The sequence below is a fragment of the Populus nigra genome, chromosome 9, assembly GCF_951802175.1.
Source record: "Populus nigra chromosome 9, ddPopNigr1.1, whole genome shotgun sequence".
Lineage (NCBI taxonomy): Eukaryota > Viridiplantae > Streptophyta > Magnoliopsida > Malpighiales > Salicaceae > Populus > Populus nigra.
Window position 1 is genome coordinate 40,623 of NC_084860.1, and position 69,022 is coordinate 109,644.

A 69,022-nucleotide genomic window follows, 5' to 3' on the forward strand; every position below is an offset into this window, starting at 1 on the left:
TGGACTTTGTACAGCAAGAATTGAAGCATCTTGTACCTCATTTGTGGTAGCGTTTGCAGAGTCAGCTTCAGGTTTTTTCAGTTTTGTGCAATTCCTCATGAAATGACCAGGTTTGCCACAATTCCAACATTCAACCTGCTTTCTGGGTCCAAACTTGCTTTTACTTCTGTATCTTGATTTTGATCTGCCTCTAGATAAGCCTTTGTCTTATCTCTTCCCTCGAGTGTTGATGTTGAGAGCTGATCCTGAACTTGAACTTTCACCTGAGTCTTTCCTTCGCACTTCTTCAACCAAAATCAAGTCTCAGATGTCATCATATTTCAGTTTGGATTTTCTAGCTGAGTTGCTTATGGTTGTCCTCATACCTTCCCAACTGCTTGGAAGTAAAGCTAGCAAAATGAGTGCATGAATCTCATCATCAAACTCAATCTCAACAGATGACAATTGATTTGTGATGGTATTGAAGTTGTTGAGATGTTGTGTAACAGAGGTGCTTTCTGTCATCTTCAAGTTGAACAACTTCTTCATCAAGTGCACTTTATTATTTGCTGAGGGCTTCTCATACATCCCAGATAAAGTTTCCATCAATTTTACAGTGGATTTTTCTTTTGTAACATTGTGAGCAACTCTTCTTGACAAAGATAGCCGGATAATGCTCAAAACCTGTCTATTAAGAATTTGCCAATCTTCTTCTGGCATATTCTCTGGTTTGCTCCCTAACAGAGGAAGATGAAGTTTCTTCCCATATAGATAATCTTCAATTTGCATTTTCCAATATCCAAAATCTGTTCCATCAAATTTTTAAATTCCAGCAGCTTTTATTTCATCTACCATTTTTAATATGTCTCAGATTTGAATCTGTCAAATCTGACCTTACAGATGTGTCCAGAACGGCAAAAAATATTGGAAACGACACTGAGATCACCAAAATTGGACTTTGGATGGCTCAGATCTTATCAATCAAAGTTTTGGGTCAACAGACGATACAGATGAAGCCGTGTGTCATGCCAAAATAGTGTCTGCGACGCACTGGATCATAACCCAGTATGCTGACGTGGCTATACTGACGTGGCAGACATGTAAGCAATACAGGCCCACCGTTGATGATGTGGCAAAGGTGCACGTAATTTATGCTGACGTGGCATGTGCTAACATGTCTTGCTGACTGGACTGATGACGTGTCTGATGATTGTGCAGAATTGCTAGCGTGGCTGATGACGTGGCGGGTCAACCCGGTTCAGTTGCAGGAATTCGAGCGAAGAAGACGCGTGGAGTGCGTGGGGCGTATTGGTGCGCGTGGGCAGTGTTGTCGTCAACACGTGGTGGCGCGTGCAGGCATGCAGGATGTCGGTTCTTCGTCAGGTTTTTACTAGTGGATTCGTCTCGTCTTCCTCTACACGATGGTATGTTCAAAAACACATTTTGAGAACTTTGATTTTTGAGTTTGGATCAAACACCCTCTTTTTCAAGAACAAGCTCTGATACCACTGGTTGGGTCATTCAAGCAATCAAACACACAAATTTACGTGGTTCAGAACCTTACCTACTCCATGGAGCTACTGGTTTGTATTAATCACTCAAAGAAACAATACAAACAAAGAGGAGGAGAAAACTCTTCTCAACTCAACTCTACTCACTCAAGCTCTCTCTACTGCTCTCTCTACTTTTTTGTTCTCTCTGTATTTTGCACACACTTCTCTGCCACCTTGCTGAGCTCTTCAATGAGCACATATATATACTAAGTTAAGAGTGAAGGGGATAAATCATGCCATGATTTATACCCACCGTTTGCAACCACCATGTGTCAAGTGGGAGATTATGTATTCCCATTTACATATGGTGGGACATTGTTTGTCTCCACTTACTAACAAATAGTACTTGATTCTCCTTGTCAGAATTAAACTATCTATCAGGCTTACTTTTGATCAGACTAGGAGAAGAGCACGTGAACAAGTTGGTAAATTTCTTGGCATGTGTTGCTGGTTAGAATTACAGTTTTTCATGCTTTCACACCTTTGCCTCATCCAGATATCACCTTCATGAAGTAGCATCGCAGAGGTGATAATTATAACTGCAAAATGACACCCACAGGCTGACTTCTAAAAGAAATCAGATATTGTGTGTACCGGATTGGGAGGTTAACAATCATCACTCCTTCTTTGTCGATCGCCATGCCATTATATCATATGTTAACGGACCTAGCTCGTACCTTAAAAGTTCCGATTAAAATATCGCGAAGGACTGCAAATGGAATGCTGGCTCAAAATTAATTGCGGTGTGAAGAGTATATCTATGTAGAGTTAAGGTTTGTTGTTGTTTTTGCATAGAAGAAATTGAAGCATGTAGTTTTTAATTGAATGAGACTGATAAAGAATAGCAAACATTGATATTGTAAATTAAACGTAAACTCCTACAATTCCATGGCCTGCACTTTTTTACCTGCAGCAAAAACAGTCCATTTACGCATACGCTTTTGTGAAATTGTTAGGAAAAATTGGTAAGAGGAGGGAAGCATGGTGGAATACATCTCTCTTATATCGTGGTAGTCCCATGGACTTATAGACTTAGAATACAACTCTTTCAAGACATACCTTTACTAGTCTAAGACTTGAAGATAATCACATCAGTAATCTATGGCACACTTGCACCTAGAAGACCTAAAGGACTCTTCACAAAACTCACTTTTACATTTTTCTGAACTTCAAAATTAACACCAAAAGAAATACAGTATCAATGTTTAGGATCATATAAAAATGCATCAAACACCACAATATTGAAGTCCTAGAAGTAGCTTTTGGTTTCTGCAGGACATCTAAACTCCCAGCTCTTCCTTTGCATTTCCTCCTTTCACAGAGTCAACATGGTGGATTCTTTCGGTTGATGTCATTGTAGCTTTTTTCTCATCAATTGGCATGGCAAGATACTCAAGTGCCATTACAACATCAGCGATCAAAGGTCGTCTATCAGCTTCCTCTTGGATACACATGGCTGCAATTGCAAGAGCTTGATATAGACTCTTTTTTGGGTATTTTCCTCCAAGCAATGGATCTGCAATTGCTGTAAATTGACTTCTGTCCTTAAATAGCGGCGCTGCCTGCAATATGAAAATGAGAATAAGTGTCATGGTCTGCATTTCCAATCAGTCCTTAAACCTCAATGTTTGCAGCTTATGCTCTATGCTATAACCTTGCCAGAAATGAAAGATATAATCCTAACAAGTTAACTGGGAAAGAAAATCATCAACATACCCAATGAATTAGGTTCTGCTCTTCAGTTGGTCTGGACATGTCAATAACTCTCCTTCCTGAAATTATCTCCAGAAAAACAACACCGAAACTGTACACATCAGACATTTTTGTCAGCTGACCTGTCATTTGATATTCAGGAGCACAGTAGCCATATGTACCCATCACCCTGGTAGACACATGTTCTTTTCCTCCTGTTGGACCCAACTTGGCAAGTCCAAAATCAGACAGCTTCGGATTGAAATCTTCATCTAATAAAATATTTGAAGCTTTGAAATCCCTATAGATGATTTGAGGATCGGCAACATCATGCAAATACTCCAGCCCTTTTGCTGCTCCTGATGCTATTTTCATCCTAGTTGTCCAGTCCAAAGGCTCTTTTCCTGGACGTAAATCTGGAAAGCAGAAAATGTTTGCACACTAAGCACAAAATCCTTATAGAGACAACGCAGATGGAAAAACTTTGGACCTAAGGCTAAATCAAGCTCGTGCTTGAACTGCAACATGACATGTATACAGAACTTCTTGCCTAGGATTAAAAAAATAAATTATATGGGCATACCAAGAAGGTGATTTTCCAAAGATCCACTGGCCATGAATTCATAAACAAGGAGTCTTTGATCACCATCAGCGCAGTAGCCAATCAGTTTGACAAGATTGGAGTGTTGAACCAAACTTAATGTAAGGACCTCAGAAAAGAATTCTCTGTTTCCTTGCAATCCATTCCTGTCAAGCTGCTTAACAGCAATAATCTGAAAAAAAAACAAGGAATGAAACAAAGCAATTGCATTACAATATGATCTAGGATAATATACAGGTTTGCATGTTCTTAAAATACTTGTCTAACTTGATCGATGCTCTCAATGTATCCTTTGTACACCCTTCCAAATCCACCTTCTCCCACCAGGCAATGAGGATTGAATTTTTTGGTTGCAACAGCTAGTTCGCGAAAAGTGAAAACTTGAGAAATGTTCCTCCTTTTGCTTCTGTCTGCAACATTGATAACATGACCAAAATCATTGGCAATTATCCATTACCAAAATAACAAAATTGAAATTTATTCCATGGACACACCTCACCTATTATACGAGACATGTTTCTTATGAAAGATAATGTTTTGCCTTGTTTGCCAAATCCCTTGTTGGTCCATGATGATCTACTTCCCTTAAAAGAACTCTTCTTTTTCAATCTAAAACACGAGAAAAGACTCATTTCCTTCCTCCCCTCCTGCTAATTTGCAAACCCTGTTGTGTATTTATGTAATCTATACAAATACAAAGTTTCTTTTTAGGTACCTTGTTGGAGGTAAGATGATTCTATCTCACCATGAAATGGTATTTACGTATCCGTTAACTATATAGGAATTGAGTTCTTCTGGTAACAGCATTGTTAGCTTTTTCTGTAAACTTTAGCAGCAGAACCATTGGATTTTGAAATTGTTAGCTAGTCTAGCTGTCAGCGTCTTGCTTCCAACTAGTAATTAGCTTTCTCTGTTTAGCAAAAACAGGGGCAAAGACTTGTTTCTGGTTAACTCACTTTTAATCTATTCCCTCCTATAATTAGCATTTTCCATGGCTTAAGATAAATGCTGACAGGGAGGTCTCCACTATAACCACGATCGTAATCCTTTTTCCACAGGATTGGATTCCATTAACAAAAACACAAGAAGATATACTTAAGTCTGGCTGATCGTGAATCCGCTCACACTAATTATATATAGGATCCACAATAGAGTGATTGTATGACTCACCATTTCGCAAGTGTTGACTCATAAAGAGCCCGTTTTTTACGTACATCTAGGAGCATCTGTTTTAAATTGAATGAATAGAATGAGAACGATGAAGAATAGCCAACACGTACATCTTAAGAAAAATTGAATGAACATAGATATTCTGATGTTCGGAACAAAAAACACTCCTATGATTTCGACTACTTGCGGTGAAAACATTGCTTGCAGTGAAAACATTGCTTGCAGATAATTTGGATCTTAAAAGGCAAGAAAAGCAATAAGTAGACGGAATATAGCTTGACAAATCTGAGAAATACAGAAACAACATGGGCTGTAAAATATAGTTAAGGGGTAATTTACACGTCTCAGACATCTGGAAATCTAGATGGAGCTTTTCATTTCTGCAGGTAATCTTAAGGATGTGTTACAAACCATATCATGAGCTTTAAATTAAACCCATTTCAGTTTCTCTTCCATCAGCAGCTTCATTATCAAATGTTTTTTCCACCAAAAGACTCCGCCGTCTTCGTTCCTCTCCATATTAACGACTAGAAATAATAGTTTTCTTAAGAATGGCCAGATGGAGAAGCATGCGAGGGGAATTGACACCGTGATCACGACCTAAATACCGGGTATATGACTGGTAATGCAAGAACAGCGTCGCAAGGACACTTAATCTATGCTAAATCTCCGAACACATGCATATTATAAAACAAATTATATAACTATTTCACAACATTTAGATATCCTTTAAAATATTATATTTTTCAAAGCCATTAAAATTAAATAACACTTCAAAAGAATTCTTATCATTAAAAAAAAAACAAAACAAATAAACCATAATACTTATTACATTGTCAAAATCTAAATTTAATTAAAATAATATGATAGTGAAGCGTCTAGACATTGAATTAAAAACTAAAAGGAAAGTCTTGCGGAACAAGCAAGACTAGGGGTAATTATTTTCAGTTCGGTTCGGTTTTTATCAAAAAAAATAACCAAACCAATTTTTTTTTAAAAAAACCGAAACCGGTTCAAACCGGCCAGTTTTGGTTCGGTTCGGTTTTTTAGGACAAAAACCCGGTTTGGCTTGGTTTTTTTCTAGTTTGGCTCGGTTTTTTTCCAGTTTTTTCGGTTTGGATTCAGTTCAGTTTTTTTGGTTTTATGCTTATAAAACCGAAACCGAACTGAACCGGTCGGTTTTTTCAAAATTTTAATCGGTTTTTTTATCATGGTTCGGTTTTTTCGGTTATTTTTTTTTGTTTTTCGGTTTTTTTCCTCACCCCTAAGCAAGACATACCAACCAAAACTTAAAAAGTAAGAACATATAACGAATTTCACCTTCTAACAGAAACTAAAAACCTGAAATAATATTAAAAAAATAAAAGGGTGAGTTTAACCAACTCAGTGCAGGGAAAACATTTAACATACATCTTAAATATTAATAGTTTGCAAGTCGATATATCTTGATATAAATATACTTACTAAGCATATTAATAGTTTGCATGTCAGAGATCAAATGACACCCGAAGATGACCAGATGACACTTGAAGGTGATCATTGTGGGAGGATCAGTCGCCACATGCGGGTGCCTCTCTCACCAACTAGATATATAGAATACTATGTACACATAGACTAACTACTCTCTGTTAGAATGAAGTTACTGACAAGTATACCATTATCAAGACATAATAGATACTCGTAATATTTATCAAAACAATGTATATCATATCGAATAGAATTTAATTCAACATAATGTGAGTGTGAAATTCAAGAATAGATGAGTATTCGGATAATAAAACAACATATATAAATATTCAATAATTAATAAATTATACTCATTATATAATTAACATGCATATATTATTTATATTACATACATATTAAAGATCAACACCACTCATTTAAAAAACAAAAGCAAAAGACAAATAGATGCAAAACCAAAGAACACTGAAGATCGTTAGAAGGAATATCAGTAGAATCTATAATGGATATGAAAAACACTAAAAAATGACTTAAAGCAAAGTATAATAAGAGATTGAAAACTCTAAGCTTAGAGACCAAAACGTAAATATAAAGTTGAACTGTTTCACCCAATCGATCCCGAACATAACTCAAACTGATCGAACCTAATAGACCCGATAAAACTCTACTACCAAGTCAACTGATCGACCACAATCACAGGCCAACTGGTCAACTGGTTTCAACCAATCAATCGACCGGAAACACAAACCAATCAATCGATCAACAAGAACTAGCCAACTCGGGCGATTGGTTCAACCAATTAATTGACCGGTTGATCAAGATTTTTAAAATCTCGATCTGTCAATCTTTAAATCTGCAGATTTCACAATAACACAATTTGTTCTTCAACAAACCATAATCCCAGATATCAAATCAGTTCGTTTAAGGCCAATTAACTCCTTAAAACATCAATTCAATCGTTTAAATTATTCTATCATAATTAAAACAATATAAAAACCCTAAACATATCTTAAAACCTTCCACATTCAATCCTTAATAAAAAATAACAAAAGAGGTAAAAATAATCTACTTGTTTGTTCAACATTTCTTTAACCAAAAATTTAAATTCACAACTCAAAACAGGAGTGGAAAGTCACGGTAGGGGGAAGAAATTGAGGAAAAGAGAGAAAATAATGCTCTTAGCCAAATTTTTCTAAATACCTAGGTTAGTTAATTTGGGTTTGGACCGAATCTAGAGTTGAAATAGGGTCAAGAATATGGTTCTTACAGTGTTTGAAGGAGAAAATGTGGAGAACATCTTTTCTAATGTTTTCCAAACTAAAGAACAGCTTAATTTGGAAAACTAGAAAACACGTGTTCGAAATAAAAAATTCCACATCCGAACAAAAACTCCATATTCTCTCTTCTTTTTTCTGCATAATTGGAGTATAACTTAGCCTCTCACTCTTCCTACACATTTCCTCCAGTCACAGAGTCGACATAATGGATGTTTTCTGTTGATATTACTGTAGGTTTTTTCTCCTCAAGTGGTGTGGCAAGAAACTCAAGTGCAGTTACAACATCAGCCATCAAAGGTCTGGTATCAGCTTCTTCTTGGAGACACATTGCTGCAATTGCAAGAGCTTGGTATAGACACTTTTGTGGGCAGTTTCCTTCAAGCAATGGATCTGCCATCTTTGTGAATTGAATTCTATCCTTAAACAGTGGCCTTGCCTGCAATATAGAAACCAGAATCGATATTAAGGTATACACTTCTAATTACTCTGGAATTAAGGATATAATCCTAACAACTTCATTGAAGGAGAAAAAACATCGGCATACCCAATGAAGGAGGTTCTGCTCCTCTTTTGGTCTTGACGGGTCAACAACTCTCCTTCCTGAAATTATCTCCAGGAAAACAACACCGAAACTGTAGACATCAGACTTTGTTGTCAGCTGACCTGTTCGTTGATATTCAGGAGCACAGTAGCCATACGTACCCATCACCCTTGTAGATACATGATCCTTTCCTTCTGTTGGACCTAACTTAGCAAGCCCGAAATCAGAGATCTTGGGATGGAAACCTTCATCTAATAATATGTTTGATGCTTTGAAATCTCGATAGATGATCTGAGGATCGGCAGTATCGTGCAAATATTCCAATCCTTTTGCTGCTCCTGATGCTATTTTCATCCTAGTAGCCCAGTCCAAAGGTTTTCTTCCTGGAGGTAAAGCTGGAAATCAGAAAATGTTTGCACACTAAACAAAAAATCTGTAAAGAGACGATGTAGTGGTAAAAATTCGGACCTAAAGCTAAATCAAGGCATGACAAGTAAACAAACAAAATTTCGTAAACTTGTTGCCTAGGGTACAAAAACAAGAATTATGTGGGCATACCAAGAAGGTGAGTTTCCAAGCTTTCGTTGGGCATGAATTCATAAACTAAGAGTCTTTGATCATCTTCTACACAGTAGCCAATCAGTTTGACAAGATTTGGATGTTGAACAATACTTAATGTAATGATCTCTGAAAAGAATTCTTTGTTTCCTTGTCTTCCATTACTGTCAAGTTGCTTAACACCAACATGCTGAAAAAGAGAGAATGAAGCAAACTAATTGCATTACAAGATGATCTGGGATGACAAATATGACTGTGTGTGCATGCACACATAGCACAAGACTCACCTGATCGATGCTCTCAATGTATCCTTTGAAAACCTTTCCAAATCCACCTTCTCCAACCGAGCAAGAAGGATTGAAGTTGTCAGTCGCAACAGCTAGTTCCTGATATGTGAAAACCCTAAGATTATTCTTCCTTTTACTGCTGCCTGCAACAACATTGATTGATCACAGCACTAAAATGATAAGCGTTTAAGTGTGTGTTACCAAAATCACAAATTTGAAAATTTTTTTTTGCATTAATGTCAAACCTATTTTCCATGATATGTTCTTCCAGAAGGAAATCGTTCTGCTTTGTTTGTCAGATGTCTTGTTGCTGCCTGATGTGCTCTCCACATGAGAAATCTGTTTTTTCGATCCACAGCACGAGAAAAGATTCGTTTTCTTTCCTCTCCTCATACTAATCTGCAAAACCCTTTTACTTGAATTCCCTTGTTGAAGACAGGATTTACTTGAATTCCATCACAAAAAAGCTTATTTGGACCCTGAAAATTGTTAGTCTCCTGAAATCTAGTTGTCTTTCCTTTTGCTTCCATCTTTGTTTAGTAAAAACAGCTGCTTAATTAACTGTCTTTTAAACAATTACCTCCTAATTCCTATAATTAGTAATAATATCCACGTCTAAGAAAAATTCTGACCAGGCCATCACTACGACCATGATCATGGTCTATTTGACTTAGCGCTGATTACTAGTCCGTTGCCTGCAGACAATTCTTTTTTTTTTTTAATAACAAGCAACGGGTCTCCTGCTGCAGTAGAAGACCTATTGCCTAATTGCTTCTTCTAAGTTGACTAGAAATTAGGGTTTATGTTTTTAGATCCTCAAAATTATTATTATTATTATTCCATTCAAAAGTGTGTTCTTTGTAGTATATAAATTGAAAATATTTTCTAGATAATATAGAATATATTGAGGAATATCTTTTAAGTAGCCATGAATCAATAAAATGTATATGTGAAGATAAATTTAAGCTGAAAATATATTATTATTTTTTTATCAAATTTTAATATTTGCATGGAGTTTTGGATATTTTTATTCTTTGTAATTTTGTTTCTTGAAACAAAATTGTTTTATGTAGATATGATTCTACATAATTTTAATTCACAGAAAATTAATAAAAATGTTTTGTTTAAAGATCAGTCCTTGCTTGTGGGGTAATTGAATTGAAGTTTGACAATTAAACCTATCATTTTCATGTTTCCAACTGCTAGCATTAGTTCCCAAATATCTTAACTGAGCTGTTGACTTAGTTAGATCCTATGTATATTGTTTGTTTAAAGATAAAGAAAATTTTTTACTTCGATATTATGACTTCAAAAATAAAATAAATGTGTAAAATGATCAAGCAAGATTATTTCCATCATTATTATTATTATTATTATTATTATTTTGCAATTTCAACATCTCAAGTTCCATTACCAAGATTTGTGTTGATCATTTAATATTTCAACGTTTGATTAAATATTGATTTTGCAAAATAAAGCTTTAATTATAGTTAAAAATGAAAATTAAAAACAAAGGAGTACAAGCTTTAACCAAAAAATAAAAACCTTTTAGATTTTGATATAGAAAACTTCATTTTTCTCCCTTGAGTATCAGTCTATCTATTATTTAATTCTTATTATTTTAGGAATTCATGTTTTGGTATCATTGAAAAATTTTGAGGAGAAAGGAAACCGATCATATGGCCACATTTCAACCACCAAAAACACCGATTTTAATATTATTGTGTTTGTATTTTCAAGAGAAGTTCAATGGTAGTGTCTTCCAATAACCTATATTAGAAAAAATAGATCGTGACTGTTAAGTTTTTTTTTTATTCATTTAATTTTTATTTTTTAGAATGATTATAGAGTATTTTGGGATTAAAAATAAGTTTGTTTTGGTTGCTAGCATGATTTTGAAGTGTTTTTAGATGAAAAAAAAATCCAAAAACTCAAACTTGATTTTCTAGTCATAAGGAAATCACAAATTTAAATATTTCTCATTCCATTAATGTTTTCTTCCTAAAGGAAAATGCTTTGCCATGTTTGGCGGATGCATTGTTGCTGCGTGATGCGCTCTCCTCCCTCTCCTCAAAAGAATTCTACTTTTCCAATCCATCACATGTGAAAAGATTCCTTTTCTTCTTTCTTCTTGTACTAATTTGCATAACCTTTTTGCATAAACACAACAAATGAAATAAATTTTATTTGTGCCAATTCCCTTGCTGAAGATGGATTTACTTCAATTCCGTCACAAAAAGCTTATTTATACCCTGGAAATTGTTATGCTCCTGATATCTAGTTGTCTTTCATCTTATTTACATCTTTGTTTAGTGATTATATTGAAGGAAGGACAACAGATTCCCACTCCAACACGGATTGCAAGTCCTCCTGTAGATCAAATTGCAAAGTCTAACCTTAACACAACTTGCAGAGTTTTATTTTAACTCTAACACAAGTTATAGAGCTTCTTTCCTACTACAATGTTACATTGTCCTGCATACAATTGATAGGATAATAGTTAATAAAGATAGATTTTGATTTGATCGTGAACATAGCTTCCTCTGCTGTAACAGAAATCAAGTGTATATATACCTCTACTGTTGTAACAGAATTATGATGAATAAGACTCTTCTTTCTCTTTTGTTTTTTCATGGTATCAGAGTAGGTTATTAATATCCTGCTGATTATTCACAAAAAACTTATGAAAGATCCATTCAAGATGGATAATGTTGATGGCACCAATAGATCCTGTAATGTGCCACAAGAAGAGCCTAATCCTAATCAACATTTAGGCTTAGTTTTGTTAAATGAATTTAACTATCTCCCTTGATCAAGAGCTATGAAAATTGCTCTAGGTGACAGATCTAAACTTGGCTATGTCAATGGCCATATTAGACCTCTTGATTCTCCTTCACAAGCTTATAAAGGTTGGCAATGCAAGGACCAACTTGTTATGTCTTGGTTACTTAACTCTATGGAAAATCATATTGCTAAAATATTCAGCTACTCATAATCTTCTTTTAAACTATGAGAAGCAGTGAAAGAGATGTATAGAAACCAAAACAATGCAGTTTGTATCTTCCAAATCAACATAAATCTTAATAATCTGCAGCAAGATGGCAAGGCCTACATTTAATTATTTGGGACCCTGAAAGGTATGTGGAGTGAACTTGCACTATATCATCCCACATGATTGATGCAACAAGATTAAGGAAACATGAAGAGGAGAACAAGATCTTTCAGTTTTTAGCTAGCCTCGGTTCAGACTATGAAGATCTTCGCAACAGGATCCTCATGAATCTTGATCTCTAATCCCTTACTAGTGTGTGCGCTACTATCCGATGAGAAGAAGCTCGCAGAAAGGTTATGAATTCTGGCTCTAAAATAGAATCTCATGCTTATGTTGTCAACAGATCAATGAACAATGACAGACCTTAATTGCAAGGGCAAACGAACCGATTTAAAGTGCCACCATTGTCATAATATTGGCCATTCTATAGGAGGTGTTGGATTCTTCATCTAGAGCTGAAGCTAAATTTTGAAAAAGAGAAGAGATCTCAAAGGGGCTACGAGACTAAAGGTCATATTGCTACTACTTACTTCACTAATTCTCCTTCCAGTAATTTTGAGAATTTCTCTACCAATCTATTTGCTCTTTTCAATGACTTTGCTTCCTATCTTAAGGAAAAGGGTGATACTGCTATGACAACATCTGCCTCTGATTCCGTTGCGCTCCTTGGTAAGTTTATGGGCTTTCTTGCAAGCTCTGCTCACCTCTTGTAAGAAAACATAGAAGGTATTTTCATTACATTTAAAATTGTCTTGGTAGCTAGTATTGTGCATGATTTTTGGGTCATTGATTCAGGTGCCGCTGATCATATCACTAATAAATTAACCAACTTATGTAATTTTGAAGGATTTTCTTCTCCAATGTGCCTATTGCCAATGGAAAAAATATCTCTGTCAAGGGTAAAGGAAAAATTAAATTATTCTCCAATAGTATAGAATCTTTAGTCTTATATATATGTTCCCTCCTTTCTGTTTCAATTACTTTCCATTGGTAAAATCACTCGAACACTAAATTGTTGTGTTATATTTGACTCTTAAAAAGTTCTTTTTCAGGACCTCACCACCAAGAAAATGATTAGTGAAGGTTTCTTTTTCAAAGGGCTTTATTATTTTTCAAGTCATCCTCAGAACAACGAGTATCGTCAAGTTTCTACTTTTTCTTCGTTTCATCAAAAGCAACTTTTATGGCACCAATGCTTAGCTCACCCCTTAGACATTGTCCTCACCAAATTAATGCCTAATTTGGATATCAAAAGTTTTCCATATGATACATGTCATTTGTCTAAATCTACTAGACTTCTTTTTATGCTTTCATCCTCTATAGCAAATAAGATGTTTGATATTGTTTATTCTGATGTTTGGGGACCAACTATTGAATCTTTTGATGGATATAAATATTTTTTCTTCTTTGTTGATGACTTCTCTTTTATTACATGGATTTATCTCTTGAAATTCAAAAGTGAAGTTGTGCATGTCTTTCAAAATTTTCATATGCTGGTCATGACTCAATTTTCTATGAAAATAAAAATTCTTCGATCTGATAATAACATTGAATCCATGTAAAAAAATATGATGCAATATCTAGCTTCTTATGGCATTTTACATTAGTCAAGTTGTTTTGGCACACCACAACAAAATGGGGTAGTTGAACATAAAAATAGAGACTTATTGGAAAAAAACTAGAGCCTTAATGATACACATGCATGTTCCAAAATCTTTTTGGTCTCACGGAGTGTTATTTGATGCATATCTAATCAATCGGCTTCCTAACCGAGTATTACATTTTAAATCACATCTTGAAGTCTTGCAGAAACAACCACCTAACTTATCTCATTTGCGAGTGTTTGGTTGCACTCATTTTGTTCATATATAAAGCTCACATCGGGACAAACTTGATCCAAGGGTTGCTAAGTGTAATACTCCTCAACACAAAAAGGGTATAAATGCTACCATCCTCCTTAAAAAAATTGCTTATATCAAAAGATGTCTGATTTGAAAAAAGCTCTTTATACTTTAAAAATAGGAATCAACAAGATGACTTAACATAATTATTTCCTATACCTAATGCTACTTCTACATACTTGGCTTCATCTGCAAATAGACTTACTACTACAGACGACTCTTCCTCCTTCTCTGATGATGTGGCTACTAATGAAGGGGTTGTTAGTCTTGTTACTACACACTCTGAACACAGCCCTGCAGACTTCTAAACTGATGATAATAGCAATCATGATAGGCATTTATCCACTACAACTACAGATATGCACTCTGACTCAAGAGTTGTCATTCCTATTATTTTAAACTCTGAGGATGATTTTGCTAATCAGTCCCCTCAGCCTCACCTGCAGCACCTTCCTATCATTCCTATTACCACAGATTCTAAGGAAGTTTTCGAGAGTGAGTTTGTTAATCACTCTCCTTTTCCACAGCCTCATAGGAATCCAACTCATCACCGTGCTCCTCCAACAAAGCTACAAGACTTTGTCACCTATGCTGCAAGACATCCTATATCTGATTACCTTACATATCAACATCTCTCAGCTGAACATACTGCCTTTCTTAGTTATCTCTAATGAAATTTTTAGGAGGCAAACTCACAGGATGAATGGCAGCAGGCTATGCATGATGAGCTGCAAGCCCTTGATCAAAATAACATGTGGAGTGTTGTCAAACTCCCCAAAGATAAACATGTTGTGGGAAGTCATTGGGTGTATAAAATCAAGTTTAACTCAAATGGATTTATTGACAGATACAAGGCGTGCCTTGTGACTCAAGGCTATACTCAAACCTTTGGCACAGATTACAAGGAAACCTTCGCATCTATTGTAAAAATAAACATTGTTCATGTTCTGCTCTTAGTAGCTGTGAATAATAAATGGTTAATGTGTCAAATATCAAAAATGTCTTCTTGCATGGAAACCTTGAAGAAGAAGTCTACATGAAGTTGCCCCCCGGTCACCCTTAAGGTTCATACCCTAACTCAGTGTGTTGGTTTCACAAATCTATTTATGGGTTGAAACAATCTCCACGAGCTTGGCATGCATAATTGAGTGTTGTTCTTGAAGATAATAGCTTCAAATGAAGTAATGTAGACTCCTCCTTATTTGTCCAACTTGGACCAACGACCAAAGTAATGGTTCTTATCTATGTTGATGGCCTTATTATTATGGGAAACAATGGTAACGCAATATCTCATCTCAAGGCTACTCTGCAACAACGTTTTCCCATTAAATACCTTAGTAGTTTGAAATACTTTCTTGGGATTGAAATGGCTATTGTTCATAAAGGGCTATTCCTTAACCAATGCAGGTATGTTCTTCATTTACTTAAAGATACCAAGATGATGGATGCTAAACCTACCCCTACTCCATTGGTTAGTAAATTGAAGCTTGAAACAACTAGTGAACCTCTTTGGTCTATCAATTACTATCAACATCTTATTGGTAAACTCATTTATCTTACTATTACACGGCCTAATATCACCTACGCAATGAACCTTATTGGTTAGTTCATGCATACTCCTATAGTTTTTCACTTGAGCCTTGTTAAATGAATTTTACACTATCTAAAAGGTTCTACTTCTCGTGGGATTATTATGACTAATTATGGTCATACTCAGATTACCAAATATAGTGACTCTGATTGGGCAGGTAATGTTATTGATCACAAATCTACTGGTTTTTGCATGTTTGTTTGTGGTAATTCGGTTTCCTAGCATAGTAAAAACAACATATTGTTGCACGTTCTAGTGCTGAAGCTGAATATCATGCGATGACATCCACAACTTGTGAATTAATTTGGCTTAAAGGTCTCCTGTCAGATCTGGGATTTCTAGTAGTATTCTAATAACTTTGTTTTGTGATAATCAAGTTGTCATGCATATTGCAGCTAATCCTATATTTCATGAAAAAACTAAATACATTGAAGTTGATTGCCATTTTATTCACCAACAAGTTCAATTGCAGATTATCAAACTATGTTACACTCATAGTCACGATCAACTGAATGATGTATTTATAAAGGTTCTAACTTCAGCTCACTTTTATCATCTACTATCCAAGCTTGGCTCAATCAACCCCCTTAATCCAACTTGAGGGAGAGTATTGAAAGAAGGACAACAAACTCCTACTCCAACACGGATTGCAAGTCATCCTGCAAATTAGATTGCAGAGTCTGACCTTAACACAACTTGTAGAATTTTAGTTTAACTCCAACACAAGTTGCAGAGCTTTTTTCCTATTGTAATGTTGTGTTGCTCTGCATACAATTGATAGGATAATAGTTAATAGAGATAGACTCTGATTTGACCATGAACATAGCTTCCTCTACTATAACAAAAATTAAGTGTATATATACCTCTACTGCTGTAACAAAATTATGATGAATAAGTCTCTTCTTTCTCTTTTGTTTCTTTAAATTAAAAACAACTGCTTAATTAACTATCTTTTAAACAATTACCTTCTATAATTAGTAATGTCCATGGCTAAGAAAAATTCTGCCTAGGCCATCAGTGTGACCGTGATCATGACCTATTTTACTAATTAGCTTATGACTAGTCCTCTATGTGTGTGTGTATTGTTTTTATCATGTAAAATGGGCTATGTAGATAGACCGATCATTTATTATTATTATTATTATTATTATTTGTTTACCTTTCAAAATTGTAGTATATAAATTGAAAATATTTTCTAGATAATATAGAATATATTGGTGAATAACTTTTAAGTAGCCATGAATCAATAAATCTGTTCATGAAAATAAATTTAAGATGAAAATAAGTTTTTAATCAAATTTTGAACATTTGCATGGAGTTTTGGATATTTTTATTCAACGTAATTTTATTTCTTGAAACAAAAATTGTTTTATATAGTAATGATTATAAATAATTTGAAGTAACAAAAAATGAATAATTGTGAGATAGATAATATTTGAATTATATGCATTTATTTCTTTAATTAATGAAAAACAATTTCAAGTTATAATCATAAGAAAATAATGACACTTCTAAATACTGTTTTTAGATACTTTTTAATTACCGATATATATTTGGATTTATTTATCGATAGAGGATATATTTGAATGTTTATTCAACTTATAAGTTAATTCTATAAATAATATTAATCATAATAGATTTAGAGAATGAACAAGCCTGAAGGGGAGTTCAAAGATTGACCTTGGCCTTAATCCCCTCTAAATCCCGAGTCCAGTGTTCATAGCAAAAGGAAGAAGAATCAATAAATCGGGAACTCATCTAGTTCCCTGCTGAACTGGTTCAAGCGGAGAGGTAAATGCTGCAAGGATGGAAGACCAAATAGAGAACAATATAGCATTCTACCAAGCTGCATACCAGACAAGTAGAGGTGTGAAAGCTTAGGAATTCCATAAATCCCTTAGAAATGGAGGGGTGCAACTTCTGCAAACTATAAGTCCATGAAATGGAGATTTGCAAGCAATGAAGGGATAATTCTAGAAAACATGCAACTAATCAAGGTCTTGAGATTACTGATTCACCGAAGTGGCATGGCCCAAACACAACTGTTCAAAGGAAATTTATGACATATCTTTTTCATTGGCTTCGCCCCAAAAGAAAAAGATATGTCATAGATGAATTTATACGACCAAATTATATCAAATAAATTTTGAAATATATTGTCAAATCAATTTGATTTCTTACCCTTTTTTTAAATTAATATTATGAACAAAATTTCTTCATTTATTATGTTATGCAATTTAATTTCATTTTAGGAAATAACAATCACATATTGAAATAATTGCTGTGCAATGGATTGCCAATGATTAATGAATCTAAATATATAAGTACATATAATTACATGAGTTTGATTAAATAACCAGCTCAATCTTAAGGCCTTCACTGCATGACTTCAGAAAAAAAAATCATAGAAATAAATTACTTTGTTAATCTAATTTCATAATATTTTATAAATTTTTGTGGTTAATTTATGTTTCTTCACTTTTATCATGTGTTTCTTTTTATAATAAAAATTAAATCTTTATGAACGTTTTGACTTTAAAATAAAGTTGCATTTTTTATTAGAAAACAACTAAATTAATTTTACCCTAAGTAAATTAACAAATAAGAAAAGAAAAAAAAAATTATTTGAATCAAGAAAGTTAGGGCGATGACAAGTTTGAGATGTGTTTGGGCATGTCAAGTTTGTGTGCTTAGTGCTTTTATAATATATAGACACACACACGACGGGCAATGCATTGTCCTTCACTTAATATTATTAACTTATCTTTAAATACCTTAAAAACCCCAATGAAACTATAGAAACACCACTGAATGACCAGTGGAATGGGGTTTTCTTTTAGCATTATTAGTAATTTCCTGGAATATAGAAATTGAGGTTTTTTCTATGATTTTGAAATTAATAAATTCCCACAAAACTCTATGAACTCCAAATTAATAAAGATGTATTAACCAGATACAAAATCTTTACATTCCAACCTCAATACTGACTTAAGTCTTCTGAAATCTCTGAGGAAGAATTCCAAATTGACGAGGGAGCAACTTCTAGTTCTATATATATTAAATGAAAATATTATAACATAACATATTAGTGTTATCTGTTAAGTACATTGTAGAAAACAATATTTACAAATTTTGGATGACTAATTTAACAATTTATAATTAAATTTTAATCTAATAATAAATAATTTATTATTTTAATCTAAGAAATTTATTCAAAACATCGGAGATACTCAATTATTTTGACATTTGATGAGTATAATAAAAGCTAATTAAGAGACATTCTCATATTCAATTTCTACCACGCTCCATAGGAAAATTTATAAACTTAAGAGTTAAAAAAGGATGGCGATCGAGAGACCTTCCGGGATGATATATATTGTAGTTCAAGGGGAAAAGGATAAAAGACAAACAAACTAACGATTGAATCAGTAGTAGTGGAGAAGGGCATTCAGGGGGTGCGAGGACGTCGAAACTGGTGTTGGCCACCATGGTAGCTTGATTCCGAAGACATTTTCCAAAGCACAGAATTTATGTTCATACGGAATCCCATCAATGACTTCCAACTCACCGGTTCGGATGTTGCACGAGATGATGTGGTAAAGGAAGCCCAAGTATACCACATCCTTATTTTCTGGGTGGAAAGCTAGTGCCCGTGCATTGACCCTGTTCTCGCTCTTTACAAAATCTCTAACCCAGGGTTCTTTGGAGAACATATTGTCAAAGGAAATCACGTGTACCAAACTGAATCCTCTAGTCTCATTGTCCTTGAGCTCCCAAACACTCAGATGATCATTAGAATCTGAACGGTAGGAATTAGTGATGATCTGCATGAACCGCAACAATCCTCGGCATTCCCCAAGGCGGAAATTAACTACCCGTAAAATGAGGCGGTCAGGATTGTTAAGAATGACGTCGGGCAATGGGGTTCGTCCTTTAAATTGGGATCCATCGATGAAAATGGTTTGACCATCATTAAAGGGATCATAAGCAACAACATCTCTACCATTGTACCAATGCAACTTCCCATCATGTGCTAAAACATTGGTAAAGATAAAGTCATACTGGGCACCTACCAGAAAAGATTCATTCCATTGTCCAGTCTCAGAACAATATAAATCCACCGCGACATGGTGCTCTGCTACCTCAATAAAGCGTACAAGCCGAAAACGAGATTCATATTGTTGTCCTTGAATCCATCTCTGATAATTTGGCTGGCAAACCAACCCAAAATGTATTCTTTTTGTTGTAGTTCTTATGAGAGGAGGAGGGAGGACACTCCATTGCCTAGTGAAGGGATTGCAGATATAGTAATGAGTGATAACATAATCACTGTTTTTTGCTATGCAGAAGAGTAGATCATTGCAGGAAGCCTTTACAGAAACAATAAGATTAATGTCGTTTTCCTGTGGAAGAAATTCTAACGTGAATTCCTTGGGGGATTCCTCCTGATCAGCACCAGTTGCGAAAAAACAAAGCCTTGGATCGTTGTATCTACTAATAAAGAAGAAAGGGGGGTATTTGTGGTATGCAGCGGCATAAGAAGAATAATGGTTTCTCAGCTTGTCATTGATATGGTGCGATATAAACCTGGAAACAAAATAGGGATTCTCTAGTATAGAACACCAACCTTTGGAGACCAACTTGGAACAAAAGACTGATTTTTCTGGTGGAAGTCGAACAAGAATGTTGATCAACAGATCGGCATTCAGATTGACAAGAGAGAAATCGTTTTCTCCTCTTGCTGCTGCTTCTACTGCTTCTGCCGCTATGGATTCTGATGTATTTATTTCTCCATCCATTTGTTTCTTTTAAGTTTGGCTTTCGCCGTTTTTCTCTCTCTATATATATGCACACATTCTTTAACATCTTGTCATTCAAGGAATAGGATTCTTAAAATATCCGAATTGGAAGAGGTTTCTAAGTGCACTGCCTCTGCTTTTGGCGTCATACCGTTACTCACTGGGATTATATATTAAATAGAAACTGACTACAGCTATTAATCACGCAACCACCTGAGGATAAGTCCTTGGGTAATTGAATTGAACTATGATTTTCATGCCTTCAGCTAGAATTAATTAGTTAAATAAGGATTCGAAATACAAATCCTTTCTATCTAGGAAACCTTTTCCTATCTCAACACAACTGCTAGCATTAGTGCAAAAGTTTCTTTCCTGAGCTGTTGACTTGTGATATACTTGGTTAGACCCTATGTATAATGCAGAAAGCAGAAGGAATAGGATTACTGTTTGTTTGAAGATAAGTAAAAAAACATTGCTTGTTGTTTAGACCTATGAGATTATCTCAAATTAACTTATTTACTCAGAATATTTTTTTTCAAATATTTACTATTTTTTTATTTTGATTTTGACATTAATTATTCATACATGTTTTTAAATATTTGATTATATTAAATTCAAAACCAAACCCAATATATGTTCAAATTTTCAAATAAAAGGATATTTAAACAATATTTATGATTGGCTTCACCCAAAATGCAAAAGATGAATTTATATGACCAACTCATATCAAATCAATTTTGAAATACATTGTCAAATCAATTTAATTTTGAAATATTTTGTATGTCCCTAGGAAGATGAAAATTGATTCTGTAGGGGGTTCCTATCTTGATGATAAGGTAAGATCAGTGAGTGCTTCATCTTCTTCAAAGCTTTAGTGTTGATTTTTCATAACTTGTAGCTGGAGTTTGTTATAATCTGCTAGAGGATAATTTTGTGGAACTTACTTTTTCATTTTATATAGATTCTTAATTATCGGATCAGTTGCATTGGAAATGGCACATAAGGATCTTCTACACCGTAAGTTGTCGTGATTTTGAGCATATTTTGCAGCACATAGAATTCATATGCAATTAGTGCGTTAGTATATATGAATATATGTGGTCAATATATGGTAAACTATGTTATAATGTTGCCTTGTGAAGCCTGACTTATCGGACTGGTTGTATTGCAAGATGTTGCCCTCTTCGGTGGAGCAGTTTATCATAGAGCTAGTAGCTTGGGCTGGAAGGTCTGTTGGCCGACTTGGCATTGTCCCTATTTGTATTGTTTTTTGCTTTTATCTGGTTAATGTTTATTCCTCGGCCTAAAAATTTGCTTGATATTTCGAATGTCTTCTTCCAGTAGGTATGATTTCTTCCATCTTGATGGGACCCATCCAGTGAAGGTTGAACCTCTCCTCAAAAGTAAGGTATGGATCATAATTTTTTTATTTGATTACTGGTTTAAGGATTTAGGGTTTAGAATGAGGAATATTTTGAAGCAAAAGATATGGTAAAGAATGAAGTATCGTGATTCTGTTGTCCTGTTAAGAAACCTAGAGGTAGTTGCAATGTAGGAAATGTGTGGAGCTCTTGAAAGCTTGAAGGAAACTGGATGCTATAGTGGTGGAAATTAAGTCTGCCTGCTACGATAATTACCTTTCATTTATCGTGTTTTATGTTATTTTTTTCTAGAATTCATGTTCGATAAAAGAATCAAAGAAGAAATTTTACAATTACCAGTTATAGTCATGTTGGACTATTAGACATTAGACCTTGATTAGAGGAAAAATAATAGATTGCTTGAATCAAAAGATTAATAAATTATCCAACATACAAATCTTGATTTTAAACTTTTTGGATTTTGGGACTTCATTAATTGGCATTGTCTGCGGGGAAACAAATCATAAGGCCATTAATTATTCTTTCTTAATTGGTTTTTTATATCCCTAATGATCATCAAAGACGTATGATCAAGACACTTCTAAAATGGGACATGTCACAAACCTCCCTACAGTTATTGGCATATCTACTCCATCAGAGCTTCAACAACTCTTCAATAGGTAGGAAAAGAAATACAGTAATTTGTTCGCTCTAAGTTAAAGTATGATTTCTTCTACTTGCCAATGGACTTAGTAAGACAATAAAACTTGGGCTATGCGTTTGCCAACTTCACAAATACAATTAGAACCTCGAGATTCTAGAAAGCTCTCAATAAGTACAAGTGGAAAGTTGGTTCAAACAGTTAAGCATGTTCAGTATCTTTGGCAATCATCCAAGAGAAATGAAAGATTTTCCCTCACGCTTGACACTATGATCAAATGAAAATTCATCAATAGCCAATGAGAATAACAATGTAAGTTTTTTGTATATGAATGACTTATTCAAAATATGTTTTCATTTTCTTTGGGTGATGCCCGAGGACCTCTCATCAACGAGTTAATGAAGGATTTGACTTGAGAAATAGCCCCACAACCTTTAAAGGATGGGATAGACCTAGTTTTCCTAGTGTGATTGCATAATTTATCTTGAAAGTGATTGACCTAGTCACCCTAATACAATTGCATAACTATCTAAGGATGGGATAAGCCTCACAACCTTCCAAAGATTAGATGGACTTAGTCTTATTAGTGTGATTGCACAATTTACCTTGGAAGAGATCATCACAGTCTTGCTATTGAGATTGCACAATTTACCTTGGAAGAAATTGATTTAGTCACCCTAGTGCAACTCTCCAAGGATGAAATAGGCCTCATAACCTTCCAGGGATAGGATGAACCCAGTCTCCATAGTGCGATTGCATAATTTACCTTGGAAGGGATCGACATGGTCTTCCTAGTGCAATTACACAACTCTCCAATGATGAGATGGATGATGCCTCAACAACGAGGATGGAAGTGATCTCCCTAAAACCCCATAACTTTCAAAAAAGTTTTGACTTTGTCCCTATAATACAATAACACCAATCTCCACATGATCTTAGCATCATCTCAATAATTTGTTGGAAATAAAAAGATATAATCACAACCTAAATTTCTTTTCGGTTCCAAGCAGGGGGCATATCCTACTAAGGTTAGATAAAATTCAAAGGTCAATTCCTGCCAAAATTTGATAAATGTTTTTCTAAGTATGGGTATTGGACCCATACAGATTTTTAATAATTTTCTAAAGGTTTTTAGACCCTACATGGAATTTTTATTATAAGTGTTGGACCAATATAGATTGCCTAGGGAATTCCCTCAACTTTTTTCTAAGTATGGGTGTTAGACCCATATAAAATTTCAAAACTTTTCTTAAGGGCCTTAAACCCCACGTGGAAATTTTACTATGGATGTTAAATTCGGGATGAAAAGAATCAAATTTATAAAATAAAACAGAATATATGTTACATGGAGAAACCCTATAGAAAAGAGGTTGTGTACATAAGGATTGGGGGGGAGGCTCAGATGTTTAGACTAGGATCTTCAACTAGGTATTCTCCATGTTGGACAATTACAGCCCTCTGCAAAATCAGGCACTAGAATTAGATGGAAGAAAGCACGGAAGTCCACTTGCATTCTTCTAGATTGATTGAAGAAATACAAGTTGGATATGGTAAGAAAGATATTGTCTCTAATCATCTCGAACAAAGCTGCAAACCCCCAAAAACATTCATGGAACTCCCTAAAGGAATTTCTCTATGCCTCCAACTAAGCTCGAGAACTCTAGGCTTTTTTTTAAGAAGTAAAAAGCTCAACCCTCAGACCATCTTAGATGGTCTTCGCCTCAAGAATCTTCCGTTTTAGGATATCCACTTTATTATAAATAGCTTGAAGCAGTTTATCATTAGAGCCTAACTGAAGAACAACGTCTTGTATCTATTCCTTTAATGATGAATAGTTCACTTTAAGCCTCCTTAATTTGGCCTTCACAGTAGTCTTCTCCTTTTTTATTCTCTTGAAGGCAACATAATTTGCCTTATTTTTTATAATGACCTCTCTTATGTGGTTATTCTTGACCATTTAATGCCTCTTAGAATAAGCGCACATTATAAAAGTCTGCCAAAAACAATTGTTGGGAACAATGGTCATAAAACCAATCTACAAAGAGGAATGATAAAGTTCACTACATTGAAGGCTATTTGTCCGATTAAGGCTAAATAGAGATAATAGCTCGTATCAGACATCATTGAGATGTTTGATGTAACAGTAAGGATCTTATCTAGCAGTCTCATCATTTCTAGGCCAGTCTCTTTAAGGCTTAAACTCTCACCGATAAAAGCCTTTATGAGCCACCTCTCCTTATCAGTCAAGGTGGAGAAACTGAAGGAAGCTCAATAAAGACCGAGATCAGGAAAAGCATCCTCAAATTCAACTTTCTCAGGAACAACCCAAATAAAAGGCAAAGTTAGAAGTCGGGGTAGAGGAAATGTCACTATATGAGCCTTTATGGTTGAGGCTAGATCACTAGTTTCTATAAAGGCGAAGACCCTTATTCTCTTAAATGTGCCTTAGGCACGCAATCACTTTAGAGGGGGTCAGATTTGTTTGACCCCCAGGTAGGGGAGTTTGACTACCTCTAGCTTTTGTTTCTGAGAGAGGTTGGGCTCCCACCATTGCATCCTCATGGATAAGGATTTCATCGATGATGATGATGATGGAGTTGTCATTCATTTCTTCTCTAGTCTTACCTCTACTCAAGATAAGAGACCAAGACCCTTTCAATAAAATCTCATTTGCAAACCTTGTTGAAGTTTCTCTTTCTCCTTCAACTGTTAGTCATGTCATAACCTAATTTTTTAATTTTTATTTTTATAAAATAAAAAAAATTAGAATGGAAAAATTGGAATGAATGAAGAAAATTTGAGATTTGGGTCAAAACAACACAAATAGGAAATTTTTTAGGATCAACTAGGGAGGAATTGTAATTTTAGGGTTCAATTTTGTTAGAAATTGAAAGAATTGATAAGTTTGGGGACTCAATTAAACTTTGAATTGGTTTAATTAATGATATCAGAAGTTTAATTGAAGATAATAAGTTTGGGAACTTAATTGAGCTTTGAATTAGTTTAATTAATGAAATCAAAGACTTAATTAAAGAAATATTAAAATTCAGAGCTGATTTAGGTCAAAAGAAAGTAGTCGTGATGAAGGAAAAAAAATAAAAAAAAACCTAGAATAGAGAAGGGAATAAAGGACATAGAGAAAGACGAGAAGAGAACAGGGGAACAAATGGGATAGAAAAAAAAAGAGATGAAAAAATAGAGAAAAGAAACGCAGAGAGAACATGAGAGAGATAACAGGAGAAGAAAACTTAAAGAAAAGAAGACTAAACAGAAGAGGAGAGGAGAAGCCAATAGCAAAAAGGCAAATCCCAGCCTTCTCCTAGAATCCCAACAATGAGCTTCATCCCCCGATAAGTTCTTCTCCTTTCCCTCGTCTTGCCATTTGTAATTAACCATTTACTATACAAAGCAAACATGAATTAATCCATGAATGCTCACTGCTACACAGTTTGGTCACTGGCTTGGGCCAATGATGAAGCTGGTCTATACGGCTAGGCTAGATCCAACCTCCCTAAAAAAATAAAATAAAATTATAATAAAAAAATAGTTTCCTTTTTTCTTTTAATCTAAATTTTATGGGTTTATTCACTGGCGCTAGAGTCAGAAATACTATACTTTTTGGGTTACATAATTTTACTAAAGCCAGGGTTGAAAATATTTGTAGTTGAGTATTCACTGACGTCAGAGTCGGGAATATCTTAGGCAAACCATGAAAAGCATAAATCAACAAACTTTTAGCAATTTAAGACAAACCAGCAATGCTGTTTGCCTCAGGTAGGACGCTAAAGGGGTGATAATATCTTTTTTTTTTGCGTAATCAGTCTCATACCATAGAATCTTTATTGACTAGTTAGGATTCTTAGTGATTATAATACTAGGTGGTGACTCATTAAACTAGGCATTTTCCCTCAAAGAACAAGATGTCAGATATCGGTTTTTTTTTCATGAAAAATTTTTAATCGGTCATTGTGATGTATGGGTGTGACAAATCCTCCAAAAAAAACAAAGTCAATAATGAATTTAGATGTAACAAAAATAAAAAAAAAGGGTAAGAAAGTTGCATACTTTACAACATAACCTAGTAGTGCCCTCTGTCCGTCCTATTGACTTCATACTCAGTTGAGGCCAATATCAATATAACATATGTCTTCCCCTAATCCAAGCTTAGATGGGGTTTATTGTTGACTTCAAAGGAAGGTACCCTCTAATAGTGGAAGCAACCCTAAATCTGTTGTATCTCATCTCTAAGGCTGACTAGCCTATTATACTTCACTACCAGCCACCTCCTCCTCTATTTTATTATATAAGCAGGTTTTCCCTGTAAAGTTCCTTTCATGGCTCTTATGGGTCTATTGGTGAAGTTAAAAAACCAACACATATCATTGTCACCATTGGTGCTAGCAACCAGATGATAACAGGTCCTAAAAACACTAATTATAGGCTCAATTATGACGAGCCTAAGAAACTTATCAAAGACGGACAAGATTATCCACTTGTTGGGGTGCAACTGACTTGGACTCAATTGATAATACCTAAAAACCTCATTCATAAATCCTTGGAGATGGAAAGCATACCCTAATGCATACATGTAAAAATGAGTTGTAATTTCCAAATGACCTTAAGCAGAGCTTGAGGTCAATTAGTTGATATGCTCAGCCTCAGCAAGAATTTGAGTTGTGTACTCTCCTACTTGTCGAACATTAACAAACTTAATATTCTCCACACCTAAAGTGCTAGGGGAATCATCCTCAAGGACCTGAGGCAACCTTCCTCTCCCCTAATGTTCTTTAATAACAACAGAAGAAGTATTTCTCCTCCAGAGAGAACTACTTTCCCCTACTAGAAATGGATGTTAGGGCTCCACCCCTTTTAGTTTTGGGGCCTAATCTAATAGACCCATATCCCTGTTGTTTCCCCTAGTTCCAGGTCGAAACCTAAACTCCTCATTAGAGGTAACAACATTTTTTTTTCTAGAGACAAATCTGACTCTTTTTTTGTCTAATTTTATGTTTAAAGTAGATAAGGGAAAAAAAAAAGCTTTTGGCATGAAATACCTAGAATGAGGGATCCTTCTTAAAATATAGGAAAATTGGTTTGAGGTTTTTTCAAATAGAGTAGTTTTTCAGAAATTACAGAAAGTGAAAGTAAAAGAAAAGATAGAAGCAAGAATGACTATAGTTATAAAGAAAACATCCTTCTGCCCCCACTGTTAGATGAATAATCTTTCATGTCATCTCAAATCTTCAAAAGTCCATTCAATTATTGTATTGAATGCACCCTGACATTTTGTTTCCTAAAAGATACCCCTTTTTTCTTTTTAATAAAGATAGGTCATTTGATCATCCATTTCAAATAAAAATGACACACATTGCCACAAAGAATCTCAACAATTCTATAAAGACAAATCTCATGAGGAAGTTAAAAAATCCCTCGTTAATGGGACATAAAATTCTCAAGTAAAACGACTTTTTTAAAGCTAGTAACCTTTTAAAATCTTAGCGTAATAAATATGCAAAGACTTGGGAAGCTACTGATGGAAAAACATGTTTTATGTTATTTTTTCATAGAATCCATATTCAATAAAAGGACTAAAGGCGGGTGATGACTCAACATCCCTGAGCTTAGCTACGCATTAAGCCCATGTATATGTGGATCTAACAGCTTGCCAAACCCAGCATCCCTAGGCTCATCTATGCACAAAGCCTAAGTACATGTGGGACTAGTAGGCTGTCAGACCTAATATCCTTAGACTTAGCATCTCACTAAGCCTAGATGGATGTAAAATTGATAATCTTTATAGGTTTTCTATTGGGTCACGAGACTCCATTTATTTTTGTTGTGACCCATAACATAAATAGTTAAAGTCAAAGATACTCATCTCTTTATATCCCTAGGTGTATAAAAGTCTTCAAAATGACTTGTTACTTTATCCCTCATTAATGACGTGTAAATGATATTTATCCCACGTTAATTATGTGTAAAAGATATTTATCCATCTTTAAATGTTATCAGGGTAAGATGAGACTCAAGCCCCTCCTTTCCATAAAAGGATAAGGTTTATGTTATCAACTTCATATACAACCAGTGATATCCAGTTGAAGCCAAATGATAGACATAAAAGGATCTGACAGCATCCTTTCAAGAATCAATCAATCAATCTTATATTCAGAAGATAAGATAAGTGACATGAGAAATAAAGGCAGAACTAAGGGTGCAATGCCCTCCAAAATTTAAATTAAAATAGTTTATAATGTTAATAAAATTTTTATTTTATTTTATAACATACCCCTTTCTAGTTAAAAAAAAATACATTTTTTTAATCATCTTCAAATATTTTTATACAAAATATGATTTGAACATTTCATAATATGATTATAGAGAACAAAGAAAAAAATAGATATTCTTGTTAAATGCCTTTTATATTCTAATTTTTCTTTAGTTTCTTTTTTATAAAATTAGCACATTAAATTAAAAAATATAGAGGAAATAGCATAATTTGAAAAGAAAATTGTTGAAATAGCATAGTTTTTGTGCATATCACGATTCAGAACTGCGACATCATAAGTTGTCGTGGTTCTGAACCACGACGTCCTTAAATATTGTGATTGTGAATCGCAACGAGTGAGAAATTTAATCATATTATCTCAGTTTAGAGGTGCTAACTTATTCTGGCGTAATTGAATCTTTTCTATGATCTAGATATGTTCAACTAATCTATAAAAATATTTATTAGATCATCTACATAGTCTTATTGGGTCTAATCCACCTATAGATATACCAGATCTCCACCCAAATGTTTAGAACCTTTAATTTCTACGCTTCATTAATGGTTGAAAATAGACAAACATGGTAAGCAATTCCTTTAAATAAAGCAATTCAATGTAGGGTGTAATTATTTTGGTGGTTATCCTGACTCCAGAACATATAAAGGAGTCATGTGTTATAAACATAATGTATATTTAATGCTCATTTTTCAATCGCGACTTTTTTGTATGTTACATTTTGGAACAATGACAAACATAAACTATATTATTTTACTAATACTTTTTATAATTGTATTATTTTGCCAAAAGTTAAAATTTTATATGCTAATAGCTTAATTGTCCCTTTCTCTTTGTGTAAAATATCCATAATGCTTAATTTTAGATTCTCAAGTCGAATTAAAGATTAGATGATACTTAAAATGATTACTTAATATCCATTTAAAAAATCCAAGTATAGATAAGGATAATATATACTAGTTGTTGCTTTTTAAAATATTGTTTTGGTTAGAAATACATTAAAATAATATTTTTGTATATTTTTTAAAAATAATTTTTAATATTAGTATATCAAAATGATATAAAAACATTAAAATACTAATTTTAAATAAAAAAATATTTTTTAAAAAATTTTTAAAAAATATTTTTAAAATAAAAAAAACAAACATGATCACACGTAGACATTTTATTGTAGCTTCACCAACCAATTTTCTTCTCTTTTTTGAGTCCTCAATTCTTTTTTGTTCCTCAATTCTTTTTTCAAACACCGACTTTAATGGCTAAACTATTGGTCAATTTGTCAAAATATTTGAAGGAAAAAACAATTTAAAAGAAAAGAAACCAAAGGTTTTTTTTTTTTAATTTTGGTTGAATTTCAGTTTTTAAACCTATTTTTGGATTTTTAGTGTTACTAGGTGGTTTAGAAAGACTTTAATAATATTTTTTAGTTATTTTTAAGTAAAAATAATTAAAAATAAATTTTTAAATCAAAAAATTATCTCATCTAAATTTCTAGCTATCATAGACAAATAAAAAATTAATAATTTTTAATAAAAAAAAATATCATTTTAAAGTTTTATATAATGAATCCACGCGGTTAGGTTTTTTTTCTCAACTTAGATTTTTATCCTTCGATAAATTTTAATATTAAAAAAAAAAAAAACAAGTACCACATTTCCATAAACCCAAAAACTAATAACAATTCAATTGGTTCGTGGAACTCACTCTCTTTCTGATTGGGCCAGCATAGTCACAGGTATCAAGCAAGGAACTTTAGCTGGATACCATACCTTATAGCCTTCCAAGATCGTGCTTTTCATTCACCTCTTTCTTTGATTCCTTAAAAAAGCACCAAAATTCTCTACTGAAAACCATCTTAAGTAGAAAATCGTTATTTCTATTCTGGGTCTAAAGAATTTTCAGCTGAAACATAAAAAATCAGATATTTTTAGAGGTCACTTGTACAATTATCAATTCTTAATTAATGGCTCAAGCAGTGGAGGATTGGTATAAGCAGATGCCAATAATTACTCGCTCTTATGTCACAGCTGCAGTTGTTACCACCATTGGTTGCTCTCTTGATGTATGCCTACCTGCTTGCCTTCTCTCACTTTTTCTTCTCTTTTTAAACTTTGTATTTGTTGTTTTTCTTTTTTTTCTGTGTGTTTTAATATGTGGGTTTTGCTTGTTTTGATGGGATAATGAATGGTAAATTTGGTTTTAATGAAACGGGCTTTCTTGTTTTCTTTATGATTCAAATGGGTTTGATTTAATTTTGTGAATGATAGGTTTTTTTCTTTGATTTTCATTGTGGGTTTTGTTGTTTTTGAAAAAAAAAAGACAACGTTTTGAGTTATTCTGTTCTTGAATGATTTCAACTGGGTTTCGTTCAGTTCTGTAAGTTGTAGTTTCCCTTTTGATTTTCATTGAAATTTGTGTTTGTTTTTATTTGTTGATTTTTTTGAAGAATGTTGAAATAATTAATTTGGATATTTGGAGGTTGAGTTAGCTATGCTTTTGTTATTAGACTTAAGGAATTAAATTTGGTTCATTCTGGGTTTATATTCATCTTGGCATTTGTGATTTTGATGGGTTTATAAAGGTGAAGGAATTTCTTTTATATTTAATTTAGCTCTGGTTTTGTTTGTATTGGGCAGATAATATCTCCTTCTAATCTGTACTTAAACCCTAAACTTGTGATGAAGAATTATGAGTTCTGGCGCCTTGTCACTAATTTCCTTTACTTCCGTAAGATGGGTAAGTTTTCATCTGGGTGTTAGTGGTGATTACCAATATCAGAAATGTACGAAAGCTTTCAACTTTATAGTAAATGTATCAATTCTTTCGTCTGCACAGCCTCTAGCATCTTAATATCAGAAGGTTTCAAGCTTTGTCTAGCTCCTTCGGTGACCTGTGAACAGGCTCCTAGGTGTAGTGAAATGAGAATTTCACATTCGTTTTGCATCTCTATTATAAGAGGGCCCTGAATTGGATTTTAATATCTGCATATCCATAAACAAAGTTGTAGATATACTATGAATAGAAGAGTTATTGTAAACTTTGGTTGAACAAGTTCATTGTGAGCGTTGCAGTGTTTTGCCTGGTCAATTTTATGAAATTTGCATATATTACAGCATGTGATATCCAAGTTTTTAACTGCCTATCTTCTTCAAGCAAAAATTAATATTCAAGTGCAAATTCTTCAATGAAATGCTACCTCTTTTTTCCAGTCTAAATCTTAAGGCTTCAGTTCCAAGGAAAGTGATTATCAAATTGTGATTGTTATCATCTACAGAGGGAACCTGAGTTCTGTGTTGGGAATCAACAATTAATTCCTAAAACTGAATCGGGCACTTCTAATATACCATACCAAGATGTTGCAGATGATGGAGTCTGTGTGCATAGCTGATTAAACTTGCACTTTATGGCTCTTTTTTTTCCATGAAAGCATCTTATATCCTGGGGTGCTTTTTACCGGAAAGTTTGGTTTTCTTATACCTTTATGTTATGTCAAATTCCTTATTCACAATAAAGATAGGGTTATGAGTTCTGACTGCTTATGATATACTTGTGTTCTTGCAGTTAATTTTTTTTTTAATCACCAACTGTCTTTCTTAATGTTCTTCTTCATGATGCCAGACTTGGACTTTATGTTCCACATGTTCTTTCTTGCTCGATATTGCAAACTTCTCGAAGAGAACTCTTTCAGGGGAAGGACTGCAGATTTCTTTTACATGCTCTTGTTTGGTGCTAGTGTTTTGACTAGCATTGTCATAATTGGAGGAAACATACCCTATCTGTCAGAATCGTTTTCAAAAATCATATTCCTGAGCAATTCATTGACCTTCATGATGGTTAGTTATTTTAATCTTTCTTACATTCTAATATCATTTTGATAACTCTTTTTTGGGTAAACTCTTACAATTTTTTTTTAAAATCTTTCATCTATACAGGTTTATGTCTGGAGCAAGCAAAACCCCTTTATCCACATGAGTTTCTTGGGCCTCTTCACTTTCACAGCAGCTTACCTACCATGGGTGAGTGAGCTTTTAATGAGCATTTGATCTGTTTTTCAGCTTAATCATGTAAGTTAGTCTCGTAATGATAACATGTACTTCTGCCTGCCATCTGTTTGTAGCTGCTCTAACATTCACTTAGAATCAAACTGATACATGAGCTGTCCTAATTAGGGTTCTAACTGTGATGTGTTTCAAGTTGAATAATCTTGAAAGTCAATGTAGAGGCAAGTAGTAACACTGTTTTCTCCCTTGTTTTTCACCAGGTTCTCTTGGGATTCTCTGTTCTTGTTGGTGCCAGTGCTTGGGTGGATCTGCTGGTGTGTTTTATGTGCCATCGTTAATTCCATGTTTGTGCTTTTATGTTACATGCATTAGCAAATTGTTAACCATGCTCACTCGGAAATATTTGCTTGATTGGATATGAACTTCAATGTAGTTCTTGTTTCATCAAACCCTGGATGTTCTGTCATTGGCATTCAAGTTTTGAAGACACTTAAATATAGATGAGTACCTCCCATGACTTGTCCTTATCATTATCCAAAAAAATGAAAAGAAAAGGGAAACACTAATACTGATTGTAAATTTTGTGCTGTAAGCTGAGACAAGACATGTTGCTTAACTATAAACTGAGTCATCTTCCAGTTTTTGATGTATTGCTTGATGTAGTGAGAGATCAAGGACTTCCACCTTTATCCAGTTACATTATACTTATGAAGTCAAGAAGTATCTTTGAACTCCGATCAAGCTAAAGCCATTAGAATGTGTGGCTCCTCTAGGTTTAATTTGTGTTATATAAAGATCCTCCTGACTTTGATGTCAAATTTCCTGTTAATCTGACTGCCTTTTTGTCATGTGACTCTCTTGGTTTCCTTTTTTTAATTGTAACTTTTTCTGATACAGGGGATGATAGCGGGTCATGCTTACTATTTTCTTGAAGATGTATATCCGCGAATGACAGGTCGTCGGCCCCTACGAACCCCAGGATTTATTAAATCTCTATTTGCAGATGACGATGTTGTTGTGGCTCGGCCAGCAAATGTGCGATTTGCTCCACCTGCAGAGGAGCTTCACCAAGATTGATGAGATACCCAGAAACCATAGGCTGATGAATAGTAACGTTTGGTTACAGTGGCCTGCCCGTAAAAGTAGTGGGAAATATGGGTGGACTTGGTTCTTTACCTGACATGTCTTCAGAGATTAACTTTGTAAATGATACTGCTGCTGCTGGATTTTGGAGACAAGTTTTTGGCATTTATGTTAAGAATAGATGCTTCCGGTTGATATAGGATATTTCTCCTTCGTGCATTTCTCATGCTCAATCAAATATACAGCGAGTTTGATTTTCTGGAACTCGATGATTCCTCATCATTTATCATAGAACTGATGGTATATTTTCTGGTTCAATTGAACTTTTGGTCCGACTGTAGAGAATGGAACCAGAAATGCTAGCTGACGCTTGTGTAGCAATACAACAGCAAACATTTTATTTTTTAGGCTAAGGTAGGTTCCTTTACCAAGTTGTCAGGGTGGGTCTTGCCTAGTGCTCATGCCTGGAGAAAGCGGCCCGCTTTTGCTCCTGTGAAAGTCCTTTAGCAGGATCTGTGTTCTTACTGATTATATTACAGACCCTAAAAAAAATGACCAGCTTCATATTTAACTTATTAAAAACAGCAGAGTGAAAATCTAAACAGGAAATGAAGAATACAATGGAATTGCTGTTGAACTTAGAGAGCGTTTTAGAAAAAAACTCCTTTCTCTCGAAAGAGTATAAAAGTATAAAATCTATACAAGTAAATTTATAGCCTTTAGAACATTAAAACTACCGTATACAATTAGCTTACTACTAGTATATACTAATAAGGTACTAATAAAGAGAAGATTTACAAATAAAGAAATTAGTTGTCAAAGCTATACAAGGTATAGAATTTACATTTAATAAATGGCCACCTAACTTTCTTCTAATATTCCTCTCAAATTGATGCTGATAAATTTATGAGCATTAATTTGCTAACAAGAAAATGATATGATTGGCGATAGCTTCGGTGAAGATATTCATGATTTGTAGAGTAATGAAAATATATGAAAGTGTAATAACTTTGTGGTCAAAGGCCTTCAAAATAGAGTGGAAGTCAACCTATATGTGCTTCATACACTCATGGTAGATGGGATTAACAGCAATTTGGATGATACTAGTGTTGTCATCATATAATGAAGCAGGGTGAACTTGGAAGAAACCAAGCTCTTTGAGGAGACCACACAGCCACATGATTTCGAATTAGGCAACAAACATAGCGCGATACTCTGCCTCAATGGAGAACTTGGAGATGCAATCTTGCTTCTTGCATTTTCAAAAGATAAGAGCATCACCAAGAAATAAACATCATCCTGTAGTGGATTTTCTAGTGTATAATCAGCCCAATCAGCAGCAAAAGAATAAGCCACAACTAGGTGTGCCAAGGATATATTGAATGATATGACGAACATCAACAAGTTGAGATGTTGGGGGGCTTGCATGAACTTGTTGACAGTGTTGAACAACATAAAAGATATTAGTCGAGTGATGGTGAAGTAGATAAGACTACCAATTAGCTTTCGATATAGAGAGAGGTCCTCAAGAAGTTTCCTTTGACGTTGATATTTCACATTAATTTTCATGGGAGTGTCAACAAAAAATAGAGTTTGTGAGACATGCTAAATGAACCGGTTCTTAAATATATTTGTTCTAATTTAAAAAGATACCTTGAGGTCGACGATGCACCTTTAACCCCAAGAAATAGGTGAGTTGCCTACAAGGTTTTTCATATGGAAAGTAGAATGCAATAATTGTTTAATCTCAAAGATAGTTGTCATATAAAAACTAATGACAATAATATCATCTACATAAACAAAAAGGACGAGTATGCCATTAGATGTTCTCTGTAGAAAAAGAGAAGGGTCATACAAACTTTGAGTGAATGAAAACCTAAGGAAAGGTGCAAAATTTTTCAAACCATGCTCTTGGTGCCAATTTCAAACCATACAAAAAACAATTTAGTTTGCAAACATCAGCAGGTAAGAAAGTAGACATACTAGAGGAAAAAATCATATAAACTCCATCCTTGAGATCACCATGCAGAAAGGGTTATGATTATATACATGATGGTCATCTTGGTGACTATCGAGCCTTGTAACGATCTATGGATCCATTATAATGAAGCTTGATAGAAAACACACATTTACTCCCAATATGTTTTATAGATTAAGAAAATATAACAACATCCAGGTGTGGTTTTCTTATAGTGCTAAAAGTTCAGTTTCAATAGCTTTTTGCTAACACTTATGCACCATTGCTTGTTTATAACTCAATGGAATAGGAATAGAAGACAAAGTGGATATTAAAGATAAAAAAGTTTCAAAACCTAACCTATTTGGGGGTCTACAAACCTTAGTATCATGTCTAAGAAGAGCAAGTGTAGTTGTTGGAATAAAATCAATAGTTAGGGGATGATCTGGAGGGGAATCAAGAGACGTTGGAATCTAAGTTGATAAGGAGTGAGATCATTGCTAGTATACTAGGAAAGGCTTAAGAGTTATCATGATGAGTTTGAAAGAAATATTGATTTTCTAGAAAAATTACATTTCTAGAAATGTGAATACAACTTAGCTTGGATTATGGAAAAGAAAAATTTTTTGGGGTATAAAATATCTTAAAATAACATATTGGATAGACGGGCCCATGATTTTTATGCATTCGTGTATAGAAAGGTGAACATAACACACACATCCAAAGATATAAATGGTAGAATAGGTTGGAGTATGACCAAATAATTGAGTGAAAGGAGATTCTTTGTGTAATGAAAGAGAAGGCAATTTGTTTATGAGATGGATAGTAGTAGAGAGAGCTATACATAACTCTAATAAAAGGGTGCATACAACATCAAGAAGGTGATGATTTTTTTTCTTTTAGCCACCCTATTTTGCTGAAGAGTTTAAGGACAAGATCTTTGAGAGATTATACCATATGTGTTATAGGTACTCCTGAAACAAGTGAGACGTGTACTTACCCTATTGTTAGAGCGTAGGATTTTTATGTTTTTATACCATGTGTGTTATAGGTATTCCTGAAACAAGTGAGACATGCCATCACCCATTGTCAGAGTGTAAGATTTTTATGTTTTTATACCATGTGTGTTATAGGTATTCCTAAAACAAGTGATACATGTCCTCACCTTATTGTCAGAGCGTAAGATTTTTATGCTGGTAGAAAATTGGTTTGAATATATTCATGTAAAAGCTTAAAAAATCTCTTTTAGAGCATAGAAAATAAATCCATGTGAATCGATTATAGTCGTCAATAAAAGTAATAAAATACTTGTAATTAGCATGAGAAATAATTGGTGCCATACCCCATACATCACTTTGTATCATGTCAAATGATTGAACTCCTTTTAGTGTGTGAGTGAAAAATGACATAGTTTTACTTTTGCCAAGCCTACAAGAGTTGCAATCAAATTAAACAACATTAAGAGATGGGGACTTTGCATTCCCAAGTAAACTAGATTTTAGCAAATCATTAAGTACATTGGAGTTTGGATGTCCATGATGTTTATGCCATGTTTAGCAATCAACATGAACAAAGTTACAAGTGACAAAAGGTAATGAAAAACATGAAGATAAAGGTAAATAGAGAGGAAAAAGATGTTCCACTTTAGACCCCCTCGCGATCATCTTTCTAGATTGTTGATCTTACACAACATAACCAGATTTAGAGAATTTCACTTTACAGTCATTGTCAACCAACTAATTGATAACAACAAGACTGGTGGTAAGGCTAAGAAAGATAAAGACATCGGTTAGAGAAGGAGAAACATCACCAGTTGCTATAATACGTAAGGAATTGCCATCAACAATATAAATCTTGAGATTTCTAGTATATTTATGCACACTGGTAAGAGATTTATCATTGTTTGTCATATGATTAGAAGCTGTAGAATCAAAACACTGAGGAAGAGATGCAAAGAAATTTTTGCCTAAGATTCCTAAAGTGGAAAATGCAGAAACAATTATTTATTGGATTATTTCAAGAGTTACGAGTTGAACATAACCAAAAGCATTTTAAGTCATGGGTGTTGTATCCATGGATCCACCAATACTAGAAGATTCAGCTAAGGTTGTATATGTTGTTATAGATTTCTTAGGATGTTGGATAAGACATTTCTTGATAATATGGTCATCTTTTTGCAGTAGTTGCAGAATTTTTGAAACAATTCAAAGCAAAATGACTATCTTTTACAACAAACACAATAGACAATGCTCATGTTTCAGCCTCTTGGCTTGCCTTGTGTTGTATAAGCTATGGGAATAAGAGAATAAATGAAATTATATCGCTCTATGGTGGTTTGAGTAAAGAGGTGTTGCTCGTCAGGCTCTTAGTTCTTAAGATTAGGCTGGGTTCCTTTAAATTCATATATGAGTTTTATGAGGAATTGAGTAATTTCATGGAGAAATTGAATGAAACTAAAGCTTTTGAGAGGTAAGGTAATATACACAATATCAATATATTAAGTCCAAAGATTCATGAAGTTTGAGTAAAAATAAAATTATTATAGAGAGATTGTCCTATTTGAGATTGGCCAATTCAAGTTCAAACTGGAATCAACGAGTAGTGTTATATTGATTGTACAACTTCTTTAGGTAAGTCCATATTTCAACAACAGTCTTGGAGGGTCAAAGATTCAAGACAAGTTTGTGTTCGATAAATCCGAGAATCAACACCATAACTTGAGCATCCTTGACTTCTCACTTGATGTTCCAATCCTTGTTTTTGTCTTTGTTAGGAGTAAGGTTTGTTGTCATCAATATGACCCCATAAATCCTTGCCCTAGATAAACACCTTTAAATGAAATTTCCAGGCTGAGTAGTTATTGCCATTAAAAAGAACTGACTTGTCTGATGAGATGATGTCAAGAAATAAACTGATAGAGAATAACTGAAAACAAAGAACCCATACTAACCTTATAAACCAGAGACATGAGAGGAATCAATATTATAGCTCTAATATCATGTTAAATTTAGAGAGTTTTCGAGGAAAAATTCCTTTCTTCTTGATGATGGAGAGTTTTCATTATATAGAAATAGTACAATAGTATAAAATTTGTATAAAGTGATTTCTGGCTTTTAGAATATCAAAACTCCCATATACATTTAGCCTCCAGCTAGCATATCCTAATAAATGAAAGATTTTGATAAATAGCCAGCTAACTTTCCTTTGACAATTGCAACAAAGGAAATAGAAAGATCAGCCATTCTAATAAATAGATCATCAGAAAGTAACGTCTATGCATAAATTTGTTCATGGCTCAAAAAAACAGAAGCAGAGAAACATTAATCCAAATCTCAAATAAATCCCTCCACAAAAGGTACAATTGACTGATGATTGGCGTACCTAAAGGAAAATGAGGGAAAAAGGGACGCATTATCTCCTTGATTTGTTAAGCATGCATACAACTTCAAATTGAATTCTCTACAGACTGACTGACAACTACCCCAAACTACACAAAATTTTCCTTTAGCAGATTCTAAGAAAATAAACTGCATAGAAAAGTATCAAACAACCAATGCCTCAACATCTCTTAACCCATTAAGAATTCAAATCTCCCTTTCAACAAGCTGCAGTAATCTGAGTAATATACATTTAAAACGAATCTCCGCCGTCATGAGCTACACCAGAATAGACATCTGGAACGTTTTCTGGACTCTTTTTCAATGCTCAACTCCAACATCACCTACAGCTGAAACAGACAGGACCAACTGCTCTGGGGGAACAGAGAACATTAAGATTAAAGAAGCATTGCTGGCTAACAAATTGGGTGATATTGAGCTGATATCCTCTTAGGAGGCAACTTCCGCAGGATGTAGAGCACTAGAGCAGAAGGTAGAATCTCGACAAGCTGTAATTTTGAGCAAAAAAAGTTCCAAATCAAAAGTAAAGTTAAGCCATGTAATGCCAAGTTATATTACTGGAGCTTATTACATGTATAAAAAAGTGTAATAGAGTACCATGTAATAGATGAAGTTCAAAACTGGATGATCCAGTACATCAAGGGAGGCATCAGCATCAAAAGCAGAGAGAAGAACCTGCAAGCTTTAAATTTTAGTTTAAACGAACAACTTCATATTTATGAATGCAGCGATGCCCCAGACAGCACATGCAAAAGCATTATTGCCATATCAAATATCCTTTTTCCCTGTCAAGCAAAAAAATCTAAGATGATTGTATTCCTGACTATACATTATGCAGTAAAAAAAATGCTAATTCATGTACTCCAGTTTCGTTGACATTTCCCCATGCTTAGTGCCCTCAAAATCTATAGGAGATCCACATCTCCAACTTCATGAGTATATAATGGATTGAAAATTAAGAAGATGGCAGATTCTTTCAGCAACAGTTTCAAATTTTGATAAAGCATCAAAAGAAATCCTTAAAACATTAGTCGGGGTGGACTATTGTTTGAGGCTTACCACAAAACATCTGATAAGGAAGCAAGTGAAGCATATGGCTGTAACTGATCCAACCTGCAATAGAGCCCATCATACTAATTTAAAGTCAAATGATAAGTTCATGCAAGTTTTTGTGGATGATTAGTGCACCTTTAAAATTTCTCTCATTTTTATTTTAAATTCTTATTGTTTTTGTTCTATTACATTGCAGGAAGTTATGTTTGCCATGATACTGTAAGTGTAATTATTTATTTTCACTTGTTCAAAATTTGGGCGATATCTCTTTTAAAGTTTGTGTAAAACCCAACATGTCCATAATACTAATAAATCTTTTAGCATGGAATGCACATTCATCCATGAAATAGCTCATTTAGCAGAATGCTCTGCCACCAACTCCAACATCAAATATCTGTGCCAGAAAAATCACTCACAGAGACCAAGACCACTGAAGCTCTCTCACACTCAACCATTTGAATGGGAAAGTTATAAACTTGCAATTACCTAATAGATATGTTTTGACTTGATATCCATATATGGGAACAGTAAGTCTTTGAAATATGTGATCATATGAGAAGGATGGTTTCAGATCCATCACAAACTTGACAAAACTGTATGATGAGAACTAAAATCCAAAGGATAACATGCAAATATTGTATGCAGATAAGAAAATAGGCAAAAGCCACGATACATAGTGTAGCAGCAATCATGTTTCATAATATGATAAATTGATTCTAAATTACAGAAATCAAGCAAGAAGGAAATGCACCAAACCTCATGAAGCTTCTTTCTTCTCCCTTTAGATTCAATAGGGAAGCGTTTCAGCATGAAAAACAATCTGGAAGCAGACACAAAAAACAACAGCACACAGATAAAACTTACATGAGTAAATGAAACCAGACATCTCTCGATACCCTAATAACCATAATCATTAAATACAATGAAGAATATTCACCTTCCCCCATATACCAAGAAACTTAATGCAGCTAGGATTGACACCACTGAAAAGAAAAAAAAAATATGATTGAATATGTATAGATACTTGTAAAAATGATAAGGTAAAGCTTAATTCCCAGAAATGGGAGTGATGAGCTTATCCATGCTGGATACAAGGTTTAACCTGCAATAAATATCTTTCCAATTAATTCCACTACGCTGTTGTCGTCTATCCAAAGGTACACCCAGATGCAAACCTGATTCAGAAGTTCATTATGGTAAGACACTTAACTGAAATACAACTATGATAATAAATTGTTATTGCAGCTAGGTCAGAGCTGTTTATGCTAGGAAACTAGAGACCATTATTGGTAGCGCCACATCAATACAAACTATATTCATTTAGACTGCCCAAAACCATTCCCTCAAACCCTCACTCCATTCCTTATCACAGAAAAAAATGAAAGCAACTGGCTCAGGCAAATGGTCTTAGAAATTCAAATTAGCTAGAGGTCTGCAAGAATAAGGGAACTGTCACATAAACTCAGGCATCCAATTTGTTGGTACACATCAAACCAGCACCTTTGTTCAATTTCCAAAAGATTGCACAGTTTTTAAGTATTTTCTTTGTGTACTCATCCATGTCATATGCTGCATCGAGACAGTTTGGCACATGTACTAAGAATTTACATGACATAAATTACTGGAAACAGCTCAGAGGAGGCAGAGATGACAATAGCAAATAAATATCCCAGCGGAGGCCAACTGCTAAATACACCCCTTTTTTACATCATCAATACAGTGAGCTTGATACTAACATTTAGCATACCTGAATGAAATACATTGCTGCATTGACTGAAATATAAAAAACCCTGAGCTTATCCGACGGCAAACTTCTGGCCTGGAACTTCAAAAACAAGTAAAAAAGGATTTTTTTATATATATATATAAACAGCTGAACAACAATCCAAGTACATAAACCCTGAAATAATTGAAAAGCAACTCGAATATAAAGCTTGCCTGATGATATATCTCTGCCCAAAACAGAACAAGGAGTGTAAAGGTAGAGAAGAAGAGAAGTCCAGGCAAATCCAATAATAGCAAAACCAATGCCTGCTCCCATTCCCAAACACAACAACCCTTCATCATCACAATATTCAAAACCCTAACTGATTCTACCTCACCATCTAATTTAGCATTTTTATTTTATTTTTAATAATTAAACTATAGTAATACTAACCTTGGGGTGCATGATAAATACTTGCTTATGAAATCCAAACACAACCGCCCGCACTAAAAAGAAAAAACCCCCAGAAGATTATAAAAAAAATATAATCTTATTAAGTTAAATAGCACAACGAAAAATTATCATTAAGAAAAAATAAACCTCCGTTAACGATAAAATTCATGAGATGAAAAACCTTCTGCGTCGTCCATCCGTACTCTGGCACTCTCAATTCAATCCTTATCAATTGAATCTATAAACAGAAAAAAAAAAAGAGTATTTTATTCCAATGACAACAATTTTGTATGAAAATGAAAGACGCGGGTGCGGGGAAGCGGAAACACGAACCAAAGCGACGGCGGAAACAAGAGCGTAAGCAGCACAAAGAGTGTAGAAAACTCCGTCCTGCCATTGAGTGGAGTCATTGATATCTTGCCACCAGTCGCCGACCATAGCTCCGATATCCGCCGGGCAAGAGAGTAGTGTGCGGTGGTTGTTGTTTTAGTGTGTGTGTTTTTTACCAGACAGTCTTCTGAAGAAGGAAGAGAAGCAGCACCTAATAAGCTTCCACAAGAGAGAGAGAGAGACGTGATCATCAGATTTGGTGGTTGTTAACTATCAGTCTATCACTATGCTGCCGCTTCTTTTCTTTGTTTTTTAATCTGTTTTGTAGGGTATACTACATGTTCGTCCTTACATATATGCTAATATTTCACTTCCATCCTCATATTTTCACATTTCTCAATGCTACCTCCTACCCTTTTTACAGGGTTCAAGTTTTTTTCTAATATGGTAGACAAAAGATGTAGAAGGTGCCTGCCTCACTAGAAAAACCAACCCGAGATCTTTTAGTATATTCGAAGAAGAAATAAGAGATATTGTGTTAGGTTTCGTTTGTCTGTTCTTAGAAGTATTTGTTAACTTTTTAAAAACCGAAATTAATTAATCTTGTACAGTACAATTCAGTCCATCAATTTTTAAATTTTAATTTCTCATCAAATTAAGATTAAATTATTCAATCCTGCCGCCCACTGGAAGGGGCAATATCTTGTTTCAAATTTTAGATTATTGGTTTTATTTACAATTTTCCAGGTTAGAAAGTAGATTTAATTAAAGTTTATACATAAAAGACAAATGTTTTGCATTAATACAGTACCATTATCATCGATATTATTATTTTCAGATATTCATTGAGTTGTCAGAAATTTTGAACAGCCATGTAATAATCTCTTATGATTGTGTTTGAATACTGTTTTAGAATATAGAATATAAATATATTAAAAATAAAATAAAATAAATATGACAGTTTTAAAATGATTTTTTTAACCGTAAATTTATATATTAAAGAGACTTTTTTCGACCTTAAAAAATCAATATATAAAATTAGTTTGTATGTTAATAGAGTTTAGATCTCCTTTTTGGTTCATACTATTATTTTTGAATGAGATAAATACATAAAGTAGAGAGGAAAAAAAAGAAAATAAATTTAACAAAATTATTTTAACAATTAATTATATAAATACGAGTGCTGCTTCAATTGAAATGAACGATTAATTATAATAAAATAATTTTGTTCGAGCAACTAGTGAAATATAAATTTCTTATCAAATGAAAAATATGATTTTAACATTTCACCTCAATGATAAATTATTACTTCAAATGATGATAGGGAGCTAAAACAATGAACCCTTTTATCTTCGTCTTATTAACACAAATTAGATATAAAGGATTTAGATCTTGATGCTCTTTCCTCAATATTATGTCGTCTTCTTCTACATACCCACAACTAATTAAGGTTGTTTACAAATGCTCTTTCCCCATATATACTAACTTCATCATTGAAAGATCTTCAATTCTTCAAAAGGGACAAATTTTTGTAGGTTTTCCAGCATCCCGACGTTCATCTTCTCCAGCAAAAAAATCTCCATAACAACTGTTTGCGACATGGAGGCTTACTTGTTTGTGAGGGATCCATATTAACTTTGTCAAAAGGTTCGTGCAAGTAAATTCTAACACATATTCTCCAATTTTCAAATGGGCAACTAGCTTATCATAGAGTCCATTGCTTCAGAATTTGACAAAAATCGATGAAACCCCACTAGCAAATCAGGATAGCCGGCAACCAGCCCAACAACACCTCTGTACGCATCAACCAAATCCTTGCACCCGTTTCTGTATGCACGTAAAGTCATCAAAAAGTCTTTGGAAACCTTCTCGTTGCTGTGCATCTCTACCTTCCTTACAAATCGATGGCTTCTTCGAACTCCTTGATATCCTTTTCTGCGGCAATTAATGCTTCTTGATGCAATCTTGAGAAGCTCAGAAAGCTGAATAAAATAACAAACCCTAATTATTATTACTACTACTATTAAACTTTCATGTTTTCGTAATGTTTTTATAATAATATTTATTTGTAAGAAATACTCGTTATCCAGGGATCCGTGGCGCAATGGTAGCGCGTCTGACTCCAGATCAGAAGGTTGCGTGTTCGATTCACGTCGGGTTCAATCCCCTCCCTCACAGGATCATAATCTTTTTTTCCTTAAATAAATACTCCGCACTCTATCCTTAAATCATACACCCTCACCCACCATACCATTCCCCCTAAAACCCCCAAACCCTCCACTCTCCAGATACCCCCAAATCCCCTCCCTTGCCCCCCACCAAAATGGCACTCTTCGCTCGCCTCCGCCTCCAGTTCCTCCACCTCCGCCACCACATCAACTTCTCCACCTCCCCACTCTCCTCCAAATCCAAAACACGCGCCGCCCTCTCACTCCTCAAAAGCGAAACCAACCCCGAAAAAATCCTCGAAATCTGCCGCTCCGCTTGCCTAACTCCCTACGCCCACATCGACCGAATCACCTTCTCAGTCGCCATTGACAAGCTCGCCAAATCCAACAACTTCTCTTACATCGACGACTTCTTAACTGATCTCCGCACTTCACGCCCTGATCTCCGCACCGTACGCTTCGCTGCTCACTCCATCATCCTCTACGGCCAAGCTGGCATGATTGATCAGGCGATTCGGCTTTTCAAGGAATATCATGAGAAGAATCAAAATGACGTCGTTTTAACCTCTGGGTCAGTGAAATTGTTGAATGCCTTGCTGTTTTCGTGTATTTTAGCAAAGAAATATGATGAAGTGAATAGGGTTTTTGTTGATTTTAGTAAGAGGTACAAAATCGAGCCGAATCTGGAAACTTTTAATACTGTCATTCAGTCATTTTGTGAGAGTGGGAGTTCGAGTTCGTGTTATTCGGTTTTGAATGAGATGGATATGAAGGGAGTGAAGCCGAACGAAACCACTTTCGGGCATTTATTTGCGGGGTTTTATAGGGAAGAGAAGTATGAGGATGTAGGGACAGTGTCGAAAATGATAGAGGAGGATTATGGGATCAGTGCTGGGATTGGTGTTTATAATATTAGGATTCACAGTTTGTGTAAACTTAAGAGGGCGAGAGAAGCGAATGTATTGTTAGAAGGGTGTTTATCGAAGGGAATTACGCCGAATGGGCTTACGTATAGTCATTTGATTCTTGGGTTTTGTATGGAAGGTGATTTGGAGGAAGCAAAGAGGTTGTTTAAGAGTATGGAGAATAGAGGGTGTCAACCGGCTTACAGCTGTTATGCTACTTTGGTTTACTTTTTGGGTAAAGGTGGGGATTTCGAGTCGGCCTATAGGGTTTGCAAGGAGAGCATGGGGAAGAAAATGGTGCCAAATTTTTCGACTATGAAGATTTTAGTGCAAGGGCTTGCTAGTAGCGGGGAGGTAGACAAGGCGAAAGAGCTTATTGGGGAAGTAAAGGAGAGGTTTTCCAAGAATATCGAGTTGTGGAATGAGGTTGAAGCTGGGTTGCCTTAGTAGCAAATGGGATATGGTAAGATTTTAGTTTGTTTGATAGTTCAAGGGAACGTTGTATAGGAATGAGAAACTTCTATGCTGGTTTAGAGGAAATAATAGTTTTTCATCTTTGGCTGTTGAATTGATGAAAATGTTTCTTTGCTTTGATGAAGGTGAGGTTTCAATTTTTTAGAATCATTTTTCTCTGTACTCTCCCTTTATATGCTATGTAAGCTGTCTGAAAGACGACAAATTCATCTGATTCCTGGCATTGAATTGATTTAACTCTGTAGCTACTATATACGGGCCACAGGTGAGGTTGTTGCATTCAAGGGCATAACAAGATCAGGCCTTAGACACTTTCTTTATTTTTTCATAACATATATTCACAATGTCCAAGAGTGCCCTAGATTTTTTTTTCCTTCTATATTTATAGAGATTTATAGAAAGGAACATCCAAGCTTTTGTTTTGCAGAATGTCTATTCGTTTATCACTATAGCTCACAACATTAGCACATCTGCCATTAAGTTTAGATGACTGCTTTAACTTATTATCACAGCTTTTACTTTCTTTTTAGAATTTCTTTATTTATCTAGTTCTTTGCAACCGAAGGTGATAATCTTACACTTTCTATTTTGACTCATTGATGTGTTTACCTCACCTTGCTGCTTTCACTGCTGATTGTTCCTACTTACTGTGATATTCAGCTTCAAAAAGCAATAGAGTGAAAGTCTGATTGCCTCAGAAAAGCATACATGTCATAAGCAATTTGATACATCATCTACACCAAACAAGTTAATCATGATGTTGAACTGAGGTGATGTTTTAAGGGAAAAGATGAGTTGAATCAGAACCTGCAGGAGCATTGCCCTAAGATGAGCTGAATATCCAATAATTGAATCTGACTTAGTGTCTTATGCTGTTGTTTATGAAAGTGAACTGCATGATGCAGACATTCTTTATATTTGTCTACTGTCAAATAAATACAAAAGTTATTCTATAAACCTTCAATCCAGGAAACAGGAAAATAACCTAAATTAATGCACCAGTAGGAACGCATTTGCAGTAGGAATGTGATAGTAACATATGTTATCATCTTGGTCTGACTAATAAAGACTCTTGTGGTTACTAATATATGGCCGGCACGGCATTACTTCTTGACATTCAGGCGGCAGAAAAGTTCTCAAATGATGTCACAGCATCAATTCTAACTTTACAATTCAAGGGACATAGCTATAGTCTATAGATGCTGGAGTATGCATTTCGATGACTTAGTCAGGAATCTTTGGTTCAATTTCTATCTCTAGTCCATCCTTGAATGTTGGCATTGGATCTCTAGAAAAAGAAATGTTTTGGCAACAGAGCTTCCATGTGAACCTGTTCACCAGGTAATGTATTGTAATCAGAGTTTCAAGTCTTGCAAATTCATATCCAGGACATATTCTATGTCCACCGCCTAATGCTACAAAACTGTATGGAGGGAGGAATGCTGATTTCTTGAAATGTCTTGGTTCAAACTTTGATGGATCTGGGAAGATACACTCATTCATGTGTGTCATGCAGGCTGACCAAGCTACCTGGAATAAATAGTTCAAGCCTAAAGCATGTTAGCATGTAGCATGGTATTGAGCTATAACAAATAGGGAAACAAGCATGGGATTGTGTTACACCTGCCATCCTTTGGGAATAAGGTATCCTTCATACTCGAAATCTTTAACGACCCTCCTGAAGGAAATGAATACAGGAGACATTATCCTTAGAGACTCCAATGCTACTCTCCATGTGTATTTCATACTAGCAAGATCATTCCATGTTAGAAGCTCCCCCAAGGTCTTATTCCTGACAATTTTCTCCTGTTCTGCAGTGCCATATTTTTCAACCATTTATGGTTTTATGCAATGGTAATCGATCTTTATTCAGTTGGTAGTTGTTCCTTTCAACAACTGATTGAAGCATGTGAATGGCAAATTGATTGGCACCGATAGAACACCCTTCAGCAGTTGTTGAAATAGCTCTACAAGTATGTCTCTTTTCTCATCTTTTTCAATTCCAATTATCAGTGAGCTCAAAATGTTGAATATGAGGGTCTTCATCAATAGCATTGCCTATGTATTCAAGATAAAAGAAACATATTAAGATGTGCTGATATTTTCTGTTTGATTAATTTGACATACCGAAATCTTCTGCTTGCCATGCCAATGCATCTCAAAATGCTTCCTAACTTCTTCATCTATCTTACCAACATATTGCTTTAACACTTCAGGCTGGAGAAATGATACAAGGACCCCTCACGCTTGTGCTCATGTCCATTCAATTCCAGGATATTCCTCTCACCGCAAATCTTTCTTACCGATAATGGATGTTGATTGACAAGTGTGCTACCATCACAAGTATGGATGAACTTATTTGCAGCCAGTCCATGAAGGAACATTGTTGGGGTCCCAAAGAAGTTCATTTTTTAAATGGGGCCGTATTTTCTTATTCTATCCTGAAGCCATTTATCTGCAGTGTTTCATGCGCATGGCACGTAGGAAGTTCAGGCTTTGGCCTATGATGGGTAACCCCAAAGAAACTGGTGGAAGCCTTTTTGAACTTTTCCTTATCAGGAGAAGGTAAAGTGGAAGAAGAAAAAGAAGCAAGGAGAAAAAGATTCCAGGATCCATATCTCCTGTAATTATTGGTTTAAACCACACAAAATACCTAGAGAGGAACTCTTCTACTTACGAAACACTGACTTAACAATCCCACTTATAAGAAACTCTGATTTTGTCTCCTCTTGTTATCCTGGCAGATCTACACGTATTCAAGCATTTTGGTCTTGATGCTGATGCATATCACTTGTAGATGTATATGCTCCAAATCATAGATAACAATGATCTGAGTTTGAACCTTCCCATATTGAAAAATCTGAATTTCCTGAGGATTTGTCATGAGGTGGGTGGAATATCCAATCAAGAGCTGAACTAGTCTTCTATGCGGACGCCATCACGAGTACATGTTACACACAAAAATCCAAGATGCTAAATCAACCTACTTGTCGGAAAACGTTGCAATGTTCTTGAAAGTTTTTCGGCAACGCATGTAAATCCTACTACTCCTTGTCATCATGAAGAACAAGAATAGCCTTAAACAGCTTGGCCAACAGGAATATCTTGCTCTTGGGCTTTCTAGTAACACAATGTGTCACCCAGTATATACTGATTAATTCAGCCCTTGTCACTACTGCAAGGCAGCATGTCATATGTTTGCCGAATTTGGACAGCAGAATTTCTGTTACTAAATACTTGTATATGCAGACAAAGGTTAACTATTTTTTGTAGAACTGAAGAAAGTATTTAATAATAAAACCATCTTTTGTCCAAGTCTACTGTCTAATCTGAAGCTCTAAGTGATGAATGCAAAGTGATCAGAGGATGCAGCTTTATTTTATATATAAAGACTTCTCTAAACAAGTTTATATCTATAGATATATAATATATGTGTATCATGACCTGTTGAATATTGGATATCTAGCTTACCTCTTACAAGCCTAATCCAACGAAATAGATTGATGGTAGGATCTTGAAGAGTCTATGATCATTGAAATGTTTTGGGGAGAATTGGCTTGGTGGACTCGTGTTAGGATTCCATAGTTCATATATAATAACCTAACACGAGGAGGCATTGGGCTAATAATTCTTGATTCGAGGTTATCGCACAAGATTGGGGTGCTTATGATCAAATGTCATTATTATCTTCAAAATATTGGTTTTGAAAGATAAAGAATCATCGAAGTAGTTCTAGACCACTAGGTAAAGAATCAACCAAAAATCATCGTCAATCTTCACAATATCTAATCAATCATGTTTTGGAGTGAATATATTTGAGAGGTCACTTATGAGTTCAGTACTACACATTGTTTCTTTCATGGAGATGATAGATGCAACATTCTTGATGGGCTATTCTGCTGAAATTCCAGTAGTAAATGTTTGACTGAGATGGAGCGCCAGTAGTTGGATTCTTATTTGCATTGCATAGAGGTTGAAAGAATATTAGCGAAAGGGTAGAGTCCAATAATAGCATCAATTATAACTTTGGTCGAGGGGAATAGATCCCATTATTGCAGAAGAATACACTTAGATGATTTCTCCAAGAATCTTTGGCTCGATTTCTATCTCTAGTCCATCCTTGAAAGTTGGCATTGGATCCCTAGAAAAAGAAATTTCAGGACAACAAAGCTTCCATGTGAACATGTTCACCAGGTAATGTACTGTAATCAGAGTTTCAAGTCTCGCAAATTCATATCCAGGACATATTCGAGGTCCTCCTCCGAATCCCATGAAACTATATGGGGGGATTGATGACTGCCTTTCGAAATGCTTTGGATCAAAATCCGATGGATTTGGGAAGATAGAACCATCCATGTGTGTCATGCAGGCTGCCCACATCACCTGCGGCAAAACATTTGAAACTCAGCACTGATGTTCACAAATGATAAGAGAAGCAGAAGTAGAGTTGTATCACACCTGCCATCCTTTGGGAATAAGGTAACCCTCATAATTGAAATCTTTCAGGACCTTCCTGAAGGAAAAAAATACAGGAGGGTTCATCCTTAGAGACTCCATAGCTACTCTCCATGTGTATTTCATTCTTCCAAGATCATCCCATGTTAAGAGCTCATTGGAGGCCTTATTCTTGGCAATCTCTTCTTGTTCTGCAGTCACACATTTTAGTAATTTGTTATTGATTAATTTACAATCATTTAATCTTTTTTATATTCATTTAGTTGCCTACCTTGAACAACGCCGGCATAAACAGATGGATCTTTGGCTAAAAGCCTGATCAAGAAAGCGAGGAGGATGGAGGATGTGTCATGGCCACCTATCATTATAATAATAGCATTATCCACAATTTCCTCATCAGATAATGCTACAGAATTGTGATCGTTCCGGAGACTAAGCAAGCTAGTGATTAGATCTTGTTGAGGAGAGGCATTTTGATGGTCCAATGCAACCCTTTTTTCACGAATAATATCCATGACGATTTCTCTGATCTTTTCACTTGCTTGGAGGCTACGGTTGAAGCGTGTGAAGGGCAAATTGATTGGTACTGATATAAGACCCTCCATCAGTTGCTGGAAGAGCTTTGCTGGTACATCTCTTTTTGAACCTTGTTCTATTCCCATGATAAGTGAGCTCATAAGATTGAAGGTAAGAGTCTTCATCAATGGCATTGCCTGTGTCGTGAAGAGAAAAAAAACAATTTATTAGCACAAAAGAAGCAAATTCACAATCTAGTGATAAGTGTTGAAGATTGCTTCAGGACTGCTATAAGTTTATATTGCCTATTTGTTCTGTTAGCTTCAGATTTTTATGTTTCCAGAAAATAAAAATTGTCTTAGTATGTAGGAGTTGTTAGTTTGTTAGCACATCATAGCATGATTTGTTGCTGTTAGTTAGCATTTCAATTTTCTTTTACTACTATTTATTTGTAAGGATGCTTATCAAATAAATGCAATCAATAATCCCTGTATGCAACATACAAGTATTCTTGCAGTCTTTTAATCTCTTCTATTTCTTCCTTTACTTTCTTTTTTCTAAAAAAAAACTATCAATTAGTATCAGAACAATCTTTTTAAGGGATCTATGATGGAAGCTGAAGTCAAATTGCTCCTCTTGTCTTTTGATGGAAAAAACTACCAGCTTTAAGCAGTGAAAATAAAGACATACCTGAGGCATTAGATCTATAGGAAGCTATGAAAGAGGATTATGAAGTTCCTTCACTGCCAAACAATCTAACCATGTGATGTAACTGGGCTTGTGATAATGGGTGATTTTGAGTAACTAGGTGTATATCTGCTACAACTAGATGAAGAGTTGCCTAAAATAGATTACATGGATAGCCTAACACATATATTTATGAACCAGTAGGACAAGCCTAAGCCCAAGAAGAAGTTTGGTCGCGCTAGACTCGAATAACAGCTGAAAAAAACCATAACTTTTGATTCGACTGTTAAATTATTAGATTTTGAAAATCCCACCCTAGACCTCCTAGTTTTGGCAGTTTTTATAATTTTCCTAGTTATTTTTGGATTTTATACTTTCTTCCTTTATAATCTCGGATTTATATTTTTGTTTTCTAGTTGAGGTTGGGTTTCTAGTCTATTTAAAGCTTTGTAAACGTCCTAAGAAGGCACACTATCACTGTTATTCTAAAGAAAATAAAATCTGCGAACTTGAGGTTTATATCAGCAGTCTCTTTCACTCATTAAAATTCTTGTGTTTTTTCTTTGTTTTTGCTGTCTTCAGCTTTCGCCTACATCACCACGACTCAGATCAAAAGTCATCAGGAAAGAAAAATTAGGAAGTTAAAGGCAAAAGCTTGTTTGTTTGTTATTGTTGTTTCAACAACTATTTTCATCAAAATTATATCTCTTAGATTAGCAAAAGATGTTTGAGATTATTTGAAGGAAGAATATGGAAGAGATGAAAGAATACGTGGAATGCAAGTGATGAATTTAATAAGAGAATTTGAGTTGCAAAAGAAGAAAGAGTCCGAGACAATCAAAGATTACTTAGACAAATTGCTTGGCATTGTTAACAAGGTAAGGTTACTTGGCACAAGTATTCTTATTCTTGCAGTCTTTTAATCTCTCCTGCTTCTTCCTTTACTCTTTCAAAAATAAAACTATCAATAAGATAACAGTTGAAGATGTGTTCAAATGTTGCTGTTCAACTTACCATAACCTTCTGCTTTCCATGCCAATGCATCTCAAAATGCTTTCTAATTCGTTCATCCATCATACCAACATTTTGCTTTAACACTTCAGGTTTTAGAAATGATACAAGTGCTCCTCTGACACGCCTGTGCTCAAGGCCACTCAATTCCAATATATTCCTCTCGCCGCAAATCCTTTTTACTGACAATGGTTGCTGACTGGAAAGTGTGTCGCCATCGCAAGTATAGATGAACTTGTTTGCAGCCTGTCCTTGAAGGAACACTGTTGGGGTCCCAAATAGGTTCATTTTTGAGACAGGACCATATTTTCGTGTTCTATTCTGAAGCCATTTTTCAGCTGTATTTTTGCGCATGGCATTTAAGAAACTGAGGGTTTGGCCTATGATGGGTAAACCTAAAGAACCAGGTGGAAGCCTTTTGGAACTCCTCCTTGTGAGGAGGAAGTATAGAGGGAGAAGGAAAAGAAGCAAGGCAAAAACGATTTCAGGATTCATTCTTCTTGCTCGTAACTTTGGTGCAACTGCGAGTATATGAAATGTGTTGAGAATAATATCCTACCTACAGGAAATTCTGATTCTTATTGCTCTTATTGTTGTCCTTGCCGGCCGGTCGTCTACATTAGCAGTATTCCTGTATCTATTTCCTAAGCTGCTGATGCTAAACAATTTTTAATGCACCAATTAATTGTAAATAACAAGGATTTGATATATTTAAACGTTTCCAAATTGACAAATCTCTTATTGTTGTCCTTGCCGGCCGGTCTACATTAGCAGTATTCCTGTATCTATTTCCTAAGCTGCTGATGCTAAACAATTTTTAATGCTCCAAATTGTAAATAACAAGGATTTGATATATTTGAACGTTTCCAAATTGACAAATCTCTTATTGTTGTCCTTTCCGGCCGGTCTACATTAGCAGTATTCCTGTATCTATTTCCTAAGCTGCTGATGCTAAACAATTTTTAATGCACCAAATTGTAAATAACAAGGATTTGATATATTTGAACGTTTCCAAATGGACAAATCTCTTATTGTTGTCCTTGCCGGCCGGTCTGCATTAGCAGTATTCCTGTATCTATTTCCTAAGCTGCTGATGCTAAACAATTTGTAATGCACCAAATAATTGTAAATAACAAGGATTTGACATATTTGAACGTTTCCAAATTGACAAATCTCTTATTGTTGTCCTTGCCGGCCGGTCTACATTAGCAGTATTCTTGTATCTTTTTCCTCAGCTGCTGATGCTAAACAATTTTTAATGCACCAAATTGTAAATAACAAGGATTTGATATATTTGAACGTTTCCAAATTGACAAATCTGAATTTCCTCCAGTGTTGTCATAAGGTGGGTGGAATATCAAATATGGCGAACCCTAACGACTTACGCTTTTGTCCAGGGATGTAAATGTCATGATCACACATTGAAATGAAATAAAAATTTTGCTGGGAATGCATAAATATCCTACTAAGACGTGTCAAGGCAGAAAGAAGAAAAAGAATCTGCAACTCCTTGCTCAGCAGGAATCTTGTTGCTGACAGGTGTGACAAGAACACATGTTATCGCGTAATATACTTGCCGTAGTCCTAAAATCTCAAACCAGTCTGAAAGTAAGTTTTAGAAATTCAAAACAGGACAAATAATATGAAGTTATACTCGAATACCGATCCAACCTCCTGCATGTTTACATCAAAATTCCATTGGAAGTCACCAAGAAGCAATAAAGGAGCTAGCTCTATTTTTCAAAATCCTGATATGTTTTCCTACATGTCAGAGATGACAACTGGCTGCTGGCAAACTTGCAGTGTATACAGGGGCCATCCTTCTCATCAATACACATGGCATCATAGAATCGAGATTGAGAATTGAAATTGGGTTTGCTTTCGCTTTCCTGTAGTAAATGGATACGGGCAGATAACGTTTTCTGCATTTTTAACTAATAAAGAAAATCCTAATCTAATCTAAGATAGCTGTACTAAATTAGAACTCAGAACTAAGTCATAACTTACAGGTTCTCAACTCAGAGACGTAGTTTTTCCAGATTGAGTTGTTGACTCCAAGGCTGTTTCTGCCACATATAAAGCATTTTAAATCTGGAGCTGTTTTCTCATTTTCTTCATTATCTCCAGTTTAGTCTTGTAAACTGCCTCTTCTAGCCGACCTACTGCAGCTTGGAAGTATTTTCTGGATGAACAATCAAACAGTTAAATCTGAAAATCTCATGACTGTGTTGTGGAGTAAAATCAAATAACAGCTTCAGTTCTTAAGTTTATTAAAGGAAAAGAGCCCAAAATTGCAGGAGTATGCATTGAGTTGACTTTGAGAGGTCCCTTTGGCTCAATTTCAATCTCCAGTCCATCCTTTAAAGTTGGCATTGGATCTCCGGAAAAGAAATGTCAGGGATATAGCGCTTCCATGTGAACCTGTTCACCAGGTAATGCATTGTAATCAGAGTTTCAAGTCTTGCAAATTCATAACCAGGGCATATTCGCGCTCCTCCCCTGAATGCCACAAAACTATACGGTGGGATTTGCATATCGAAATGCTTTGGATCGAAGTTCATTGAATCTGGGAAAAGACAGTTATCCATGTGTGTTTTGCAGGCTGCCCAGGCTATCTGAGTTAAAAAAATTGAAACTTGGTACAAGAGTTATATGTTATCATGTTGTTCTAGTTATTAAGCTACAATGGAAAGTAAAACAAGCATAGAATTTTGTCACACCTGCCATCCTTTGGGAATAAGGTACCCTTCGTACTCGAAATCTTTAAGGACATTCCTAAAGGAGTTAAATACAGGAGGGGTCATTCTAATTAGACATTCCAATGCTACCCTCCATGTGTATTTCATCCTTGCAAAATCATCCGATGTAAAAGCTCTCCAGAGGCCTTACTCTTGGCAATCTCCTCTTGTTCTGCAGTCGCAAATTTCGGTAAATTTCCATGAAGTTGTGCGATATTTTTCAATATTATAGAATTGATTTAGTTGCGTACCTTTAGCTATGCTTGCATAAATAGCTTGATCACTTGCTAAAAGTCTAATCAATAAAGTGAGGAGCACGGTGGCTGTGTCATGCCCTGCTATCATAACAGTGATAACATTATCTACAATTTCCTCATCAGATAATGCTGCTGAAAAGTCTTCATTTCTGAGACTAAGTAACGTGTTGATAAGATCTTGTTGAGGACAGGCAGTTTGATGTTTCTGTTCAGCCCTTTTTTCGTGTATACATGATGATCATTCTGATTTCCTCCCTTGCTTTCAGACTACGACTGAAGCGTGTGAAGGGAAAATTGATTGGTACTGAAAGAGCACCCTTGATGAGTTGTTGGAAGAGCTCTCCAAGTGTTTCTCTTCTCACGCCTCATTCTATTCCAATTATCAGTGAGCTCATAATGTTGAAGGTGAGGCTCTTCATCAATGGCATTGCCTACAATGCGATGATAAAAATAGATATATCGCGCGCGCATTTATTGCCTATGATTTATAGTCAGGAGATGGCAGAATTAGATTTATGGTTTAAAATATTCTTAAGAGATGTGCTGATATTTTGTTGTTAGATAAAATGGACATACAGAAACCTTCTGCTTTCCATGCCAATGCATCTCGAAATGCTTTCTGATTCTTTCATCCATCTCACCGACATATGCCTTAACACTTCAGGCTTTAAGAGTGATACCAGTACTCCTCTGACGCGCTTGTGCTCATGGCCACTCAATTCAAAAATATTCCTCTGACCACAAATCCTCCTCACCGACAGCGGTTTCTGACCGGCAAGAATGCTACCATCACAATTGTAGATGAAATTTTTTGCAGCCCCAGACAGGAATACTGTTGGTTTCCCAAGGAGGCTCGTTTTCCAGACGGGAACGTATTTTCTTATTCTAATCCGTAGCCATTCTTCATCTGTATTTTTGCGCATGGCATGCGGCCGGAAGGTGATACTTTGGCCAATGATGGGTAACCCTAAAGAACCCGGTGGAAACCTTCCTGAAATTCTCTGTCTCAGGAGAAGGTAGAGTGGTAGAAGTAAGAAAAGCAAGACGAAAACCATTTCAAGATTCATTTCTGCTTGCTCAAAAGATTGGTGTTAAAGCAGCTGGTATATATGAGATATGCGAGAGAAAAACTTCTTCCTATGGGAAACTGATTTGTCTCTTAACAGCAGAATTCTTCCATTTCACTTGTTATCAATGCATAGCATTTGTCGATGGAACAAATCAGAGAGTACAAGGATCGGACTTTTGAACCTTTCCAAAATGACAAATCTGAGTTTTCGTCACAGTTTGTCAGAAGGCGAACAGAATATCCTATCCAACGAACTCATGAAATACTTTAGGAAGCGTTTGGTTAATGACAAAAGAGACCGAGATAATAGTACAAAAACATGGTTGGTTGAAAAATAGAGATAAACACATTAAAATAAATATATTTTTAAAATAATTTTAGAGTAAATTTATTTAAAGTACGGAGAAATGGGACATATCTTAAGAGTTTTTATATGTAAAATATTTTTGTATATAACTTTTAATCCTAAAATTATCCAACTAAAATATATAAATATAAAATTATTATTATAATAATTTTAAAAATTGACTGAAAGACTTTTCTCGGATCACAATTTAGAAGAGTTAACCCTACTAAACTCTATTTTTTTAAAAATGATCAAAACAATATTGTTTTGATCAATTTTTTTTTAAAAAAAGTCAACAAGTTCTTTACCTAGGTTTTGAATGGGTTTTGCCTCGGAATAGTCTGAGCCAATCCTTTTCTCTATTTTTTAAAACTCGGACCGATCTAAATTCCAGGTTGATCGGGTCTCAGATCGACCCACTAAGTCAATCTCGGTTTTATAACTGGGTTATTATACTGTTATTAATTTCAACACTCAATATAAATTAAAGTAAAAAAATATCATATCTAATTAATTTTTTAATATGTAAGTTAATTTAATAGTAATTAATATCAGGGTAATTTAAAATATATTTTTATATATTTCATTATATCTTGTCCACCATCAACTAAATAAGATAAAAAAATAATTATTTTATTTTATATACCACTACCAAACATAATTTTATCTTTGATTTGCTCTTGAGAAATACGATATCATAATGAAGAGGCCATAATGTTTTTAAAATTTATCTGATTTATATAATCAAACAAGCAATTTGGGAGAGTTAAATCAAACTAGCATGTAGAAAATCAATGTGTTGCAGGCAGAGCCAATAAATCCTTCTAAAAAATGTCAACCTAGAAAATCAAAATAATTCTATGATGCTAGAAAATATTTATGTGAAATGGTAAGGAAAAAGAATGCAAAAAACCACAACATCAAGTTTTGTTTTGCAGTGTGGTTAGTCACTTTGATCACTGTCAAGAATATATATTTAGATTTTAGTAATCAAGTTGCGAGTTTACAACATAACAAGGCTTGCTTGTTTGGTGTGATAGTAGTTTTTATTTTTTAAAGTGCTTTTGAAGTTATTATTTACTTGAAAAAATATCAAATTAATGCTATATTTTTATACATTTTATATTTTTATATATTTTTCAATAATTTTAATGTACTAATTATATATATATATATATATAAAAAGGAGAATTATGAAGAAAAACATTATTTTTAATGTATTTTTAATTTAAAAATATTTTTAAAAAATTTTGTGCATCATATTATAAAAAAAGTATTTGAAAAAGATACCATGGTTTGTCCTCATTTGTTATAGTATAAGATCAATAATAATAATAAAAAAAAATTGCATTTACTGCTGTTGGAAATCACCAAAATAATGAATTAATTGTTCGTTTGTCTTGGAATCATCATGGATACCAAACATCTTAATCATTTCATAATTTTCATATTGGAACAAATTATTGTCCCAACAAGTATCTATTTCGAAGATGCCTATCTTTTTTCTTCTAGGTGGCGGATTACCATGCACCTTTTCGATTCTCTACCGAGATGAATATTTGAGAGAGCAAACCGTGAGAGAGAAGGGAGAAAGAAGAAGAAGAAGGGAAAAGAAGGAAATTAGAAGGGAAATAGAAAGGAGTTGAAGAAATAAGTAAAAAAGATAAGATTATGCTTAAATGTGTATAATATGTTTTCTTTAGCTTTAATTTCAGTTTTGATGAATGTTAGGGTTTTGAAAATTTATGTTTTGGGTTTAATTAATGAATTAAATTGAATATTATAAGGTTGATTGTTGTGGGTAATGAACTGTTAAGTTGAATTTGAGAGATTGGAGATAAAAATGATGATTTTGAGTTATGGTTTTGTTTGAATGGTGAATTTGTGTTAGAAATCAGGGGATAACAGTAGGTAATCTGTGAAAATTCTGGGTTTGAGGTTGAAGATGATGAAAATTCAATTTGGTCCCTCAATTTTGGAAAATTATAGTTTAGTCCCCAAACTTTGGAAAATTTACAGATTGGTCCCTGGAGCCTATTCTGAGATTCTGAACAGAATAAAATATGAATTATGGGCAGAATCCCTGTATAGTTATGAAATTTTAACACTTTCAATTTAGTCCTCCAATTTGACCCTAAAAATTGGGGAAAATTCCAGAATGGTCCCTGGAGTATAATGAGATATTATGGACAGAAATGAGGATTAATTATGGTAAGAATTTCAGTATATTAATGGATTTATGATATTTTTAGTTTGATCCTTCAATTTGACAAATGTTACAATTTGACCCTTAAAAATATGATAAATTATAGATTGGTCCCTAGCTGTAATATTAGCTTTTGCAGATTGGTTTGATGAATAATTGAGGGTTATTTAGTGAATTATTACCAATTTTTTTTTTTTATTATGGATTGGATTTCGGGAAAAAACCGTTTCATGTTGGGTTTTTTAGGAAAAATAACTAGTTAGTTCGAAAACATATAGGGTTATGAAATATACCCTTAGATAAGTGTATTAAATAGGTTACATATTCTTTTGAATCATTCTTGAATATGTCTCCTTTATATTCAGATAATCCTAATATTCTACCAGCGGGACGTTAGTAAGATTTTCTTCGGTGTCTGCTTTTGACTTCTGTTTGCTTTCGAGTTAGGTGAGTGGATAATTTTTCATATGCATGAGAAATATTATAAATATTTGATTTGTTAATACGAATTGGATCATGCTTCTTGATAATATATATATGTTGATTATTATCCTTGTTATAATAAAGCATGATCAATTGTTGAATCTAAATTCTTGATATGAACCAGTATATATTTTGAATTGACTTCTGAATTGATAGCTTCTCATTTGATTGATGTCATGAGTTGAGCATTGAGATATGAATATGTCTGTTTGATTATGATTATGAACCTATGGTATGTCAGTTAGAATACCCATGCTAACAGGGTAGTATTAGTCTTTGTGCACATCGTATCTAAACCCTAGTTGGTCGGGGGAGTCACCAACCTGTGTGGACTGATCATCCCACAGTACGGAGCCTCATGCTCATTGCATTTTGATTTTTTGACGAGTTTTACCATATAATCTTCTTGTTATGACCTATTTGAGAAACCTTTCTATAAGAACCTAGAGCCATAATTGTATATATATTCATCTTTGTTATATTACCTCATATATGTATATTGAATGTTACTACTCACTGAGTTGGTGAACTCACCCTCTCATTATTTATCCTTTTCAGGCTTATAGCTTAATAGCAGGTCACTTTTGTTGGACCTTCAGAACTTGCTCTTTTGGTTGTAATTTGTATATTTTTCTTTATGTCTAGTTAGTGCTCCAAAACGATGAAATTATATTAACTCTTGTATTAAGACAATTCAATTATATTATGAAATTGATTTTGTAATTAATGCTGCGTTGAACTTTGATTGAGTTAAGAGAAGTTTGTGTATAAGTTTGGGTTCACATAGGTATGGAACCTCGAAGGGGAACCTTTCCTATGTGCCGTTCATGGATCCGGGAATCGGGTCGTAACATAAGATTTGCTTTCTGATGTTCTCTCAATTCTTGAAGCTAAAAGGAGAAAACATTGCAGAGGCCATATTATTTCAACTAGCAGGAATTTCATTTCACAGTTATATTGTAATGTAATAGTATCAAATAGAGCATCTGTTTTAACTTCCATTGGAATAGATGTAGGAGTTTGCATTCAGTTGACTTTGGTAGGGATCTTTGGCTCAATTTCTATCTCCAGTCCATCCTTGAAAATGGGCAATGGATCCCTTGAAAAGGAAATGTTTGGGTGACATAGCTTCCATGTAAACCTGTTCACTAGGTAATGTATTGTTATCAGAGTTTCAAGTCTTGTAAATTCATATCCAGGACATATTCTAGCTCCTCCTCCGAATGCCACGAAACTATATGGAGGAACTGGTGCCTGTTTGTCAAAATGTCCCGGATCAAAATCTGATGGATTTGGGAAGATACACTCGTCCATGTGTGTCATGCAGGCTGCCCAGATTACCTGAGTCAAAACTTAGCAGAATACATGTTATCTTGTAGCACTGGTGAGTAAGTTACAATGACAAGGGAAACACGCAGAGACTTGAACCATACCTGCCATCCTTTGGGAATTAGGTATCCTTCATATTCAAAATCTTTTAGGACCTTCCTGAAGAAGGAAAACACTGGAGGCGTCATCCTTAGAGACTCCGTCGCTACTCTCCATGTGTATCTCATTCTTTGGAGATCATCCCATGTCAAAAGGTCCTCGGAGACCTTACTCCTGGCAATCTCCTCTTGTTCTGTAGTCTCAAATTTTAGTAACTGCTTTGAATTTGTTTCAATATTATTTGGTCTTTATTGAATCAATTTAGTTGCGTACCTTGAAGAACGCTGGCATAAACAGATGGATTATTGGCTAAAAGATTGATCAAGAAACTGAGGAGGATGGAAGTTGTGTCATGTCCTGCTATCATTATAAGGATAGCATTATCTACTATTTCCTCATCAGATAATGCTGCTGAAAAGTCCGCATTTCTGAGACTAAGCAGTGTGGTGATAAGATCTTGTTGAGGAGAGGTGATTTGATCCTCCATTGCAGCCCTCTTTTCATGAATCAGATCCATGACAATCGTTCTGATTTTTTCTCTAGCTTGGAGGCTACGGTTGAAGCATGTGAAGGGAAAATTGATTGGTACAGAAAGAACACCCTTCAGCAGTTGTTGGAAGAGCTCTACAAGAATCTCTCTTTTTGCACTTTGCTCTATTCCGAATATCAGTGAGCTCATAACGTTGAAGGTAAGAGTCTTCATCAATGGCATTGCCTACGTTGTAAAAAGAAATAAGAGATATATAAGACATAAAGAAAAGCAAGAGTACACAGTTTTCATTACTTCACCTGTGATTTTCAACCTGTAGAGGTCAACAATGAAAATTAGGACATTTACCGTAATAAGCACTTATCATTTTTATGTAGTGCAAGTATTTTGTCGTTTGATAAAATTGACCTACCAAAACCTTCTTCTTTCCATGCCAATGAATCTTGAAATGCTTTCTGACTTCTTCATCCATCTTACCAACATATTGCTTCAACACTTCAGGCTTTAAAATCGATACAAGAGCTCCTCTAACACGCTTGTGCTCATGGCCACTCAATTCTAGGATATTCCTCTCGCCGCAAAGCCTTCTTATAGACGATGGTTGCTGATTGGCAAGTATGCTATCATCACAGGTGTAGATGAACTTATTTGCAGCCTGACCGCATACGAATACTGTTGGAGCCCCCAAAAGGCTCATTTTCGAAATGGGGCCATATTTTCTTATTTTATCCTGAAGCCATTCTTCTGCTCTATTTTTCCTCATGGCACTTAGGAAGCTGAAAGTTTGGCCAATGATGGGGAAACCCAAAGAACCTGGTGGTAGCTTTTTTGAACTTTTCCTGCAGGCGATCAGGAGAAGGTAGAGAGGGAGAAGGAACAAAAGCATAGAGAAAAAGATTGTTGGACTCATAGTTACTACTATCTGTGCTAGCTAGTGTAACTAAACCTGAGATATTTTCCAAAAACAAATTAGTAGTACTTCTTCTTATAGGAACTCTGAACTTGTCTCTTATTCTTAACTACATCATCTGCATTCTTACATTTTTCTTGTTGTTCATGCATATCATTTAATTATCCGAGCAGTACCAAAACATAAGAATAAGAATCAATTTGAATCTTTCGTAACTGGCAAACCCTTCAAGGGTTGCTATGAGGCAGGTGGAATATTCAATGAGCAGCTGGTCTAACAGTAACACAATTCTAAAGTATTTGAAAGTTCTATGAAAGAAAAATGTCATAAAATCCTGATGAAGGCATATAGCTGATTAGAATTTAAAATATCCCTATCAAATCCTGAAAGGTTACATAAAGCAGCAAGTAAAGTATCATCGGAATGACCGGCGATGCATATAATTAAATCCGTCCACACATAACGTCAAACCAAAGAAAAACAATTTACAACTTATCAGCTAATCTTAGGAAGTATTTTGCTGTTGGGCTTGTTGAGAGTACATTTGTTATAACCTAGCACTAGTTTTAGTGCTAGTTAACTAGGGAAGAGCCTTGACCCCTAAAATATGGCAGGCATATCTTGTATTGACACATTCAACAGCAGGAATATTCTGAGATGACCCCAATATCCACTTCCTTAAAAAATTAATTAGCATCAGTTTATCAAAGGAAAGTTTTTTCATACAGCTGAACTCTTCCTGTAATAATTTATCAAATCAAATTATCTACTTAAATTGGGATCAAATTAACCATTTTAATCACCTAAACCAAAGAGTTCCCAAAATTAATTAGTATTGTGGAGTAAATTATGGATTTGAGAAATTGAAATTAGAATTTTGATAAAAGCGATTATGGCATGTTCTAGTTCTGTAAGCTTATGTGCTATTCATTGTTGACCTTCGACCCAAGGATATAGTTTTAGGATTCTAGATCACGCACTCAGAAATAACACAAGAAAGATTAAGTATTATAAAGAAAGACAAAATTTTATTGAATAGAGTTACCATACCAAAACTCTAAATTAAAATTTTATTGGATAGAGGCAACCAAATGAAGTTTTGGCCAAATATGAAAGCCACTTGAAGATCAAAATCTTGAAAGAAAAATATTTGGCTTGAGAAATATGACGACAACCACATAAGGGAGAAAAATAGCTATGAGTAATCATGATCAAATAAATACAATTATTGAAGAAAAGTATTTTAAATAGATGGCAATGAGATGTCATCAAATAAATGCATTTCAAGCTCCCAGAGTCCCAACTTGAACCAGCTGAATAGTCGACCTCAATTATTATGAATACAGTTGACCTCATGAATTATTGTATGTTTACATGCAGTTCTTCTTAATCATCTGTTCATAATTCTATAGTTGCTGACACTAGCACATGTGTAGCAGGGATGAAAATTTAATGTCAACCCGGATGGATACCGACCTTAGCCGGCCCGAATGAGCAGGGATTTTTAGATAGTTAATTTACCCAACAGATAATGAATAAGATATAGATTGATATTGTCAAACCCACACCGGAACTAATCCGAGATGTGTGTGTGTGTAAAGAAGCTAGCTGTTACAGAGAGATTCGGGTTTGTTAGTGGGGAGAGCGCTCGAAATGGGTTATTAGGCTTGTGAAAATTTCTTCTGAACTTTAGTTGCTAGAACATTTTATTTCATACAAGCTCGTCTGCTTTATTAAAATATGGTTTGCGTTAAAATACATCCCAAAATGATTTTATAGAAAACACTTGTATCATGTGTAATGTTTTGAATATAAAGACATAGGAAAAGGCTAGAAAGCCCTTGAATGCTTAGATGTAGGAATAAATTAAATGAGGGGTATAGTAGTAATTGAATAAAGAGATGATAAATATAAATAAGAAGTAAAAAAATGAAAAAGGAAAGAGGGATCTGAATTTTGAGAGAGAACCGGCAAGAGAGAAAGGGAGAAAGAAGAAGAAGAAGAGAAAAGAGGGAAATTAGAAGGGAAATAGAAAGGAATTGAACGGAATAAGTTTAAAGGTAAGATTTAGGTTGTTAAATGTATAAATTTGTATTATTGAGCTTTTAATTTTGGTTTTGATAAATGTTAGGGTTTTGAAAATTTATGTTTTGGGTTTAATTGATTAATTAAATTGAATGTTATAAGGTTGATTGTTATGGGTAATTGATTAATGAGTTGATTATGGAAGATTGTGATGATTTTGAGTTATGAATTGTGTAAATGGTGAATGTTGAGTTAGAAATTTGGCAAGAACAGTAGGTAACCAGTGAGAATTCTGAGTTGGAGGTTGAAGATGATGAAAATTCAATTTGGTCCCTCAATTTTGGAAAATTACAGTTTAGTCCCCAAACTTTGAAAAATTTGCAGAATGGTCCTTGGAGCCTATTCCGAGATTCGGAACAGAATAACATATGAATTATGGACAGAATTACTGTATAGATAAGAGAATTTAACACTTTCAATTTGGTCCTCCAATTTGACAAAAATTATAATTTGACCCTAAAAATTTGGTAAAATTCCAGAATGGTCCCTGGAGTATAATGAGATGATCTGGACAGAAATGAGGATGAATTATGGACATAATTTCAGTATATTCATGGATTTATGATAAATTTTAGTTTGGTCCTCCAATTTGACAAAAGTTGCAATTTAACCCTTAAGAATATGATAAATTATAGATTAGTCCCTAGCTGTAATATTACCTTTTTCAGATTGGTTTGATGAATAATTGAGGGTTATTTAGTGAATTATTACCAATTTTATTAATTGTTTTATTATGGATTAGATTTCGGGAAAACCGTTAAATGTTGGGTTTTTAGGAAAGATAACTAGTTAGTTCAAAAACATTTAGGGTTATGGAATACACCCTTAGATAAGTGTATTAAATAGGTTATATATATTCTTTTGAGTCATTCTTAAATATGTCTTCTTTATATTCAGATAATCCTGATATTCTACCGGCGGGACGTCAGTAGGATTTTCTTCGATATCAGCTTTGAGTTTTGTTGCTTTCGAGTCAGGTGAGTGGATAATTTTCCATATGCATGAGAAATAGTATAAATATTTGATTTGTTAATATGAATTGAATCATGCTTCTTGATAATATATATGTTGATTATTATCCTTGTTATGATAAAACATGATCAATTATTGAATCTGAATTCTTGATATGAACCAACATATATTTTGAATTGACTTCTGAATTGATAGCTCCTTATTTGATTGATGACATGAGTTGAGCTTTGAGATATGAATATGTTTGTTAGATTATGATTATAAACCTATAGTATGTCAGTCAGAATACTCATGCTAACAGGGTAGTGTTAGTCTTTGTGCACATCATATCTGAACCCTAGTTGGTCGGGGGAGTCACCAACTTGTATGGACTGATCATCCCACAGTACGGAGCCTCATGCTCATTGCATTTTGATTTTCTGACGAACTTTACCATTTGATCTTCTTGTTATGGCCTATTTGAAAAACCTTCATATAAGAACCTAGAGCCATATTTGTATATAATTCTCATTATTATTCTTTTCAGGCTTATAGCTTGATAGCAGGTTACTTTTGTTGAACCTTCCGAACCTGCTTTTTGGTTGTAATTTGTACCTTCCTTTTATGTCAAGTTAGTACTCCAAAACTATAAATTATATTAACTCTTGTATTAAGACAATTCAATTATATTATGAAGTTGATTTTGTTATTAATGCTGCGTTGAACTCTGATTGAGTTATGATAAGTTTGTGTGTAAGTTTGGGTTCGCATAGGTATGGAACCTTGGAGGAGAACCTTGCCTATGTGCCGATCATGGATCCGGGATTCGGGTCGTGACATCATGATTCATAATAAGATATAGATTCATAATTTTATTTCATGAACTATGTTTGTTTTCTGGAATTCACTTTCCAGGAAACCACTTTCCAAACTTTCCTGTGTTTGTTTGCCATTAGAAAAGTTAGTCAACGGAAAACACTTTCTAATCAAAGAAAAATTTGGCTTGGTTTCCAAGAAAGTGTTTTCCTGTAAAATTTGGACGGAAAACACTTTTCGTAAGTGGTGAAAAATTTTGAAATGTCATATTATTTGCTGATTATATTAAATTTGGTCCTCAAACTTTTGATTGGTACATATATTTTGTTTTGAATATTTATTTTTCAATTTCATCTCTTAAAATTTAATTTTTATATTAACTTTGGTCCTCATTTTTATAATTGTTATTTGTTTTTCTCTTATTAATTTTTTATTGAAATTTTTTATCTATCAAATTTGGTCCTCATTCTTTTGATTGTTACTTATTTTATTTAAAATAATTTATGAAATGTTAATTATTATTATTTTAATCTCTTTATCTTTTATTTTTTTTATTTTCTAGATTTGATCTCTATTATTTTGATTATTATTTATTTTATTTGAGATAATTTATGAAATTATATTTTTTGTCAATTTTATTCTCATTCAACTTTTTAATCTGTAAGATTTGTTCCTTGTTATTTTAATAAAATTGAGAAAAATAAAACATTAATAAGTTATTTTCCAGCTCATTTTTCATGACATAACCAAATACTGGAAAGTATTTTCCAACTTATTTTTCATTACACTATTAAATATCAAAAAATAATTTATTTTTTTAAAATTTATTTTCTCAAATAAAACTACTTTTCAACAAACAAACGGAACCTAATTTCAATACATCCCATCTATGTGCAGGAAACCTCGCGGTGCGGCTGTGAGAGAGAACATAGAAAGAAGATTATGCGAGGCTGTCGAACTCTTGAAATTGATAAATAGCTAACTTGAGTAGTTAAGACACAGATGCAACTTATGCTTGTTGAACCCTTCAGAGGTATGGAAAATGGTAACATTTTGGAGCAGTTCCAGGGCCATGTTGTTAGGCTTTCTTTCGGTTGTCATGCCTAATCTGTGCGTCGTTGAGTTGAGATTTGATGAAGTAAATAGTGTACTGAGAGGTGTGCAGATTTGAGATGAAGCTGTTTGTCTTCACTGTAATGATTTTTCTCCCCTTTTCTTGAGCAAGTTGTTCTGTTTGTTTCCTCCCTTCATACTCTTAGGGCAGAGGACAAGGTGGAGTTACAGCACAGCATTGTTGTCCTCCTGCATGTGCCTCTTGGATAGTTGGATGCCATGGAAATGCTGCGACTGACCAAACACACTAGACAAGTTGCAAAACTATGTTAATTATCTTGATTTATTCATGGAAAATTGCAATAATTATTTTCTTATAAAAAAATAGATGTACAGATGGACACATACCTATGGAAATTTCACTGTATTTATTTCAAAATTAAAACTTTACTATGATCATAGCAAAATCAAAACTTGAATCATATTTACAAATATATGAAACTAATTCAATATAGATGAATCACCTTTTAAAAAAATAGTGGTAGGGAAACAATCAATAATTAATTATCTGTGGATGCAGCTGGGAATAAAGGAAGGTTGTTGAAAGTTGAGCACGATGGTCCCATTGCTGTGCACATGACATTATCTTTTTGGAGGACCAAGAGATTCAGATTCCTTATGGCCGCAAAAATATCTGTGATCCTATTTAACACCATGTCTACATATTCAGTAAATTGATGCCCTCTGGTGGGCTATACGGACAAGGTTCGTTTGTCTGCTTCAGCCAAGTTTGGTGGTTAGATAATCCATTCATGAACCAAGGCTGCAGTTAAAAAACCTGTGTGCCTGTTTAGGAAGTTGGAGCGGCAGCGGAGCAACCATGTTCAACTGTTATAGGCCGCGGAGCAATCCATGTTTCCAAACCAAAAGGGTTGAACTAGCGTTCCCAAACGGTCAGGTGGTTAGGAACTTGCAATGTTCACAGCCAATAAGAGTTGAACTTGTCATGCTGTTACAAAAATTCATGATCCTTGACTTTTGTTTTCACTTCGGCAATTTGAGGCAAAACAAGTAAAACTGTATCATCTCTCAATGGAGCAAGAAAGCAAAGGAAACTAGAGTGAAATCAAAGCGTGTGCTGCTCGAGGAAACCAAGACTCAAGATATCACCAGTAAGAAGATTAAAGCAGAACCAGAGCATCATCTAGAACGTCATTCCTACTCGA

At 34.6% G+C, this 69,022-nt stretch overlaps 10 protein-coding genes, 2 long non-coding RNA genes and 1 other non-coding gene across 18 annotated transcripts in view; 4 read left to right on the forward strand and 9 right to left on the reverse strand.

Moving 5' to 3' along the window:
• Positions 1-2,812: 2,812 nt before the first annotated feature.
• On the reverse strand, positions 2,813-4,340 carry LOC133703553 (probable serine/threonine-protein kinase PBL23). The gene is made up of 5 exons (XM_062128154.1): positions 4,325-4,340; positions 4,093-4,235; positions 3,808-3,997; positions 3,249-3,640; positions 2,813-3,094 (listed from the first exon to the last, which is right to left on the reverse strand). The coding sequence occupies exons 1-5, from the start codon at positions 4,338-4,340 to the stop codon at positions 2,813-2,815; spliced, it is 1,023 nt and encodes a 340-aa protein (XP_061984138.1).
• Positions 4,341-7,908: 3,568 nt separating this feature from the next.
• LOC133703554 (probable serine/threonine-protein kinase PBL23) lies at positions 7,909-10,696 on the reverse strand. The gene is made up of 5 exons (XM_062128155.1): positions 10,668-10,696; positions 9,123-9,258; positions 8,836-9,025; positions 8,281-8,672; positions 7,909-8,172 (listed from the first exon to the last, which is right to left on the reverse strand). Exons 1-5 carry the CDS (start codon positions 10,694-10,696, stop codon positions 7,909-7,911), a joined length of 1,011 nt encoding a protein of 336 aa, XP_061984139.1.
• An 8,395-nt stretch (positions 10,697-19,091) lies between these two features.
• On the reverse strand, positions 19,092-20,465 carry LOC133703555 (F-box protein At3g26010-like). The gene has a single exon (XM_062128157.1). The coding sequence runs from the start codon at positions 20,463-20,465 to the stop codon at positions 19,092-19,094; it is 1,374 nt and encodes a 457-aa protein (XP_061984141.1).
• Positions 20,466-30,528: 10,063 nt separating this feature from the next.
• On the forward strand, positions 30,529-34,116 carry LOC133703754 (derlin-2.2-like). The gene is made up of 6 exons (XM_062128394.1): positions 30,529-30,830; positions 31,405-31,504; positions 32,387-32,601; positions 32,701-32,784; positions 33,030-33,083; positions 33,667-34,116. Exons 1-6 carry the CDS (start codon positions 30,732-30,734, stop codon positions 33,844-33,846), a joined length of 732 nt encoding a protein of 243 aa, XP_061984378.1. The 5' UTR covers positions 30,529-30,731; the 3' UTR covers positions 33,847-34,116.
• A 5,009-nt stretch (positions 34,117-39,125) lies between these two features.
• LOC133703823 (tobamovirus multiplication protein 1) lies at positions 39,126-43,051 on the reverse strand. 3 transcript variants are annotated; one of them, XM_062128515.1, is made up of 11 exons: positions 42,752-43,050; positions 42,566-42,656; positions 42,419-42,471; positions 42,199-42,291; positions 42,008-42,085; positions 41,363-41,435; positions 41,198-41,243; positions 41,017-41,080; positions 40,267-40,320; positions 39,805-39,882; positions 39,126-39,695 (listed from the first exon to the last, which is right to left on the reverse strand). In XM_062128515.1, exons 1-11 carry the CDS (start codon positions 42,854-42,856, stop codon positions 39,603-39,605), a joined length of 828 nt encoding a protein of 275 aa, XP_061984499.1. In that variant the 5' UTR covers positions 42,857-43,050; the 3' UTR covers positions 39,126-39,602. The 3 variants fall into 3 exon arrangements, with proteins under 3 accessions (XP_061984499.1, XP_061984500.1, XP_061984501.1); XM_062128516.1 differs by having other exon boundaries at positions 42,008-42,079; positions 42,752-43,049; XM_062128517.1 differs by having other exon boundaries at positions 39,492-39,695; positions 40,267-40,340; positions 42,752-43,051.
• A 1,787-nt stretch (positions 43,052-44,838) lies between these two features.
• TRNAW-CCA (transfer RNA tryptophan (anticodon CCA)) lies at positions 44,839-44,910 on the forward strand. Its single transcript has one exon. It is a non-coding gene; the product is annotated as a tRNA-Trp (tRNA).
• Positions 44,911-44,989: 79 nt separating this feature from the next.
• On the forward strand, positions 44,990-49,080 carry LOC133703912 (small ribosomal subunit protein mS86 (rPPR1)-like). 4 transcript variants are annotated; one of them, XM_062128652.1, is made up of 5 exons: positions 44,990-46,420; positions 47,417-47,636; positions 47,812-47,939; positions 48,113-48,268; positions 48,512-49,080. In XM_062128652.1, exon 1 carries the CDS (start codon positions 45,072-45,074, stop codon positions 46,266-46,268), a length of 1,197 nt encoding a protein of 398 aa, XP_061984636.1. In that variant the 5' UTR covers positions 44,990-45,071; the 3' UTR covers positions 46,269-46,420; positions 47,417-47,636; positions 47,812-47,939; positions 48,113-48,268; positions 48,512-49,080. The 4 variants fall into 4 exon arrangements, with proteins under 4 accessions (XP_061984636.1, XP_061984635.1, XP_061984634.1 ...); XM_062128651.1 differs by having other exon boundaries at positions 44,990-46,284; XM_062128650.1 differs by having other exon boundaries at positions 44,990-47,636.
• LOC133703557 (cytochrome P450 716B2-like) lies at positions 47,520-48,703 on the reverse strand. Its single transcript, XM_062128158.1, has 5 exons — positions 48,599-48,703; positions 48,423-48,512; positions 48,239-48,353; positions 47,919-48,106; positions 47,520-47,825 (listed from the first exon to the last, which is right to left on the reverse strand). The coding sequence occupies exons 1-5, from the start codon at positions 48,701-48,703 to the stop codon at positions 47,520-47,522; spliced, it is 804 nt and encodes a 267-aa protein (XP_061984142.1).
• Positions 49,081-50,046: 966 nt separating the features above from the next.
• On the reverse strand, positions 50,047-53,611 carry LOC133703822 (cytochrome P450 716B1-like). Its single transcript, XM_062128514.1, has 4 exons — positions 52,968-53,611; positions 51,022-51,463; positions 50,754-50,941; positions 50,047-50,678 (listed from the first exon to the last, which is right to left on the reverse strand). Exons 1-4 carry the CDS (start codon positions 53,457-53,459, stop codon positions 50,364-50,366), a joined length of 1,437 nt encoding a protein of 478 aa, XP_061984498.1. The 5' UTR covers positions 53,460-53,611; the 3' UTR covers positions 50,047-50,363.
• Positions 53,612-54,521: 910 nt separating this feature from the next.
• Positions 54,522-57,106, reverse strand: LOC133702657 (uncharacterized). The gene is made up of 2 exons (XR_009843776.1): positions 54,972-57,106; positions 54,522-54,853 (listed from the first exon to the last, which is right to left on the reverse strand). It is a non-coding gene; the product is annotated as an uncharacterized LOC133702657 (long non-coding RNA).
• A 3,983-nt stretch (positions 57,107-61,089) lies between these two features.
• On the reverse strand, positions 61,090-62,678 carry LOC133703558 (cytochrome P450 716B1-like). Its single transcript, XM_062128159.1, has 4 exons — positions 62,394-62,678; positions 61,765-62,206; positions 61,497-61,684; positions 61,090-61,404 (listed from the first exon to the last, which is right to left on the reverse strand). The coding sequence occupies exons 1-4, from the start codon at positions 62,676-62,678 to the stop codon at positions 61,090-61,092; spliced, it is 1,230 nt and encodes a 409-aa protein (XP_061984143.1).
• A 2,146-nt stretch (positions 62,679-64,824) lies between these two features.
• LOC133702898 (uncharacterized) lies at positions 64,825-67,988 on the forward strand. Its single transcript, XR_009843800.1, has 3 exons — positions 64,825-64,951; positions 65,874-65,953; positions 67,641-67,988. It is a non-coding gene; the product is annotated as an uncharacterized LOC133702898 (long non-coding RNA).
• Positions 67,989-68,977: 989 nt separating this feature from the next.
• The window catches only part of LOC133702897 (15.4 kDa class V heat shock protein), a 914-nt gene continuing 869 nt past the window's right edge, over positions 68,978-69,022 (reverse strand). The window contains exon 2 of the mRNA XM_062127228.1: positions 68,978-69,022. This exon is cut by the window's right edge and continues 405 nt beyond it. The gene's annotated coding sequence lies outside the window, so the exon portion shown is untranslated.

Bases quoted from the DNA above. Each gene is read 5' to 3' on its own strand.
- LOC133703555 (XM_062128157.1), bottom strand. From the start codon at position 20,465: ATGGATGGAGAAATAAATACATCAGAATCCATAGCGGCAGAAGCAGTA.
- LOC133703822 (XM_062128514.1), bottom strand. From the start codon at position 53,459: ATGAATCCTGAAATCGTTTTTGCCTTGCTTCTTTTCCTTCTCCCTCTA. The intron at 50,942-51,021 runs GTAGGCAACTAA...GTGTGACTGCAG, and splicing joins TTATGCCGGCGTTGTTCAAG to AACAAGAAGAGATTGCCAAG. The intron at 50,679-50,753 runs GTGTGATACAAC...GTTTTGCCGCAG, and splicing joins TTATTCCCAAAGGATGGCAG to GTGATGTGGGCAGCCTGCAT.
- LOC133703754 (XM_062128394.1), top strand. From the start codon at position 30,732: ATGGCTCAAGCAGTGGAGGATTGGTATAAGCAGATGCCAATAATTACT. The intron at 32,602-32,700 runs GTTAGTTATTTT...TCATCTATACAG, and splicing joins ATTCATTGACCTTCATGATG to GTTTATGTCTGGAGCAAGCA. The intron at 33,084-33,666 runs GTGTGTTTTATG...TTTCTGATACAG, and splicing joins GTGCTTGGGTGGATCTGCTG to GGGATGATAGCGGGTCATGC.
- LOC133703823 (XM_062128515.1), bottom strand. From the start codon at position 42,856: ATGGTCGGCGACTGGTGGCAAGATATCAATGACTCCACTCAATGGCAG. The intron at 39,883-40,266 runs GTAAGCCTCAAA...TAAAGCTTGCAG, and splicing joins TCCTTATCAGATGTTTTGTG to GTTCTTCTCTCTGCTTTTGA. The intron at 39,696-39,804 runs GTACTCTATTAC...TCAAAATTACAG, and splicing joins TGAACTTCATCTATTACATG to CTTGTCGAGATTCTACCTTC.
- LOC133703557 (XM_062128158.1), bottom strand. From the start codon at position 48,703: ATGAACTTCTTTGGGACCCCAACAATGTTCCTTCATGGACTGGCTGCA. The intron at 48,513-48,598 runs GTAAGAAAGATT...TCATTTCTCCAG, and splicing joins TCAATCAACATCCATTATCG to CCTGAAGTGTTAAAGCAATA. The intron at 47,826-47,918 runs GTGTAACACAAT...TATTTATTCCAG, and splicing joins TTATTCCCAAAGGATGGCAG to GTAGCTTGGTCAGCCTGCAT.
- LOC133703553 (XM_062128154.1), bottom strand. The intron at 3,998-4,092 runs GTTAGACAAGTA...TTTTTTTTTCAG, and splicing joins ACATTGAGAGCATCGATCAA to ATTATTGCTGTTAAGCAGCT. The intron at 3,095-3,248 runs GTATGTTGATGA...TTCATATTGCAG, and splicing joins AGCAGAACCTAATTCATTGG to GCAGCGCCGCTATTTAAGGA.
- LOC133703554 (XM_062128155.1), bottom strand. From the start codon at position 10,696: ATGAAGTTTTCTATATCAAAATCTAAAAG. The intron at 8,673-8,835 runs GTATGCCCACAT...TCTGATTTCCAG, and splicing joins CTTGGAAACTCACCTTCTTG to CTTTACCTCCAGGAAGAAAA. The intron at 8,173-8,280 runs GTATGCCGATGT...TCTATATTGCAG, and splicing joins AGCAGAACCTCCTTCATTGG to GCAAGGCCACTGTTTAAGGA.
- LOC133703558 (XM_062128159.1), bottom strand. From the start codon at position 62,678: ATGAGCCTTTTGGGGGCTCCAACAGTATTCGTATGCGGTCAGGCTGCA. The intron at 62,207-62,393 runs GTAGGTCAATTT...TTTACAACGTAG, and splicing joins ATGGAAAGAAGAAGGTTTTG to GCAATGCCATTGATGAAGAC. The intron at 61,405-61,496 runs GTATGGTTCAAG...GTTTTGACTCAG, and splicing joins TAATTCCCAAAGGATGGCAG to GTAATCTGGGCAGCCTGCAT.
- LOC133703912 (XM_062128650.1), top strand. From the start codon at position 45,072: ATGGCACTCTTCGCTCGCCTCCGCCTCCAGTTCCTCCACCTCCGCCAC.